At 36.9% G+C, this 72089-nt stretch overlaps 1 protein-coding gene and 1 pseudogene across 1 annotated transcript; both read left to right on the top strand.

The window, feature by feature from the left end:
* Positions 1–20810: 20810 nt before the first annotated feature.
* LOC113301831 (pentatricopeptide repeat-containing protein At1g31920-like) lies at positions 20811–23031 on the top strand. The gene has a single exon (XM_026550661.1). The coding sequence runs from the start codon at positions 21081–21083 to the stop codon at positions 22887–22889; it is 1809 nt and encodes a 602-aa protein (XP_026406446.1). The 5' UTR covers positions 20811–21080; the 3' UTR covers positions 22890–23031.
* A 10314-nt stretch (positions 23032–33345) lies between these two features.
* LOC113301833 lies at positions 33346–46214 on the top strand (annotated as a pseudogene).
* The last annotated feature ends 25875 nt before the right edge of the window (positions 46215–72089 follow it).

The raw sequence follows: 72089 nt of genomic DNA on the forward strand, positions 1-72089 counted from the left end.
GTAATGAGCTAAGGGCAGGCAAGGTTTCAGGCAGAGAAATAAGAACACAAGGTAAAGCAATAGAAAAGCAGGCTAAGAACCAAAGCAGGGTAAAGCAATACAGAAGCAGTTAAGAAAGGCAACAAACAACCAAGGCTTGGCAGCCAAGGGCAAGAGGCAGGATTGTGCACTGACTTCAGTGCACAGTAGCTACAAGATGCAGGGAAATAAAAAGCAAGAAAAGTAACAGGTGATACAAGCATACAGGACTGAAATTAAAAGTGACTGAAAGAGTAGTGGTGGTAAGCCAAGGCATATGATCCACCTTGTATCCTAATCAAGTGACATGGTCTAGGTTAAGTTCAATCCTAAGCATACAACTAGAAATGAAAGAACACCAACTTGCTCACTAGTCTACCCCTAGCATTGGCTGTCTTTTGACAGTACAGCCAATCACAGGCTCTATGAGCATTGGCCTCTCTCAATTGCACAATCAAAGCATAGCAACAGGAAGTAACTATCCTAGCTCATTCACACTTGACAGTGCACAAGGCTTCACTGAGCCTTGGCCTGAGGCTGATTAGCTCATGCTAACCATGAAGTGGCAACATACATACACTAACATAGATAATTCATACATAACTAGCAACATATCAGATAACTCAACACATAAGCAACTTGCAACTGTTAACTGAGAAAAACACTGAAATTTGAAGTTCATAAAATTTTAGCAAATTCTCTACTGGCTAGTCCAGAGAGTAAAATAGTCTCTTTCTAATGCTTCCCCCAACACCAATTTATACCCATTACACAAAATTAGGTTTTCCCCCAATTTTCCCCAAAGTCAGTAAAATTAGGTTTTTCCAATTACCTACTGTTGATGAAATTCTCGCTCCATCTCGTCGACCCATCCTTCTATTTCTCTTCCTGAGTCATCTCCCGCTCCAATTGCTGCTCTAACATCAACTTATATCTTCAATTTCTCACCTAGGGTTTCAGTCGGCAGAGATGAGAAATTGAGGAGATTAGTTGATGTAAAACGTGATAGTGATGATGGGTATAGGTAGAGTGATTTGGGGAGAAAATAGTGGAGTGATTTGGGGTGAGGTGGTGGTGATGGAGACGGACATGGTGGTGGTACAGAGTATGGTGGTTCTGCAGAGGGGGTTGATGGAGGAGATGGTTCGATGGAGAAAGGGAAGGGTGCGTTTGTTTGAGGTGTAGGTGCTCGGTCGCTAGGGTGTGAGGCGAGTGTATCGAGTTTGATGATCTGCGACGCTGAGCCGTGGGATAGGGAGATGAAAGATTAATCTGACGGTGAGATGAAGTGAAGCTTGTAGCGACCGCTGGATTTTTTATACAACGAAGTTAACGGCTCTAGATGGGGTTAGGTGTTGTAGTGTAAGGCGGAGATATCAAACGTTGATGAACAGCAAGGGAGCGACCGTTGGATTCAACTACCATCTAATCTGAAGGCTTGGAATTTCAGCGCTGTGGTGCTTGGCAGAGACTTCAGATTTTGATGCTCTATGAAGGAGCGACCGTTGGATGCTTCTGAGAACTGATCTGACGGCTGAGAACGGAGGCGCTTTTGTGTGTAGAAAATGAGGTTGTGCGCACCATTCTTCGCGGCTTCCTTGCGTAACTCCTCCCGGCTTTTCACTACTTTTCTGCTCTATTCCGCTCCGCGACTCATCCGAACTTTATTTATTACCTAAAAATGCAGAATTAATTAATAAAAATATTTATTCTTGAAAACAATGAAAATACAGAATATGGGATAAAATGTAGAATTAATGCATAAAAGATGAGTTAAAATGCCAACAAAAAGGGATAAATATATACAATATTTGGCACTCATCATAGTTAGACTCTTATCTCAAGGTCTACTTTCTAGGGTGGTTTTTACTCGCAAACCCTCCACAGAATCCCCTGAATTCCTTAAAGTGTCATCAGCAGCAACTCGAGTCTCGAGATATCCATGCAGAAGTCTCGGTCGTGAAGAATAAAAAATACGCGCGTGTTTGAATTTGAAGATGGCAACCCCGAGTAATAAGGCGTCTGCCTTTAACAAGATTTAAAATGCAGGTTTCCCCCTTTGTAATAGAATGGATTGTGCTTAGCATATCCCTTGAACCTGACTGCCCCTTAACCAAAGAAGGGGTTACAATAGCATTCGCCTAAGAAATGACCATTTAACCCTTTAAGTCTTCCAAGTTCTCATTTTGCTCATAACTTCTTCATACGAGCTCCGAATGACTCCGTTCTTTCGCCATTGACTTCGCATTCTCGTCCTCTACAAATGAAAAGTAGAAATCCTATACTTGAACAATTTCCACTTAGTATTTGGCCCTTCTCCACTTGTATCTAGCTTCTTTTATTGCACAATTAAGTGTCAATTCACTTCTTTTGGATGATTCACCTAATAAAACACAAATAAGAGAAAAAAAGCATAATATACAATAATTTGCAAGAAAATCAACAATTACTAGCATGGAATTGACACCAAATATATGTAAAATACGCACTGATCAAATTCCCCCACACTTGGCTTTTGCTAGTCCTCGAGCAAACTACCTAAATAAATACAACAACTCCCTGTCTTTGAGGATACGGCTGAACTTAGCATGTGCAACAAGCCTTTAAACCCCTAGGTGTCCCTAGTGGACGAGTTATAGTCTCGTAAGGGCTTACGAGAGGTATACGCACAAAACCATCTCCAACTTCAAAACTTTCCAGCGTCCCAAGCATCCAAGGATCTATGAGGACATAGAGTTTCTACATAATAGTAATAATAAGTTAGAAATACGAAAGAACATATTCATTCTTAAATCTTGAGTGAGAAATAACCACACCATAATGAGTTTGAGAGCGATCAATAAGCATTTCGCCTCGACTTCTGCCTCACTTAAAAGGATTTTATGATAATTACACTCAATAAGACAGCTTTTTTTATGGGTCTCACATGTGTGCAGGTAGGAATGAAGAGAGAATCCTACACACATTGAATGGTGGGAAGGAAATCTTCCGAATTATTTCTGGAGACCCCACAAAATCGTGGGAAATAAAAGACTTTTTCTGATGATCTCGAAGAAAGGAAATCAACCATTATTGCGAGGATGAGAGTACTTACCACCTTCACATCCGATCGGCAGTGATGAAATCACCACTCTCACAGCATCCAATAGAAACGTCTTCCTTCCTTCGGATCGTCTTCTTCATCTTCTTGGTCTTCGGTCTTTAAATGTTGATGATAAACTCTTGAACTTCATAAAACTTTGACAATTTGTAACCATTTTCCTCTATTTCCTTGTTGCTTGAAACTTCTTTATATATTTTTCTTCCGCATGGCCTTATTGAACAAATAACAACCTAAATGCAAATCTTTTTGTATTTTTGTATTTTTTTTTTAAAGATTACAACTAAAACAATAAATATGAAATAAAATTAACATGGCCATGAGAGAGGTACGTTACCACTTGAATCTTCACAACTTGTATTGTCTTCGATATCATCAACACCAATAATTCTCATCTTTTGATTTTCTTCGCTCTTGTAACTAAGTCTTCATACTTGGATATAGAATTCCGCTCCTCATGTGTAAGTCTTCAACATGTATAAAAAAATCTTCTCATTGTATGTTGCTTTACTTGGATATGAAATTTTTGCTCTTCCTTGAATTGTTGCTTGTAAACCTCAAACGTCTTCAACTTTCCTTGTATATTTTGATGTCGCTCCCTTGTTGATGATGATGATGTGTTTCTATGGACCTGTTAATGGCGAGAGAGAGAATGGTGCTAACTGCAAATCAAACTACAAGAAAGTGGTTTTTGTCTATAAACGTCACCCCCATGATTGACAAAATTAGCACTCAAGAGATCAAAGAGTAGTGCTTCTATTAGTGGGAGGTTGGGTAGCTCACCATTCTGCCCAGAATTAACGTACGGTTACACACACTTAAAAGAAAGCTCTTTAGTCATTTGTAAAGAAATCTGTTCTGGTGCCTTGGTTGATATGAAAATGGGTAGTATCCACTAATGATTGATCATCAACTCTAATAATGCATTTCTCCGCGCTCCTCATTTGCATCACCTGCATAAATAAATCCATTATTTAACACTCCAATTCGTAAGAAATCCAAACGTAGTTCCCTAACACTTCCAAGTTCAGTTATGTCGGTCAAAATTCTCTATGTAAACATACCTAGAAGTATGCTAGTGACTCTAAAATCTCTACAAGTTGGAGGTTTTATGCAAAATTTTAAAAAGACTAAAATCTATATGCAAAATACTCCCCAACACTTAAAATTTACATTGTCCTCAATGTAATTGACTCATCCTAAGTAAAACCAAGGTGAGAAATCAAAATATTATACGAAAAGCTAAGAAAAATAAAGTACAAAAGATAGAGATACAAAACCAATGGGTTTCCTCCCATTTAGCGCTTAGTTTTACGTCCTCGCCCGACTTGGCATTCTCCACACTACTACTCCAGAGGGAGTATATCCTGAAACCTAAGCACGTACACATTCACATAAGCGATGTTTTCATAATATGGCTTCAATTTGTGGCCGTTGAACTTAAAAGTTGTCCCATTTCTAAGACTAGTGATATCAACTGCACCATGAGAGTAAACATTAGTAATAACATATGGTCCAATCCATCTGGACCTTAGCTTACCAGGAAATAACTTAAGACGAGAATGAAATAAAAGAACTTTCTGCCCTACAACAAAATTCTTCCGAGAAATCATCTTGCCATGGAAAAGCTTAGTTTTTTCCTTGTATATACGAGAATTCTCGCAAGCATCATTACGTATCTCCTCTAGCTCATTAAGTTGTAACTTTCTATGTTTCCCCGCATTATCATAATTCATGTTCCACATCTTTATCGCCCAATAAGCCTTGTGCTCAAGTTTAACTGGAAGATGACAAGCTTTTCCATAAACCAATCGATATGGAGACATACCAATCGGTGTCTTGTATGATGTTTTACACGCCCAAAGTGCATAGTTTAGTCTGTAACTCCAATCCTTCCGTGTAGCATTAACGGTTTTCTCAAGGATGGACTTAATCTCACGATTTGAAATTTCAGCTTGCCCACTAGTTTGTGGGTGATACGGCGTACCAATCTTGTGTGTGATGTTGTACTTCTTGAGGAGAGCATGGAAGGATTTCTTGAAGTGCGAGCCTCTATCACTGATAACCACTCTTGGTGTACCATGTTTAGAGAAAATGTATTCCTTCACAAACTCACAAACAACTTGAGAATTATTGGTAGGGTGGCTTTAGCTTCCACCAATTTAGAAACATAATCCACATCAAGAAGTATATAAAATTTCCCATTCGAATTAACAAAAGGACCCATAAAATCAATGCCCCACACATCAAAGATCTCGAAAGTGAGAATATGATTGAGTGCCATTTGATTTCGGGCACCTAGATTTCCCGTTTGTTGACATCTATCACAAGATTTGTAAAAAGCATATGCATCCTCAAATAGGGTAGGCCAATAAAAGCCACTCTCAAGGACTTTGAGAGCGGTACGTTTTACACCAAAGTGACCACCACAAGCATAAGAATGACAAAAAGATAGAATGGATTGAAATTCAGAGTTAGGTGCGCACCTGCGGATAATTTGATCAACACCATATTTCCACAAGTAGGGCTCATCCCACACATACTGCTTGGCTATTTTCTTAAGCTTTAGCTTTTGAAAATTAGACATCGTACTAGGTACTTGCCTTGTAACCAAATAGTTCACTACATCAGCGTACCGAGGTGTTGATTCTTCAGTCGAGAAAAGTTGTTCGTCTGGAAAACGATCCTGTAATGGGAGTTCTTCTTCAGAAACAACAAGTCTACTAAAATGATCTACAACTGTATTCTCAACACCTTTCTTATCTCTGATTTCTATATTGAATTCTTGTAACAAAAGAATCCAACCTATAAGTCTTGGCTTAGCCTCCTCCTTTTTCAATATACACCGTAGTGCTGCATGATCAGAATATACAATCACATTGGTACCCACCAAATAAGCTCTGAATTTTTCTAATGCAAATACTATAGCCAACAACTCCTTCTCAGTAATAGAATAGTTGATTTGAGCATCGTTTAGGGTCCTTGATGCATAATATATCACATGTGATCTCTTGTCTACTTTCTGACCCAAAACAGCTCCGACTGCATAATCACTTGCATCACACATTAACTCGAACGACAAACTCCAGTCAGGTGACTTAATAATTGGTGCAGTACTTAACAATTCTTTCAATTTATTAAAGGCATCCTTGCAGTCCTGGTCGAAGTTAAAGGCAACCTCCTTTTGCAACAATTTGCACATCGACATTGAGATTTTAGAGAAATCTTTGATAAACCTCCTATAGAAACCTGCATGACCAAGAAACGAGCGAATTTCCCTCACCGAACTGGGGTATTGTAAGTTCCTAATCAAGTCTATCTTTGCCTTGTCTACCTCGAGCCCTTGAGAGGACACGATATGGCCAAGTACAATTGCATGGTTTACCGTTAAGTGGCATTTCTCCCAGTTAAAACCAAATTAGTGTCTATGCATCTTTTAAGCACAAGTTCAAGATTATTTAAACAAATATCAAATGAATCGCCATAAACACTAAAGTCGTCCATAAATACCTCAATGATGTTTTCCACATAATCAGAAAATATACTAACCATACATCTCTGAAAAGTGGGCAGGCGCATTGCAAATACCAAATGACATTCTTCTATATGTGAATGTACCGAAAGGACAAGTAAAGGTAGTCTTCTCTTGATCCTCCGGTGCAATAAAAATTTGGTTGTATACCGAATAGCCATCCAAAAAGCAATAATGTGAATGTCCCGCTAACCTCTATAACATCTGATCAATGAAAGGCAAAGGAAAGTGATCCTTGCGGGTAGCCGAAGTGAGCTTTCTGTAGTCTATGCATACTCGCCATCCTGTTTGAACTCTTGTAGGAACGATTTCATCATCTTGATTTCTAACAACAGTGACACCTGATTTCTTAGGCACCACTTGCACCGGACTAACCCTTTTGCTGTCAGAAATTGGGTAAATCACCCCCACACTTAGCAATTTGAGGATCTCTTTCTTCACGACCTCCATCATTGGGGGGTTAAGCTGATGAGTGCCAAATATTGTATATATTTATCCCTTTTTGTTGGCATTTAACTCATCTTTTGTGCATTAATTCTACATTTTATCCCATATTCTGTATTTTCATTGTTTTCAAGAATAAATATTTTTCTTACTTAATTTTGCATTTTTAGGTAATAAATAAAGTTTGGATGAATAGCAGAGCGGAAAAGAGCAGAAAAGTAGTGAAAAGCCGGGAGAAATTACACAAGGAAGCCGCGAAGAATGTTGTGCACAAGACCAAAAGGCTAGAAGTGGGCTTGAAGAAGAAGAATTGTCCTTAAAGAAGATATGGGCTTGGCATACCCAAGGCCCAAAACCCTTACTCAAACACATTTCCACTATCCAAGCCCGTCTCGGATTTCAGCCGTCAGATCGAAGCATCTCAGCATCCTACGGTCGCTCCATCATCGCACATCAAACTCCGAAGCCCCCACTTTACATCGCAACGCCCATCTCCAACTTGGGTCGTCCGTTTTGCTACATCCCTTCATCCGACGGTCGCTCCACGCTTACCTCCGTATCGCCGTTGGATCCACCTACCATCTTCCCATCCATCGCTCCTTGTCGCAGATCATCAAACCGCGCTATCCCCGCTTCACACCGTAGAACCCGATACCCTATACCCAAACAAACACTTCCTTTCTCCCAAAACAGTCGAGCTTCTTCCCCTTCTCCCAAAATCAGTTGCAGAACCACCACCACCTCCATGCCCTGTCTCTGCAAACTGTCACTACCTCGCCTTCTCCACCACCATCACTTCTTCCCCGACCGTAGCAGATACCACCATCACGTCCCCTTCTTCTCTAGCCATCTATTACATCAACTTCTCAACCCGACAACCCTAGTTTAGAAGTTGATGAAATAGGTGAGGTTAGAGACAGAAATTGAAGCAGCCGAGAAGAGCAGGAAGGTCAGAGGAAGCATGGGTCGAGACTACATGGAAGAAATTTCCTCGATTTGGGTGAGTATCACTAACCCTAATTTCTCTGTAATTTGGGGGTTTCTCTAGAAACCCTAATTCATGTTGGGACCGTACCAGGAGAGGATTAGAGTAGGGAAATGGGCTCAATTAGACCCATGACATTAGAAAAACAGTAAACCTAATTGTACTGTTTTATTTTGGGATTTTGGGAAAATGGGTGATAACCCTAATTTGATGTTTTGGGTATAAATAGAACTGGAGGGTGTGTGTGAGAGGATATGATGGAATAGCCAGTGTCCAGAACTTTGATGTTCTGCATATATTCATGTTCTGTTTTGTGTAATGTTCCCTGTTGTTAATGTGATGTTCCCTGTTTTTGTGTAATGTTCCCTGTTTTAATATCCTGTTGTTGTTGTTGTTAATGTGATGTTTTTGTGTTGTTCCTGTTAATCATGTGTTGTTCCATCTGTTCTCTCATGTTCTCATTAGCTGAGGCTCAGATGAAGCTTTAGTGGACTGTTAGGTAGTGGAATGTTAGGTTAGAAGCCTTAGTGCACTGATTTGATTGAGCAATGGGAGAATTCAGTGCTCACTAGTGCTTGTGATTGATTGTACTGTCAAAAGACAGTCAATACTAGGAGCACATCAGTTGAGAAAGCTGTTTATCTTGCTATTCCCTTTTTGTATGCTTAGGATCTTAAGTTGGCCTTAACTGTCACTTAGTTCCATTAAGGATTCAACCTAGAACTATACTATCTGGCTAGGTCACAGGGTGGATTCATAACCCAGTTGTGTTGTTTCTCTGTTCTGTTATTCTTATTTGCTCACTGCCATTGCCCTTGGCTTAGGCCTTGGTTTATTACACTGTCATTTTATTGTCTTTGCTTCACTGTTTATCTCCATTGTTGTTTACTGTTTTGTGTGAATGTTAGGCTAAAGCCTTTAGAGCATTGTGTTGATTGAGCAGTGGGGAGAAACTAGTGCTCACTAGTGACTGTGAGCAAGCTGGTTCTCTTCCCACTCTAGTAGTATGCCTAGGCTCACCCTCACCATCTCACCTTCACCATCTCCCCTGCCCTTGGCTTAGGCCTTGGTTTACTTCCATTGTTCTTGTTTAGTTTCATTGCACTGTCACTTTTCCTCATTCCTTCACTGCCACTGTTTTACTTTCACTTGTCCTTCATTTTGTTTGCCATTTGCTCCTGCTACTTCAACTACTCCTTGTTCTGCTGCTGCTTTCTTTTCCTTGCTGCTGCTGCTGCAACTGGGCTGCTTTTTCTTTTCTGTTTTCATTTCACTGTAAATAGCATTGCATTGTAAATAGCATTGTCTTCTCTAGCTTCCTTTGCCTCATTAGAGCCATTATCTTGGCTTGTTAGCTTACTGCCCTGCCTTGGCCATTGTCTCTTAATTGCATTCTGTTTTGCAAAGGACCAGCTCATTGTAAGGCAAAAGGCCCAGTCCACTGTTGAGTCAACCAAAGCCCACTTCATTACCAAGCTCAGTTCATCTCATTTCCAAGGAAAGGCCAAGTTCAGGTGTAAACCAAAAGCCTAGCTTAACCTGAGGCCCATTCAACTGAGCCCAAGGCTCAGTTCACTTCAAGAATATTGAGCCCAGACCACTTGAGTACAAAGGATCAGTTCACTTCATTGGTACTCAAAACTCATTGGTACCAAAGCCCATAGCCCATTGTTATCACCTTAACTCAAAAAGCCCAATAGCAATTTAGAACCCAAATAGCTAGAAACTCCAAACACACCCAGTCTCTGTGGATCGAGCCGTACTTGCACGATCTACAACCGACGACCGTGCACTTGCGGTATTACTGTAGGCCCGTTTCATTTCGCTTCAATTTTATACGCTTTCCCGGGTCCACCAAGTTTTTGGCGCCGCTGCCGGGGACCATTTTGCATTTAAATATACACATTTCCGGGACCTACCATAAGCCTACGCTGAGCATCACGTACTGGCTTGCTATCACCTTCCATACAGATTCTATGCATGCACATTAATGGACTAATACCTTTGATGTCAGCAATTGTCCAACCAATGGCCGTTTTGTGCTCTTTCAGAACCCGAAGTAAACATTCTTCTTGTATGGCAGTGAGGTTCTTTGCAATAATCACCGGGAGATCCTCTTTATAACCCAAATAAGCATACTTTAAGTGATCGGGAAGAGGCTTCAATTCTAATTTAGGTGCCTGCGCAATAGAAAGTTAATGAACCTCATTAGTTACGGGTAAAGAAATATAAGAGATATTACTTGCTCGAACTTCTTGTAGTGACTTTAAAGCACCACACATCTCCACTATATCTTTGGCTAAGTCAACGTCCAAATTCGGTTGCCCATGAATGTCCAAATCAATGCTATTTCGCAACACAACTCCAAGTTCATCTTCGTTGCTTAAATCAAACATTTGTTGCGCTAACGAACCAATAACATCAATAGAAAAAACGGAGTGCACATCAATAGGATAACGCATGGCTTCAAATATGTTGAAGCGAATGATCTCCTTGTCGAATTCCATAGTGAGTGTACCATTGTCAACATCAGTCTTCGTCTTTGCAGTTTTCATAAATGGTCTCCCAAGAAATAACGAAGTAGATGAACAATTATCTCCATTTTGCATATCCACAATGTAGAAATCAACCGGAAAGATTAACTGATTCACTTGAACTAACACGTCCTCCACGACTCTCTGAGGATATATATTGGAATTGTTTGCCAATTGAATAGTAATCTTTGCCTCTTTCAAAGGTCTAAGATTCAAAGATTCATAAACATCAGCTGACGTAACACTTATGGATGCTCCCAAATCAAGCAAAGCACGCTCAAATCTTCGGTTACCAATAGTAATTGGCACTGTAAAACCACCAAGGTCTCCACACTTTGTAGGCATCTACTTCAGTAGCATAGCTGTGGCACTTTCACCCACCTGAGTAATCTCATTAGCAATCAACTTATCCTGCCTTGTACGTAAATCCTTCAAAACCTTGGCATACCTGGGTATAGTTCTGATGTCTTCAATAAATGGAATGTTGATTTGTATCTTGCTGAAAATATCCATGATTTCCTTATCTAGAGCTTGCTTCTTTGATTTGGCAAAACGACTAGGGAAAGGAGGTGGTGTGGTAAAAGTGGGAACCGTGTCCTTAGGTTGGCCGGCTGAAATTGGATTTTCCTTTGGCACGGTTTCCACCTCTGCTTCCTTTTCGATGTCGTCACTAACCACTTGTTGTTTTTGCGGCTCTTCAAGTTGTCTCCCACTTCTTAGATTTACTGCATTAACATGTGCTCTTGGATTCACAAAGGGTTATGATGGCAACTTTGTTGAAGCTTGTGCTTTGATTTCATTCATGTCAGTAGCCAACTGTCCAATTTGAGTTTGCAAGTCCTTTATGGCCATTTCTTGTTTCTGCGGAATTGTATCTTGACGCTGAGCATTTGCATCTTGCTTTTGCATCATCATTTTCATCATCTCCTCTAAACTAGAATTCTGAGTCTGTTTTTGAGGTTGTGGTCGGAACTGTGGTTGTTGAAAACCACTTTGTCGCCCATAAGGATTAGGAGCTGCAACTTGCTGATTTGCATAAATGAAATTTGGATGATCTTTCCAACTTAGATTATAAGTATTAGAGTAGGGATCATACTTTGGCCTCTGATTAGGGAACACATCATTCACCTATTCAGAATCTTTTTCTTCATAAGTAGGAATAATTACTGCTGCCATTCGTTGTACTACCTTCTCTATGTTGTTCATCCGTTGCTCTGACTGTGCAGACTCTCCTATCTTGCTAACTCTTCTGACATTAGAATTGTTTCCGGTTTAGAACTGTTGAGCATTGGAATCCATACTCTCAATCGAACTGGTTTCCTGCGAGATTGTCTTCTCAGTAAGTGAACCACCGGTAGCCGCATCAATCAAATTCCTCTGTTCTGGAAGTAATCCTTCGTAAAAGTATTGAATGATAAGTATTGAGGATATATTATGGTGTGGGAAGCTTGCCAACAACTTCTTATACCTCTCCCAATATTCATACAGAGACTCCCCATACATCTGTAGAATTCCACTAATCTCCTTACGAACGGATGCCGCTTTGGAAGCAGGAAAATATTTCTCCAAAAATATCTTTTTCATCTCAGTCCATGTTGTAACACTCCTGGAGGAAGACAATACAACCATTCTTCTGCTAAGTCTGTCAATGAGAACGGGAAGGCTTGTAGCATAGCCATATCTCTGTCTGCGGTTGCATGCCTCAGACTTGTCATTGTGTTCTGGAACTGTTGAAGGTGTCGATTTGTATTTTCACCTGGATGTCCCTTGAACTTTGGTATATGATGAAGTAGATTCGACTTCAGCTCCACTGGGTTAGTGATTGTAATGCACAATGGTTGCGAATCTAAGCATGATGTTAACTCTCCTAACTTCCTCTACGGAGGTGGAGGTGATGGAGGATCAATCTTATCGTCTGTATTAACCATCTCTTCTATAGAAGGTTCTGGTTGCAACTGTGAAGTGCTTGAAGTACTGTTCCCTTGCGAGTTTGAATTCCGCACCTCAGGTAATCCCAATCATTAGGTGTCAGGGATTAAGTACCTGAAACAAAATTCTCAAAAGCTAAATCAAAAACTAAAAATAAAACTAAAAACAAAATGAAACTAAAAGAAACAATAAAGCTACCAACTGCTCCCCGGCAGCGGCGCCAAAATTTGATGCGTGTCGTAGGTGCACAATTTAATTCACTTATATTCTACTTTGCTAATGAATTATATAGTATTAAATAAGATTCGTTCCCACGAAGAGCAGGGAGATTTAGTTGTCAAAAAGTGTCACAATGGGGGGTTTGTTTTAGATTTTAGAACAAAGTAAATAACAAAGCAATTGGAAATAATTAAGTTGCAAGCAATGGAGAGAAATATGATCAAGGAATCCTTCTTCGTACTAAATATTCAGTAAATTAATATATTCATCTATTTATTGTTAATCACAGATTATTACCAACCGTGTAATAACAGCTAGCTCAGTGTTATCCCCTGAATTCCTTAAATCATTGAGTACGGAAGCTCTCCAATACCAGATTCTATTCTTCTAAACCACCTAATAGTATTTCACTCCATATGTAATTTGGTCGAATGAATTATCTTTTGTGAATTATAGGTTGATCCTAGTAGTTAGACTCTTAGCTCAAGGTCTACTTTCTAGGATGGTTTTTACTCGCAAACCCTCCACAGAATCCCTCTGCAAGGTTTTACGATTTCTACTTTTGTAAAGAATTAATAGACTATTACACTTATCTTTTAAAACTTTATTAGTATTAGATTAATTGATAAAACGATTCAGTTGGTCACCTAAACAATTTTAGAATTAATCATGAATATTCATTGTAGTAAAAACACACAAAAATCTTGTGAAGAACTCAAAATAGATTTATTTTATAATTTAAATCATATTTAGAACTTAGAATTCATAACTAATCAAATAAGTAAATTAGCTAGACATAATGGAGTTTTATCATAAACAAATCAGAGAGAAAGTAGAGTTCAAACTACAAATGAAAAGAAGCTTGAGCTATGTCTCATGAAGTTTCCACGAACTCGAGCTATTTGTGCATGAATTGAACTCCTGAAGCTTCTGGATATTCTGTCAGGACTTTCCTCGAACAGGTTGTGGGCGTGAAAGTGAGGGTGAGAAGATGAGTTCTGTTGGTTATTCGTGCGTCTATTTATAGAGTATTCTTCCTCCAATTTCGAATCTGATAACCACCAACTTTTCCTTAGCCGACTCAAACCCTAAAACGCGGCTTAATCTTCACCCTTCATTAGTAAAATCGACGGTGAAAGCAGTTGTTGGTGACTGTTTTGTCGCTCCTGAAACTCTATCTTAAACTGAATTCTAGCTCAAGTTTTTGGTTTCCACCGATAACCCAATCTCCCCAAATGCGTAACAATGATTCATGCTTATCTTAGACGCGGAAATATCCTCTCAAATCTTCCACAGAATTCACAAAATTCACGATAGTAACAAGCTAGATTCTCCCCTGTTTTCTAGTTTCTCTCCCAAGTTCAGAGTCGATTATCAGTTCCGTATCTTGTTTGACTTTGAAAACTCATTATTCGTTACTTCTAACTTCAACAGTACCGCAGACTCTTCTACTCCACAGGCTCAAGCCGCTTCTCCTCATTCCTGTCATCGAACCATCTTCCATCAATCACCACTGCCGATAATGAATGATAGCAATATCAGTCACCTCTTCTCGATTTGTTCTTCTTGGTTTCATTCAACCTCGAGCAGTTATCATCATCATTCTATCACGACCAGTCATCATGATAATCAACACCATTCTCTGTTCTTTGCCGAGCTCTTTCCTCATTCGGTAATGGCAGCAAAGCAATACTCGTTTCCCTTCGTGTTCTCTCTGTTGTACTTCATCATTTCAACCTGAGTGAGAAGCCATAAAACTCCAGCAAAACTCGAGAACGATTCTGTAAACACCAACCCGTCAGCTGATCATGGTTATCAGCATTATTTGATGATGGCAACAGTTCTTCTTCCGATGTTTTCTCTTCATCAACCACTCGTTTTGGTCGAGAACCAACACTGCCATCAGTTCATTCCCCCATTGCTTCCATCATCTGCAGCTCCGTCAATACTCCTGTGATCATCAGCAACAACTCGAGCAGCGACGGAACCAGGACTCTGCGTCCGGGTGGGCTAATTTTTTTTTATACCAATACTTTATTTTGTTATTTCAATCGCGATTATCATAAATGCAACGTAGTATTCGACTTGACATGCTGTCTTTTTTTTCTTCTACGTATCAGGTTTCAATTCTAGAGTTCTTCCCTGCAATCAATTCTCAGAGGCGGCTGCAGTTTTGTTATTACACTTATGCAGCGGTTTTTAACCTTTTAATGCTGCTTCTCTCTTATGCGTTTCCATATATTTGTTTTTGCGGAGGGAGAAAAACAAAAATCTAATGAACTAAGCAGTGACAATATGTAAATTGGTCTAGTGAACTATAGTTGGTTATTTTGGACTAAGGATAACCAATTAAGCAGACATGAGGAAGTGGGAGACGTTATGCTACTCTTCACACCCTTTGCTAGTTAATTCATGAGTAGTAAAAGAACTAAAAGGAGTAAAGCAAGAACATATACAAGGTTCATCGAATGGACACATAGCAAGTGAGCACAGATACAAGTTTTTTACTTTAGTCTTTGTACGGTTGAGATGATGTTATCAAAGTGTGGGGCCTTCGATCTCCTTTAATTAATTCTATATATCTTACTAATGGGCTCATTCAAATTTTAAACCCGGGCTAAATTTCAGAGATGTCGAAAATTATATGGACAAATCAGCTTTTTAGAAAATTTGGGGTGGGCTTTAGCCTAGGCAAGCCACCCACTAATACCGTCCCTGAACTCGAGTCTCGAGATATCCATGCAGAAGTCTCGGTCATGAAGAAGAAAAAATATGCGCGTGTTTGAATATGAAGATGGCAGCCCCGAGTAATAAGGCGTCTGCCTTTAACAAGATTTAAAATGCAGGTTTCCCCCTTTGTAATAGACTGGACTGTGCTTAGCATATCCATTGAACCTGACTTCCCCTTAACCAAAGAAGGGGTTCCAATAGCAATCGCCTAAGAAATGACCATTTTACCCTTTAAGTCTTCCAAGTTCTTATTTTGCTCATAACTTCTTCACACGAGCTCCGAATGACTCCGTTCTTTCGCCAATTGACTTCGCCTTCTTGTCCTCTACAAATGAAAAGTAGAAATCTCGTACTTGAAAAATTTCCACTTGGTATTTGGCCATTCTCCACTTGTATCTAGCTTCTTTTATTGCACAATTAAGTGTCAATTCACTTCTTTTGGATGATTCACCTAATAAAACACAAATAAGAGAAAACAAGCGTAATATACAATAATTTGCAAGAAAATCAACAATTACTAGCATGGAATTGACACCAAATATATGTAAAATATGCACTTATCACTAGGTTCTCCATACATAAAATGGATATGACTAGTTTTAGAGTGAATAATGTCAGTAGATGTGACATAGATGCCCCTCATGCTGGATGATATAATGTTCAGTTGAATTTCCTTCTTCTAAGCCAGGACTAGACCCCACTCATACCAATGCTAGAAACATTAAAGGTGCAAGGGAATCCCATATTTTTTAACTTCCTAGCATCCAGGTCTTCGTTCATTTTTGTTTCAGATAAGAAAATGATGTCGGGGTTGACATTCTTACATAACAAGCTAAGTTCCTTGTTAGCATTTTTTTTACCTAAACCTCTAATATTCCAAGCTAGAAAGTTGACATTATGAACAGGGAAATGATTTATGGGGGTAACAGAAACATGATCAATTAAATGGAGTGAAGGGGTATAATTTACCTGAGTGGTGGAATTAGTCCCTCCACTAAGAGAATCACTGGTGGTGTCACCACTTTGAGAAGTATCTTGGGAGAAATCTAGATTAGAAGTAGCAACATTGAGATAGGAATTATTGCGGACACCATTGCTATTTGGAGAAGTATCAACAGGTACATTATAGCTCTCATAAGAGTCAATAAGTGGTTGGGTGTTGAGAGAACAGTTTGAGAGATTGATAGCAGGTAATTCCCCCAATTTAGTAATAAGAGGGCATAATTGAGCATAGTCAGGTTCAGTGGTATCCTATTCTTCTGGGATAACTACTAGACTAGAATTAGCTCTGGTATGTTTCCACAAATCAGCCATGGGATTGATCTTTCTTTTGAGATTAGATAGAGCATCATGCTCAGCTGAGATGAGAGCTCCTCTGGTGATAATAGTACTGGAACTAGGAGTAGCAGTTTTGAATCTTCTTGAAGAGTTTGATGTTCGAATCGGTCAACTAATAGCCGGTTCAGAGCCAGTGATAGAAGCTTCAACAGTAACATTCTAAGTAGTAACCTATTTGAAGATTATTGGTAACCCATTATTCTGTTGATTCGAGTTTTGCTGAATCAGATCAACATAAAAAATCTTCAAAGCTGTGGATCGATTGACAAAAGGTCCCATCTGGAAAGTGTTTGATAAACCTTTTTGAGTAGTATTTTCCATCTTCTAATCATTATCCTTAGCTTTTCCTTTGTTGCATATGAGGGCAGTAGAGGACTCAACTTGAGTATCCGGCACAATCTATGTATGTTGCATGATGGTATCTGCTATTATGGTAGAGGTAGAGACAACTTATTTTTTTTCTGGTGGCGATGGCATCATAAGTTTAGAGACAGCAGGAAGAACATATTTACTACTAGAAGAAGCAGCTTCTTTGATAACTTTATGTTTTAACTTCCAAGCTGGACAGTTGGTATCCTTATGATCAAGGACATGACATGAAGATCAGAAATATCTTGGAACTTTCATGTATTTACACTCAATAAGGAAGGGTTAAGTTCATCTTCCACTAGTAAACAGTGGGATGCCTACTGGTAAAGCTTTTTGTACTGGAATCCTGACACACACCTTGACATTTTTCTTTAAAGGGTGATTACCATAAGGATCTCGAGCTTCAATGAGTTCTCCCATCTTGAAGGTTAGTTTCTGAAGATCTTCAAATTCAGTACACTCTTTTGGAATATTATACATGATAAACCACATTTGTTTTTCAGTGAAAGATAGTTGGTAATTTGTTTGCCATCCCTCTGTTGGAACAACTTTTAACACCATTAGATACACACAGACAAACCAAGGTCTCTGCGAATTGAAATCATCTTCATCTAGAAAACGAATAAAAACTTTGTTGCGCATTCCACTAAATGTTGTAACAGTAGGAGATTGATCAAGAAACCATTGATTACAGATGTAGTGGCGTATTGAAGATGTAGGAACTAGAGTTTCACATCATAGATATCCTACCATACACCATTTCCAATTAGTATCAGACTCAGCTAGAATGACAATTTTGTCAATGAAAACAGGATCAGAGAGAGTGGATGGTAATGTTAATTTTTCAGCCATTTGGGTAGACAGGTTTTGAATATCTTGAGAGTTATTTGATAGATTGGGAAGTTCCATATGGTAGGTAGACTGGATATATATGAGTATAAATTTGATGGGACGAGAGACACTGAAAAACCATAAAATATGGAGGTGTATAGAAAGGAATCTCTTACTGGTATTATCCTGATAGAGATCACAGACTATATGGATGAAGATGTGACAATAGTTTTTTATTTTTTTATGCCTTTGAACCTTAAAAAAGGAATGAGGAAGTTAATAAGTGAGGTATGACAAATTCTCAGGAGAAAATTGGGGTAAGGTTGTTGTTGTTATGCTGCTACTTCCGCTTTGGAGACAAGATTTATTATACAAGTTGTCCTTGTATTTCCCATATTTTATGTATAATGGCTGAGAAAAGGTATTAGTCTTCATGTGAATTATATGATGAGATAACCAAGTGTAGAGAAAACCAAAGATCCTTTGTACATTTTGTTGGGATATATGTGTGAGGTAGTAAGCATGATGATGTTAGGATTTGGTGAACCATAAATGGGTTTGTATTTTTTTAGATAGACAGGGGTATGGTGGTATAAACTGCCAAGAGTAATAATGGTATTGGTATAATGAAATGAGTGGTGAGGGTTAAAGCAATAGAAATGGTGGAAAAAAAATATGTGGTGGTTTATGGATTGAATTAGCAGTATGCTTTTTGGTAATGGGTGTAGGTTTGATGGCTAAACTAGTATTGGAGATAACCCATCTGGAAGACATGCCCCAGACTTCAATGGTGCCTCCCAACTGATGTTGCATTCTCCCAATCTGCATAAAACACAAAATTTTAATTAAACCCCAAGATATTTTGTCTAAGTTTGGTGACCTACCAATACTCCTCTTAATGACAGTTCCGTTTGGAGTTAACGATAATGAAGTAGTTGGGTTTTGAAAATAGGGTTTTATAGGGTAATTATGAACTTGAAGTTGAAAAGAATACACATGGATTTGAAGGGACGTGAATAACCAAGCGACGAGACTATTAACCAAAAGCCATAAATGGCAGTTAATAGACCAAATGTGGTCTTTAAAAGGGGGTTTTGGAAGAGATTAACACAACCATTTCAAATTTACCAGAGAAGGAAAAGTTTAGGGAATTTAGAGAGAAAGATGGAAAGTTCCGGTAACCCCATTCTGGTTGTTCCTGCAAATTCCAATAAGTATAATCAAGCCAAGGAACAAGCTTTTTCACTAGGAATAGAGGATATGATGAGATTGAGGGATGAGGTTCAGAGAGAGATAAACAGGCATGTAGAGGAGGTTGCTCTTCGTCAAAGAGAGGAGGAAGAGAAGAAAAAAAAGAGAAGAGGAAAAGACTGAAGCTTTATTTGCTGCTTGGAAGCCAAAGCATTCTGAATCTTTTTGTGGGTCATGGTGAAGTTAACCAGATGATCTTTTCGGCCGTCTTTAGGAAAGTGTTTTTTTGTTGTTTTTTCTTGAAATTTGTTTGAACAAGTAGTAGTTGTGGAGTCAATGTTGGTAGTTTGTTGTTCTGAAAATCCGATGGTGTCTGTAAATTTGGATATCTGGTGGTGATGGTGGTAGTGGGTCTTAGTATTTTGGTTTGTACAAAAGATGAACAAGATGCTATTATGTGTTAAGCTTTCTTTACTTTGAGTACTACTGTTAATGTTGCTTCTTTTCTGAGAGTAATTGGTACTGAAAACTTTGATGAAATTGCATAAGTTGATAATGATATTGATGAAGATTTTTAGGAGATTTATGGTTGTAGAATAAGAATTTTCAGGATTGCTAGGCTGAACTTGAAAGTGCATCAGAAAATTGGGTTTGAGTGATGTCGCGATGATGAAGCAGAGCCTTTCACCTATAAACATGTACACGCCTTATTGAATATGAATGACGAGTCACAAATTTTTGTGCTCTTTGATATTGATATACAATAGTTGGTTGATGATATCAAAAACTTTAGTTTCAGATTGTGTTTTTGATCTATTCTACAAGGTTTCTCTTTCTTCACATTGATTTAAGAAGTTAGGGTTGGAGATGAATTTTAGGAAAAATGAATGTCTGTCCTATATGAACTTAAACATTTATCGTCACATACAATCCAGTGGACAAGCTCTTAGATGAGTAGATCTAATCCATTTGTTCCCCTGTTGGGATTTTTCTTAGGAGAAAGTGCGATGGGTCTAGCACTTTAAGTGTAATGAGATACACTTGATGCTCTCCAACGACGAAATCTCCATCTTTGTTGTCTCCGACAACTCTTCATCGGAATCTTCATCATCAACTTATCCGGCGACGAAATCTTCATCGGTGGTCTTTTTGACGATGAAAGCTTCATCACTAGTTATAAGAGATTTGAGCAAATCACTCCTACTTTGGGAGCATTTCTTTCTAAAGAAGAAAACAAACTAAATGGTTGGAATTTAATTCCGAGAAAAACCATCCTTCTTACGATTTGATCGGATCTTATTCATACTTGTATTTGTCTTACTCCGGTAATTCTTCTTTTTCTCTTATCGAATTTCTCGGTATTGTACTCTTCCGGTATGTTCTTGTTACTTATCTCCGTGTTTCTAACCGTGTGGACATCTCTTACTCAGGGGTCAGTCCCCAGTAAAGTGGTGTAATACATTCGAGAGCTGGAATTCAACCTTAACATACTGCCGCAGTACAATATCATCATGTTCACTCTCAAAAGATAGAGAGAGATAAATCAAATCAAATGTTATCTTATCCTTCTGTCATGTACAGATTCTCATATTTCTATCTTATGGCTAGCATTCAAAGCTCCCCCATAGTTCTACACAGACTACTATCATGGTTCCCTCAAACATGGAAAATGAGAGAAACTTTCAATTCAGAGAAATCTAACCAATACATTTGTGTACAAAATCAGCTGTTAAATTTCTATTATTATTATCTGTGTGAACTCTTCCTATACTTTTTTCTTCACTTCTCTAATGAATTGAGGTCACACATCTCATCAGACTCAACAAAAAGGGATCGCTCCAGTATGGATATGATGAAAGTATGATTAGGACAACAGTCCATCAACAGCACAATCTGTTGATACCACAAGAAAAACATCCATCAAGAAGCTTAGAATTGAATTCTTGTGAGAGAGAATGTTTCTCTCTCTTACAAAGTTGCAAGTGCATGAAAGATTTCAAACAAGTCCATGCTCATATACTCAAGCTTGAAACGGATGCACGACGTGAAGGCCATTTGCTGACCGTATGCGCAATATCGGAATGGAGCAGTATGGATTATGCTTGTTCGATTTTTCGGAATATCAGTGACCCGGGTGTATTTGAATTCAACACCATGATTAGAGGATATGTGAAGGACACTGATCCAGTGGAAGCTATTCTTTTATATCAAGAAATGCATCAGAAAGGAGTAAAACCAGATAATTTTACTTACCCTTTTCTTCTTAAAGCTTGTTCTTATTTGTCAGCCATTAAAGAAGGCCTACAAGTACATGGGCATGCTTATAAGTTCGGATTTGGCTCTGATTTGTATGTTCAGAACAGTTTGATTAACTTGTATGGAAAATGTGGAGAAATGCAATCCTGTTTTAAGGTATTCGAAAATACGGATCAAGTTAATATTGCTTCCTGGAGTTCGCTTATAGGTTCTCATGCTAAAATGGGGTTTTGGAATGAGAGTTTACGGTTGTTTACTGAAATGAATAACGAGGGTTTATGGAGAGCTGACGAAAGTACACTAGTTAGTGTTCTTTCATGTTGTGCAAATTTGGGTTCCCTGGATTCAGGAAGATCAGTCCATGGATTTTTGCTAAGGAACGTAAGTGAACTGAATGTTATAGTTCAGACATCTTTGATAGACATGTATGTAAAATGTGGATCAATAGAAAAGGGACTATTTCTCTTCGAAAACATGCAAAGGAGGAATCAGTTATCTTATACTGTTATTATTTCAGGGCTTTCGGTTCACGGACGTGCAGAGGAAGCCCTGAAAATCTTTGGAGACATGCTCAATGAAGGGCTCACTCCTGATGAAATCGTTTACGTGGGTGTCTTAAGCGCATGTAGTCATGGAGGACTTGTTGATGAAGGTCTGAAGCTTTTCAAAAAGATGAGATTTGAGCACCAGATAGTACCCACAGTTGAACATTACGGATGCCTGGTTGACCTTCTAGCTCGTGCAGGGAAGATCGACGAGGCAGTAGAATTCATAAAGAAAATGCCAAAGAAGCCAAACGATGTTATATGGCGTAGTTTACTTAGCTCATGTAAGGTTCATGAGCATTTACAAACTGCAGAAATAGCAAGTGAAAAACTTTCCGAATTAGACCCGAATAACACAAGTGATTCGGTGCTTCTGTCGAATACGTACGCAAAAGCTCACAGGTGGGAAGATTTGGCAAAGGTTCGTAAGAGTATGGCTGATAAGGGGTTGAGTCAAATTCCTGGGTTTAGTACAGTTGAGGTGAAGAGGAAGCTGCACAAGTTTGTTTCACAAGATAAGTCGCATCCTAAAAGTAATGATATATATGAGATGATTCATCAGATGGAGTGGCAATTGAAGTTCGAAGGCTACTTGCCGGACTTATCCCAAGTTTTGTTTGATGTAGATGAAGAGGAGAAACGAGATCGATTAAGAGCTCACAGTCAAAAACTAGCAATAGCATACGCTCTCTTATACACAAGCCAAGAATCCACAATAAGAGTAGTTAAAAACCTGAGAATGTCCAGGGACTGTCATACATACACAAAACTGATTTCAAAGATTTTTGATCGAACTATTATTGTTAGAGATCGAAACAGATTCCACCATTTCAAAGATGGAATTTGCTCCTGTAAAGACTACTGGTGAATCGAAATCACATCTCATTCATTCATAGGTAAGAATTCAAATTTATTTTAACAATTTTTATTTCTCTGGTTTAAAGGGTTTTAGGCTTAAGTTTACTAAAACTAAGTTAATCGAGATGGCAGAAAGATATGTTTCTTGCATTCAATTACGGTTGCCTCTTTATTCCTGCCTGCTTCGTAGCCATAACTCTCCTATTTCTTTCCCAACATATGCGACAGTCGACAAGCTATTGCAATAAAGGCCACACTCTCTTTACGAGTTTCTGTATTTTGTCCGTGTGCCACCCTTCAAACAGCTTACCCTCACTGACAACTTATGCGCCCAAGAAGGGTCCAAACTGGAGGTGAAATACTCCCATATATCTTTCGAGAAGGGACACCTCAAGGATCAAATGATCCACCTCTTCCTCCTATGCATCGCAGAAACAACACCTGCTTTCTGCAACTGCACAGCCTCTTCTATTCAGCTTGTCAATTGTTGGCACAACATTATTCAGTGCTAACCAGACAGAGTCGTGCCTTTGGGGGACCATACTTCCTCCATTTATGCTTATATGAATAAGTCACAGACTCAAATTGCTGCTCATTAAGCATCCATATCCATCCTTAGTTATACAAGAAGTAGAAGGGCCGAAGCTAATACCGTCTTCATTACTTCCCAGATAAGGAGGATCCCCTAGATGTTCTATTAGATTAGAGAACTCAGTGATATCTTCAGAAGATGGCTGTTTAAGCCGAGTTCTTCATTTTCCATGCTCAATTAGGTCGACACTTTTGGTTCGTTTGTTAGCAGCAATATTTTTTCATTATGTTGGGAAAATTGGCATCCTGAGCGCAGCAGAACACAAGATCATAAAGGGCAATTGGTGATTTGTACTAAACATAAGATACACAAGCACACAACCACACAACACAAGATATATGTGGCTCACCTTTACAGGCTACATTCACGACCAACACCACCAGAAAAACTTCCATTATAATCAAAGACCATTACATGCTCTTTCCGCAACCCAAGACAAGACGCAAAGAGTTAACAAGACATATCTGAAAATACCAATAAAGAAACCAAAGAAACCGACTCTCTAAACCATTCTTCAAACTAGCCTCATGTCTTCTCTTCTACTACACCTTCTTCATAGTTGCTAGTAACAGAGAAACACAATTGAATACCAAAATCCTCTCTACAAGTTTTTCCCTCACAAAGATTGACCTTTACGATAGCACTCGACCCTTCCAACAAAGAGACCAAAATCTTAAGCACAAGGGCTTACCACTCTCCTAGGTTGGATTTCTACAGACCTACAGTCCTTGTCCTATATATTAGTATTCGGTTGAGAAACCAAATTTCCTAATATATTTCCTACTTCAATTAGGAAATCCACCCCAATATGGAAACGAACCTAAAATAGGAAACTCATTGTTTTCCTAACAATCTCCACCTTGGATCATAAATGCGAACTACATGAAATCACCTCTGTCTTCCACGAGAGTTATTCACCATTTCTATACACCCGTGGAATTACTTTTGAAGCTTAAATGCGAACTTCCATCTTCGACCAGAACACCGTGATGTTGATAAAATTCTTCAAACCACCTGGAGAATATTTGCGAAATTGATCATGTTTCACAAGCACCATGAAAATCTTCAATCACCATCGACGAATCCTTGCATAGATTCCGACATTGATCACCAAGAGAATCATACAAAAAAACCACTACTAGCTCCACACAACCAGTAAGCTAACAACATATTGAACTCTAATCCAGAAAGGAATAATTAGCTTCAATATTATACTCCAACGCATGTCATGATTACCGTGTATCTGAAACAAACCATCAGATATGTCCACTTTGATTAACAAGCTTAATCCTTTGAGTGATTCGCAAATCCATCACCAATCTAACATGGTTTTCACTACCCTCACACCCATCATACTAGCTCAGAATATATATTGTGTGAATTCCCATATTATTGTGCTACATGCTTCCGAGATTAGGCACATTCTTGATGTTACATGCAAGCCATCAAGAATAATTTAACATAAACTTAAGAACATAAATCTATAACATCCCATGCATAACTTCGAAGTGTTGATGGACTTGCTTCTACATGAGACCTCACAACCTCATCCATTCTACAAACTTTGCAACCCATTCTTTATAGTGTATGGTTACTGACACCCTTCAATAAGTATATATACTTCACCTTATTCAGCTTTATTCTGCATCCCATACTACATCATAAAAACCAAATGAAGAACATACACTTCTACCAAGTTGAACCTCTGAATTGTAAATCACATCACAAACCCATCTTGTGTAAACACCGGTTGAAACATTATCTTCTAGATATATTCATCCTCCCGAACGATAACATATCGTTTAATTCCAGGTTCAATCACACCATCCCGTCCAGAAGCTCTGATACCAATTGTTGGGGAAATTGGCACCCCGAGCGCAGCGGAATATAGGATCACAAAGGACAATTGGTGATTTGTACCAGACATAAGATAAACAACCACACAACCACATAATACAAGATATATGTGGTTCACCTTTACATGCTACATCAACGACCAGCACCATCAGAAAAACTCCCATTATAATAAAAAACCATTACATGCTCAGGACAAGACCCAAAGAGTTAACAAGAATACCCGAGAATACCAATGAATAAACCATGGAAACCAAGTCTCTAAACCATTCATCAAACCATCCTCATGTCATCTTATCTACACCTTTTTCAGTAGTAACAGAGGAGAAACATGGAAACAATAGAAACTTGGTTTAGGGATATGCCCTCAACACTAGAATACCAAAATCCCCTCTCTATAAGTTTTTCCCTCACAAAGATATTGACCTTTACGGTGGCACTCGACCCTCCAAACAAAGACATCAAAATCTTAAACACGAGGATTTAACACTCTTCTAGGTTGGATTTCTATAAACCTACAATTCTAGTCATATGTATAGAGAACAAAAACTTGGGCACCAAGTATTAGTTTTCGATTAGGAAGCCAAACTCTTTCCTAATATATTTACTACTCCAATTAGGAAATCCACGCCAATATGGAAACAAACCTAAAATAGAAAACTCACGGTTTTCCTAACACATTATTCATTTAGATTTTTAAGCCACGACAAGGATTTCAGGAAAGTATGATTCAAGATGTTTGTAAATCTCTAGGGACTAATAATTCTCTTTTAGTGTTGAAAACAGTTGAATCTGATATACGACTTGGGAATTGAGATAAGGAGTAAATTTCTTAAATTCGCCACCATTCTCGGATTGAAATCTTTAATTTACTTACCTATGAGCATCTTTAATAGGGTGAAACTATTAGTTTTCATCACACATAAGATTTTAGACCCTATTTAGCATAAATTTATCTTCAAATGTTAGGTTTAGAAACTAGGAGGGATGAAATACTAAATACGAAGGTGTTAATAAAGAAAGTCTTAACTATACCTTCGGATTCACCTTCATTAATTTTCCTTTTTGATAATCATTTGAAGTAAAGTTAAACGGTTAAGATTTTATCAAATAATATATTCTAAGGGTTAAATCTTAAACTATTGGAGATATTTTATTAGGTGTGTGTCTTATATTTACGACATGTGTAAACTCTCATAAAGAAAAGCTTTTAATAAGACTTCCCAGATAGTTTGCATCCATTGTAGGAGATGCTCTAAGAAATTTTCAATTTTGAGTTATAAAGGTAGGAAAAGCATCACTTTTTGCGAGTGAAAATAAAAATCCAAGTAAAATGAGTAAATACATCCATCAACAATAAAGAGTAACAATAGCCTTTATTAAATAAATCTGGAGCAGCACCCCACAAATCAGAAACAATAAGACCCGGGGTTCACTTATAACGGTTGTACTACGCTAGAAAGGCAATTTGTGACTTTTGCTAACATGACACAAATGACAAAATGAGACAGAATAATTGTCAACTCGTAGAGAATAAAGAGACACCACTCGATTAACGACGCGTAACATAGGGTGACCCAGTCTTTGATGCCAAAGCGGAAGAGAAACAAATTAAGCAAAGAACATAAATGTAATCTCTCGTAATGGTGATAGAGACCATCTTTAATCTTTCCTTGAAGTAATATTATTCCTGCATGCCAAATCTTAACATCAAAATAATTTGGATAAAATTCAAAGAATACATTGTTATCTTTTGAAAATTGAGAGACAAAAACTAAATTAGTTGTAATAGAGAGAACATGATAAATATCTTTTAGAAAATAATGACGGGAATTATGAATAAAAGAAGTCGTACCAACATTAGCTATTGGAAGAGTATTACCATTACCCACACGAATTTGATTTGGACCACTGTATTTGTGACTTAAATCCGGTTGTAAGATGATTAGTAGCCCCACTATCAGGAATCCAATCGTGGGGTAACGAGGTGAAGGTAATAGTTGTGGTACATGGTCAGGCATGGCTATATAAGTTGTTAAACCCAACGAGCGAGATCCGTTAGGAGCATTGAAATAATGGTTGAATCGGTTGCGTCAATGTGTAGCATTGTGATTGTTGCGACCACAAATTTGGGAAAGGACCAAAACGACGAGACCCACCAGGCTTATTTGAACAAGAGTCTTGAGACTGGAATGGACTAGATGAGTTATTAGAGGAAAATTGTCAATGACGTGAAGAAGAAGACCAGCAGTCAGTAACGACAATGTTATCGATTGATTGTTGGTTTAGTAGAGAAGTATATTCTTCAATACACATATTAAAAACATAAAGGTGTACATAAAAATTGATCCAAGGATACCGAAGAAATAACAGTGATCAGAGCGACAACTATAGGATCATAAGAACTATCCAAACTATTGAACATCACTCCAGTTTGTGCGATATTGGACAATGATTCACCAACAACAGAAAGAGAGTCACACGGTTGCTTAACTTGAATGACATATTAAGTTTAAGTTTGTTAACCTTTTTGAAGTTTTTGAAGGTCTCTTTTTAGTTGTTGCACACGAGCACTATTTTTATAAGCAAGAAAACGTTCCAAAGCCAGCCAAACATCATGCGATGTTATTAAACCGACCAGACGACCAATCACAGCAGGGCATAGAGATTGTACAAGCTAACCCAAAATGGAAGAATCTTGTTCAATCCAATGAATATAAGCAGTATTAGGAGCAACAATCGCATTGGGGAGAGCATCAGTGAGAAGACGAAGAGTATGTGAAGGACAAGACATGGTGCCGTCAACATAACCATATAACTTATAACCACGAAAAAGATGATAGTCTATATAAATCAATGCAAATAATTATTGGAATATAGAGTGAGAAGAAATAATAGGCGGGTAAAACAATGAGGGAGAAGACGAAGAAGAAGAATAAATTACGGAAGCTAGGGTTGGATCGAATGATGATACCAAATTGAATATAATAATTCCCGCACAACACAAAAGTGTTACGTCTCTTTATACCGAAACAAACATACATGCAAAGAGGTAAATCCTACATGGTTTCCTAATATGACAGACTTATTACACGTATACATAAGCTTCATATATAAGTTATTGACTAGTATGATTTAACACGTGCTTTGTATTCACAAGAACAGAATAAACATTTTCCCATTGTAAAAGTATACGACTAACTAAAATTATAACGTCTAAACAATCTTTGTTTTCTTGATTAATTTTGGATAAGAGTATTATAGTTACGTACTCAGAACGCGGTGGTACCAAGTACACTACCAACTTTTTCGTTCGACAACCTGTATGGACAAAACTTAATACAATTGCAAGTATACCAATTGAATGATTCTTGCAAATACGTATATAGATTATAGAGTTTATATCTCTAACCTATTCTCAATCAGTATGTATATAGACAAAAAATTTGTGAACTTGATTGTTAAGAAGCTATATTGCTCAAACTTCCATATTTCTCCCTCGTTTGAGCAAAAACCTAATTTTTCCATATTTCTCCAATATTGCTCAAACTTCCAAAAAGCCAAAAAATTCAAATGGTCTCATGACCGTCCGGGCTTCTCATGATAAATATTAAAATATTGGTCGCACGAGCAAAGTCCTACTTGCTCATTCAAGCAAAATTGAGAGTTTCAGTCAAGATCAAACTCTTCTGAAAATCCAAAATAATGCTCGAACGCGCATCAGAAAATATCAAAATTCTCATAATTGAGCCACGAGCAACATGGTCACACGGGCATGTCACCTTGGTTGGCCAGGGTCGTCCCTTTGGCATGCAAAAGCCGGTTTTCACCTCTCTTGATATTTGACCTGATTAATCTTCTACAGTTCATATTGGGTTCAAATTCTTTCCAAACAACTTGGAATTTGATCGATCGACCATCAACTAGTCCCACGACCACCAAGGGCCGGTTCCATACCCCTTGGTCGGTCCTATTCTTTTCACAATTAGGTTTTATCACCTAATGCTCAGACGAGTACTATTATTTTAATGATTAAACGAGCATTTAATCATATTTTCACCAACTGATCTACAAAGGACTTTGGTACATACTTATTAAAGCATCTGGGAGCTACATGGTCGTCTCACCATCTAATGTAGTCGGTCCCTATCTCACTCATGGTTGATTTTCAGCAAATCATCCATTGATCAACAATCAATCAAAATTAGGGTTTTAAAACAAATGCTCTGCAAAGCATAATTATGAATAGGTTCAAACACTAATAATTTTATGTTGATCCAGCAATCAACGTTCTAATTAGTTATACAATATTCGGTCCAGCTACCAGTATTTTTAATTAATATTTTATTTGGTCCCGCTACCAAGAATTCATTAATCGAGCAATATTTGCTTAAACCAACAATATTTGCTTTGCTCATTAGAAAAATATGTGATCAACTGGGTGATCAGAACTCACTTCTAGCAATTGATTCAACTGCTGATATTTAATTGCTCAACCAAGAAATATTCCTCATGCTGATTCAACTACGAATATTCGAGAATTCCACTGATCCAGCTATTAATATTTTATTGGTTCATAAACCAATATTTGGTTTGTCAGTCAACCATTATAATATTTCTTATTCGACAACTCATAACGCAGACGAGTGCTCAACAGTGTTTTCTATCAATAAGTCCATGATCGAGCAATCTCATTGGACGGTCGTCAATTCAAATTATCAAAACATCATTATTACCTCGACTGGTAAAATGATGTATCACAATCCATCAAGACTCAACGTCTATGCATTATTCTACCTCAACTGGTAAAATCATATATCATAATTTATCAAGACTCAACGTCTTTCCATTATTCTGTCTCAGCAGACACCTTATGTTCAATCCATGAGTCTCAGAGCATATCATATTCGTTCATTATGCTCGACTCATCAAGGCTAAGACTCATGTTTATTCAAGTCAATAATTGACTAATTAAATACACGCCTGCCTTGCAGATTCCACATTCACGAGACATCAAATGTCAGGGGGGCATATTCACTAGGGTTTTGGTCTGGCGGACTATGACACGTGTGTACACCCACGATGAGAAATGTGAGTAAGTCGTACGAGCAGTTGAAGGAGCTATAAAAGTAGTGGATAGAAAATCAACCAAGTCTCCGCACGACATGGAACTGGTTTAACCACGATTTCCCACTTTCCCCACTCTTTTACTCCATCAACCGCCACGCTTACTGTGATCAATGTGTCTACTATTCTAGCAATATAAGTAAGTCTCTGAATCCACGATTGAAAAACCAAGAGTTCTCATCTGAACAAGAACTCTCAACAGTGCATAATTCAATCAATCAATCAGAACTTACTCGAACTCAACATTTCACTTGCAGAAATCTCCAAACACATCCACAATCCTCGATCATCATTGATTTCATATACTTCTCAGCTTCCCTCCTACAGATCGACCATCATCCCTCTTTGTGATTGATTGACTCTGGAACGGCCATTGTCTTGGTTTAGGCGGAGTCTTACAGATTGATCTCTCGAACTCAAAGCACTCCCGTGCAGTGCATCTGTTTGCAAAAGGTTTAGGCAATTTTCTCCATCGATGAGTTTCCGCCCGTACTCTCGAATCTCCACTTTCCCAAAAAAACAGCAAATTGTTTTCACCCATCTACAATTTCGATAATTATTGTTTTGATTTTTGACCCCATCCATTATTGAAAAAGAGATACTATTACTTTTTCATTTTAGCTTAAAAATGGGCCAAATTAAAAAAATGATAGTATCTCTTTTCCAGAAACGGAGGTAATATTAATTGAACGAAAAATTCTTAACCCTATTTTATCTCTGATCCAAATATCAATTTGGGAGATTGGTAAGTTAGTTGGTTACTAAAACAGATTTAATAGCGGTCTAAGCAAATAAGGAATGTTTACTTGGTCTCAACTACAAAGAGTGGTCAATTTTCATACCGACTTAAATAAGAGAGTATTCAAAATTAGACTAGGTCTTGAGGTTTTTCTGCCAGTCAGTTTTCCTCGCTAACAAAATCTTATGTGTCGTGCCATTACTTTACTTTCCACATTATAATTAAGTAGCCGAACATGTACGTTAATCTACCTGGTACAATCCCATAGTTAGATCACTTACGAACTTAGATCATATATCAAACATCTTGTTTTAAATAATTCTTTGGTCATTATTGTTTTGGTAGAATTAAATAGGGTGTGTTTGTATAAGTTGATATCGAAAATATTGTGGCACATTCAATACCCTCATAATTTCAATATGATATTAGGGGGAACCTTTAGACTCCAAATGAATGTGAATTTCTCATGGTAAACTCTAGGCATAAATGGAACAGACAACCTCGGATAACAAGAACATATAAAGAATTTTTTATTTTTATTTAGATCATATTAAATCAAATCATCCTCATCATGGTTTAGCTGGACACTAGAAACATTCTTAAACCAAATATATTCTCTAGTGGCGGTAGTTGAAAGATTACACGGTAAGAGCAAGTTGGACAACATACTATCAACACTATCAACCAAAACAACGTATACCTATTGATTTTTTGATCTGGAAGCAAAAAATAAGTTAGGGAAACAAAGGTTCCGCAAACAACCAATTGTTTTCCCAAAACAAAACAGATAGGCCATTGTTAACTTTGAAGCTGATGTTCTCAATGAACAGATTTCTTCTTCTCGTAACATCTTTCCAAACTGAGATGCCAAAATGACCAACTGGAATCTTGGAAAGTCCATAATTAGTCATGACCATATATTTCTTTGATAATATATTTCAACATCGTACTTTTTAACACATCTCTAAATCCTTTTTGTCACCAAAGCATCATTCATAGATTTGAGATATTTTATTCCAATACCACCTTGTCTTTTCTTTTTACAAATCATACTCCATTCAACCATCTATAATTTTCTTATACATCGGTTGTCATTCAACAAAAAGTCTCGCATAAGATTTTCACGTTTTGAAAAGGAGAGGGTACCTAGTACACCACCTACTCTTTCTTTCGTGAACCTGTATGGACGATCCCTTGTACAATCAGTAACCATTGATCAACAAAAAATATCTTTGTAATTGATTGTAAAACAAGGTCAACCTAGTATATACCCGAGTTGTACACGAACCACATTTCAACAGGAGCAAATCTTGTAATCAATATTTCAAAACTCGAGTTCACATAAACAAGTCTTGTAGGTTCTACACAGTTTCATCTAAAAAATTATCTAGGATGATTACCACTTGTGATATTTTAATTATATAGACAAACAATATAATGCGGAAAAAAATAACACAAGACACCAGATTTTTTTTTAACAAGGAATCTATAACCTTGTAGAAAACCCCCCGGGATCTCGTCCACATTGAACATCGCACTGTATTAAGATGCTACAAGTTATTGCCCACTATCAAACTTCTGGCTGAAATGTAGTTGGGACCAAATCGACCCTCCAAGCAATTCAACTTCAATCATGCTTCTTACGTTTCTTAGATCTCGCAAGACCCTGTGTACTTCATTCTCTTAGCTAACGTTCTTTAAGGGCCTCAGCCGCGGGGAATACTATCAACTATTGATACCGTATTGATATATCGTGGATTTACATCAAAAAGATACTTAATTTAGGTAATAAAAATATGTTTACTTATAATGGATCTTCAAGGATAGAGAAAATACCAAACAAATCTCAGTGATTAGGATAGCTTATTCTCTTCAAAATGTTACAAAGATGCCTAATCGATATAACCTCCCAAAATCAATCTAAGAACAAATACGAAATTTGTGGAATTACAAAGTCCGAGATGAAGAAAACTTTGTAATTTCTATCCATTTTATTCCCCAATCAATAAGTTAATCGAAGGCAATTTAGCTCCCTTTACACCAGATAATATATATGGATAAGGGGCTTTTGCTTTTTTGTCTACGTTGTCACCCCTCGGATCTTCCCTCTGCCAAGACTGAAGAGTGTTCTCACTTTGCAGCCATATCGGCAGGCTGACTGATACGTATCTGGTTTGGCCTGAATAAAATTAAAATTTCTCAAGAGTGTCATGTCAGAACACAGGTGCAAGTCCTCCCATTTTTCGGGAACTCGATATAATTTCCTTCTCACGGAAGAAGAGAGAGAAAAAAATCGCAGTTGTTGTATTTCTCATGAATTCTTCAGACTTGCTTGTGAAAATCCTGATACCATCGCAGTTATACATGCTTTAGGTGGATCTCAGGTATGCAGAGAGTTGCATCAAAAGATCATCCATACTGATGATGATTCCACTTTTAACGAGGATGAATTTTTTGATGGTCATCGTGATTTTACTCTTCCTACTAATTTGATTTACAAAGGAGATAAGTTATTTACTTTCTCAGATATTTTAAGTTCAGTTCAGTCATTAAGTCGTCGAATTCGTCATGTGCTTGATGGTGCTAATGATCCTAACTTGTCCAGACCAATAAAAGGTTAAGGTTTTGTTTTGTTATCGTTGATTTTAAAGCATTTTCATTGTATTCCGTTTTTAATTCCTTGGATTACTTGAACTGTAACTTGAAATTAAAATGGATTGCTAAACCCTAAACCCTAAGGTTGGTATTCTTGCAGGTAGTTTTTGTGGCAGGGAGGCCGATTACGATACAAATTTGGGGTCTTCTAATGTTGCAAGCCCAGTTGAAGAACAAACGCCTGACTTTTGTTCTCCAAAAACAATTGGAATACACATGGTACCTTCTGTAGAATACTTAGTTGCTATTCTTTCTGTTCTAAGATGTGGGGAGGCTTTTTTGCCTCTAGATACTTCATGGCCAAAAGATAGGATAATGTCGATCGTGTCTTCTGCAAAAGTTGGTCTTATTGTCAAGTGTAAATCTTCAATTGGCAAGGGCAATCAACTTGATGAATCGGATTTTGTAGCGAATGACATCAAATGTCCTGTTCTTTATATGTCTACTGAAGTAAATTTCAAAGAGGATACGAGTCCGTCGGATTTGGTCTGGCCTTGTGAGAGCACAAGGAAACGGACTTTCTGTTATTTGATGTACACATCTGGATCAAGTGGGAGGCCAAAAGGTGTATGTGGCACTGAGAAAGGTAAGTGATCTTGTATTTTTCACAAAAGCATGGCATTTCCTATTTTCGGGATTTCTGTTCGTGTCTGCATTACTAGACCTATTTGAATTGTCAGGGGTATCTGCTGAGGTTGAGGGAATATACGTGTTTCTGCTCTGCTTGAGATATTAATTTAATTGCTCTTCTGTTTCATCTAAAGAATTGTGGCTTACTGATATCTTGCTTCTTGAACAAAATGACTAATTGAGCTTCTTTTATTAGTTTGAGTTCTCTTAAGACATATGGTGGTTCGATCTTTTAGTGATATATGTAGAGGCACTACACATCTATCCTATTGACATCTTTCCACACATACAGGTCTCCTGGATCGATATTTTTGGATGAAAGAGTTGTTTCCAGTACTCAAAGAGGAGACATTATTGTTCAAGACACCTATCAGCTTTGTGGACCATTTGCAAGAGTTTCTTAGTGCTATACTTGATTGTGCCCCATTGGTTATACCTCCTTGTCAGGAGATAAAAGCAAATCCACTCTGTATTGTTGATTTTGTAAAGGTACATTTCCGTGGGTATGTGATTTTTTGCTAGTTTTTTTTTATTGTGGTACGGTCACACATTTGTTGCATTATAGCTAATTTTTAGTTTCTGTTGTTCCTAACAAATTGGTATTATTTTGCCATGTAAGTGATGACTTAAGTTATAAATATCAAACATGAGGTTCTTCAGAGAGATGTTGCATTCTTGTCACACAAGGATGAAGATTTTTGATGTGAAATATCGAGTGTTGGGTAAAAATACATATTTCCGGGTTATTATCCATGGGAATGTCAAAGCTGGTTTGCGCTTATAAAGTTTGGAGTTTCTGCTTAAATTTTAATTTTATTCTTTATCGACTCTCTTAAAGTACTGTATGGCAAACATCAAATGCCTTACTTTGTGGTCTGAATTTATTCTGTTGTTTTTGCAGGCTTATTGTATTTCAAGGTTGACTATTGTTCCATCGGTGATGAGAGGAATTCTTCTTGCTAAAGAAGGCCAGCTTGGTAATCGCATCCAGAAGTCCTTGCGTATATTAATAATGAGTGGAGAAGTTTTTCCTGTATGTTTGTGGGAAACGATCTGCAAACTTTTGCCAGAAACTACAATCCTGAACCTATATGGAAGTACTGAGGTGAGCTCATCAATACACATTTGTATGTGTGCGCTTGTGGTACAGGGCATTGGGTTCACAAAGGAACTTCAAATGGTCCTTCGTATTATACTGAACGTTGTTGATTCTAGGTATCATTACTAACACATGAAAATGGATTTGAAGGTTTCAGGTGATTGCTCATATTTTAACTGTAGAAGGTTGCCAATGATTTTGGAGACTGAGGTACTAAGCAGCGTGCCAATTGGGACACCTATTGCTAACTGTAATGTTGTGCTTGTTGGAGATCCAAATGAGCCCAATGAAGGCGAGATTTATGTTGGTGGCCTCTGTACGTCAATTGGATACTTTGAAGATCCTGCCGTTACATCTGTGGACTATGTAACATTGCTTCAGGACTCTGGACTTCGTGACGGTCCTCCACTCCAGGATGCTAGAAAGCAGTTACATTTTAGAACCGGTGATTTTGCCAAACGGCTGCATTCCGGTGATTTAGTCTTCTCTGGAAGAAAAGATCGCATAATAAAGCTTAACGGGCAACGAGTTGCTTTGGAGGAAATTGAAAATGTTTTAAGGGACCATCACTATGTGGTTGACGCTGCTGTAATTTCTGATAAAGGTCAAGGAGGATCTAGCTACCTTGGAGCCTATATAGTATTGAAAAGAGAGATGGAATCATACAAAAATATGCTCTCTTGTGTTAAAAGTTGGTTAAGCCAAAAGCTTCCTTCAGCAATGGTTCCTAGTCGTTACGTTTGTATGGATGCATTGCCTAAGTCTTCCACTGGGAAAGTAGATTATGCTTTGCTTTCCAATCCTCTGTTTTCCATAGAACTGTCTGAAAGTCATGCTGATGCTGCTCCATCTGATCATGGTCTTTTGCAAGTAGTGAGAAAGGTGTGCCCCTAACTCTTCTATATGTACCATTTGTACTTTTTTCTTTTCTGTCATTTCCCTCTTCCACTCAAAAATTCTTATTTGAGGCTATGGATCTATTATTAAAAGCTTCTTTGAAGAACACAGTAATTTTGTCCTTGTAGTAGAAGAGCCAATTTTTTGGGGCAAGAGGTTATAGGAACTCATCATTTCCTAACCCTTTTCTTTCTCCTGGGAAGTGTAATCAAGTTGCGATACCTGAACAAAAAACATGGATCAAACAGATCACTGAGTCATTAATCATTCTCAGCTGTTTTTTTTATAAGCCTCTGGGAGATGGACATTTACGACCCATTATGTAGTATCTGCTAGATGGAAGTTGTACTGGTTTGTAGTAACACATAGGGCTGAAGTATCCAAACCAAGTATACTTAAAACCATGGGATCATATTTCAGCGTTGTTACATAATTCAATAAAACACTACGACTTCCAAATTCTATAATGAACACTAATGCTTTGATAGTAATTTCGATGGAAAGAAGAAAGCTATCTATTCTACGGGAGTATGCTGGCTTTACGCGTTTATGGAAGTTTAAGAAACTACTTATCATTGATTTTATAATTATTTTGGATTCTATGGGTAATTTCATTTCATACTTTCTAGGTCCTTGCAATTTTCTTTAGGCTGGTAAGACTTAAGAGCATCTCCAATGGTAATTTTCTTCAGCTTAGTATGTGTCACTCATTTCAAGACATCGTTGATGCTAAAATTCTTTATTTTAAGGAAGTGGGAAAAAACCATTTCCAACCGATTCTTTTCTTTCGGACACATTTGGCATGGTGCTAGAACTTTGTTTAGAGATGTTTTTGCTGGTATTAACCAGATTTGGATTCTTAAGTGGAATTTGAAATCTCAACCAATTTGCCGGAGATGTTTTTTTTCCCACTTCCTTAAACTAACAAATTTTTAGTATCCATGTTATTTTGGGATGACTTCAAGTAGCATATATTTCTCACAGTTCGTATTGCCATACTCTTGTAACCTAAAAATGCTTCCTGCTTGCAAGTTAAGGTGCTAAACAACGAGCGTAAATTTGTGCACCCCCTAAAAAACAGGGTGCACATTCCCTACCTTCTCATTGTCATTTCATTTTGACCAATGTTTAGTTTTTTAATATAACAATTGATGTAAGCATCGGAAATATGAGAGATAATAGCAACTTATCTCTCATATTCGATGAAATGACCAATGAGAAGGTTGGGAGTGTGCATCCCGGTTTTTAGGGGGTGCACAAATTTACACTCGTATTCCTGATTGTTTATAGTACTGTGTGGTCAGTTTTGTTGAGTCTTGTATATGATGCTTACATTTGAACCAAAAATAGATGTGTCTCTTCATATGTACTGCTTCCAGCTTTAGTGATCTGGACTGTTGTGCGACAAGGAAAGTCTCCATATCATTCCGGTCTGTTGAGGTGACATTTTCCTGAAGTCAGTACATTAGGCAATGCTGTAGTTCTTATGTTTCAGTTTTCCCTCATTCTAGAACTCTTATGAACCAATTTTCGATTTCCATTATTTGGATTTAATGTTTATATACTCTGACAGGCATTTTGTGATGCTTTGATGGTTGGAGAAATCGCTGATGATACTGATTTTTTTGAGATGGGTGGCAATTCTATTGCTGCAGCACAAGTTGCTCATAAATTGGTGATCAGCATGAGATTGTTATATCTCTTTCCAAATCCATCTAAGCTTCTGAAGTATCTACTAGACAATGGAATTTCGTGTAATGGTTATTTAACTATTGATGGTGATCAGAAACAGCAGCTGAAAAGGCAAAAGATCACTGAAAGTTCAGAGAGAGTTCCGTCCTGGAAAAATGATGGTTCACCTATTGGTTCTAAATACTCGAAGTTGGATTCCGATTTATACATCGGTTTTTTGATAGGAAGGAACCCATGGACTTCAGGTTTTTGCAATTCTACTACATGTTCATTCAGCCGTTGTAACAAGATAGTATGTAGAGGGAAGAATCGGGCTGATGGTATATGCAAAGCAAGATTTGCAGTTCAAGCTCCAACTTATGTAAAAGGATCTATGCGTGCATTGTGGAAGGTTAATTTGAGGTCATGTGTCAATGCGTCCCCACTTGTTGTGTTGAAGGATGGTGATCTTTATTTATTTATTGGCTCCCACTCACATATATTTATATGCGTTGATGCCATGAGGTATGAACAGTTTCCGCTTGCTACTGGTATACACAATATTATGCTCATATTTTTTTACAGTTGATACAGTACCACTATAAAATTGAGTATCTGTGCTGCTTTTTACAGTTGATATAGTAGCGCTATAAAATTGAGTATCTGTGCTGCTTTGTCATTATTTGCTTAATTTGTTAAGTATACGGTGGAAAACAACTATATTTTACCACACTTAGTTTTCAAACATCAGAAGGTCGAATTAACCAGCTAGATGAGACATCCTTTAAAGCTGTTTGAGTGAATCAGTAGAACTCATGAACTGCTGGTTGCAAAAATGATTTTTGAGAGCATGGTGTCATGTTCTGGGTTGATTAGTTGTTTCAACTTATTTAGTTAAGCCACCTAAAAGAATAAAGTCACCATAAGATGTTACTTACAACTTCTTCCTTAATGTTGGTTCGTTTCATCTGTGAATTTGTATGATCTTTTGAGATGCACATTTGCTCTGTTTCAGCACATCTTTATGCAAATAACTTCATCTCATCGATGTTAGCGTTTTCAGTATAATTATCATTGGTTGTTTAGAGTCATAAAAGGTTTTTGAACAACATTGGTAACCTATCTCTGATCTCTATTAAATAATAACAGTGTGTTTACTTTCTGTTGTCGAATTATTTTGGGCCACCTCTGAAATTGCATTTATAATAATGTATTTTGATCAGTGGTTCCGCTCGATGGGAGGTCAAATTGGAAGGACGAATTGAGTGTTCAGCAGCAATTGTTGATGAGTATTCTCAGGTTCTGTTTTCTATAGCCTTACCTGAATACTTGATTCATATAATATGACTTTGGATCTTTACTCATTTACCATTTGACGGTTCTTTAGGTTGTTGTCGGATGTTACAAAGGAAAAATCTATTTTCTTGATTTTATGACTGGCATCATCTCTTGGGCGTTCCAAACACAGGGCGAGGTATGAGTTTACTGTACAGAGAGCCTATAATTGTTCAAATATTTGTGAACTGCTCCTTTTCTTATATACAGTTAATGTATAATGAATTATCTACAAATTTGTATGTTATGCAAATGTCTAGCATTGTTCAAATCATTTGTATTTATGCAGTGCTCTTGGATTGCCTATGCTTGCATCCGCTTTGTGAATTGTTATAGATACCAAAGGATCTCCTCTTTCCTTATAATTCCTTCTATAGGAACACATATCTATGAGAAAGGATCTCTCTATATTCTCAAAAAATCAATTGACGAATAGACAGACATTACAATCTTGAATAACATCTATAGTAATACATTCTTATATTTATCGGCTTGTTATTATACTTTGTTAAGGATCAAGTCATTGCAGAAGGGGTGATCTTCAAAGATTCAGCTGAAAATCCTTGAGTTAATTTTTTTCAAGTTCTCTGGGCCGAACTCTGACAGGTTAAATTGACACATCCCAGAGGTTCTTACCAAAATTCGCTAGAAAACTAGCAGTGTGCGGATAAGATGATCAACTCATTCTAAAATTTAGCTATTTATATTTAGATGTTTATTTCTGAAAGAGTTCTCAGAAATATTTGAAACACCGAGTGTTGCAATTCATTAGCTGTTACAGTGGTGACTTTTTCATTTTTCTTTTTAAACACAATTTTTTTTTTCTCTTAAAAACGCAAGGAAAAACTAATTAAGGGTGGGACAGAGACCTTACCTCAAAGAAATAGAAAGAAGAAGAATAATCTCGAAACAAATAAACCATATACTGCATAATTGTTCTCCTAAAGTGCTAGACACTGCATTGACATGGTGTAGTGTTATCTCTCAGAAATGCATTTGGACCTGCAAATAGTTAAAGAAAAGTCTTTTCGGATTAGTTGAGAATTTGAGATGATGACATTTTTTAGATCCTAAAAGACAATGTTGTGGTAATTCATCATTTTCATTAGGCTTATAACCTTTCTTCATTTACTCTTTTTTACCTAAGTTTTATCGTTTCTGTATCACATAGATTATCTTTTTATTTCTTTTAGTTTTTGTTTAATTGCTATTTTTGATTGAAATTTGAAGGTCAAGTCACAGCCACTTATGGACAAATGCAGACACCTGATCTGGTAATGTTCTAGGTTCCAGACACTTACACTTGCACTCTCGATTTTTAGTATAGGTTTCTGATTGACTTTGGATCACAGAGACTTACAAAACCACCTTAGGGGGTGTATTTGATTGTATATTACTTCTATACAGTTAGGATAATGTATTTCTAAGCATGTGAAAATTTTTATGCATTTATTTAGACTTGGCCATAAGTATAATCCTACGAACAGACCCCAAGGTTAGAATCTGTATTACTTTGTTTCCTTAAATGTTTAGAAAAAAAATCTCTGCAGGTGTGGGTCCTAAGATCAAAATCTATATGCTCTGGATTACAAGAACCACACTTGCGTTTATACCATCTCGTGTGGTGGCAGCATTTACAGTTCGCCTTCGATAGATACGGTACGTTTTACTGGATTGATAGCGCCTCTGATAAGATCATTCGTCGAGCCTATAAAAACTCATAACATACCAATAACTATAAGTTGGTGACTAGGAATTGGGGAAAGACAGGACATCAAACCCTTTTGTACTGTAATGGTAAAGCTATTGGGTGATGATACCAATGGCCGAGTTCGAAACTCGTCAGCACCAAATTCTTTATCATTTGAGAGTATGACCATTGACCCCAAAGACTATTCGAGATTTCTTATGTTCCTCTAGTATGTAATAAGTAAAATCCTTTATTATTTGAGAGTATGTTTATTGACCCCAAAGACTTTTATTTCATTAAGATTATTCAAGACTTCTTATGTTCCTCTAGTGTGTGGGCTTCGTTTAGTGGGCTAGATTGGCAATTTGGTATGTTTTATATTTACTCCACTTTTGTGCATGGGTCCGATGAGAAAGCCATTTGCACTATAAGCTTGTGATCTTTCGGATAGCAAGTCAGTTGCCAAACACAGATATTAAAGCATAATATTAACTTAAATGCTGCATTTCCTGATGGATTTTGTAAGAGATGCTTTAGGATATACATCTAACCAATTTCAGTAAGTACACACATCAATCTTCTGCCATGTAGATCTTTTTATTTGTTGGGTCCAAGGTGAGCTTAGGATGACCCATCAGTGGGGTGTTAACCATCCCCACAGTCCATTAATGAGATCATGACATCTTGCTTTCATAGGGTCCACTCTACATGTTGGACACGAAATGGAGCAAGTATCTCTCCTCGTGAATCAATTCCCTATAGGCTGCATCTCTCTTTATTATTATTTGTCTAGCAGCTAATGTTTGTTGTTTCTTCCTTTAGGACCGAGACATGCTTTATGTGGCATCTACTAAGGGGCGTGTGACAGCTTTATCAGTTCGGGTATGCAAGATACAAATGCTTATGGTCTTTTTTAGGTGATTCAGGACTTCAGTTCTTCTTGCTTTATTCCTATTCTTATAGTGGGTCACAATATCTGTCTATGAGAGCCAAATGAGCAACATACTGGACTAAAGTTCTTAATGCTGGTTGAGATCCTGGTTTGCAACGTGTGAGTTGTGACATGTATGCTGAGTGCTGTTTCTGTATTACCATGGGAAAGCTATGGGATATGACGTATCTAAGGGTCTGTTACAGCTGAGAACGTGAATGCAGAATTAGTACAGCATCATTTTCGCTCTTCAGTGGAACTAGTAGCTCTTCCTATAATAAAACATGTGGAAAACTTGACACTCTGTTTACTTTTCATTTTGGGTTTTATAGATTTTTTCTTTTATGAGGGGTGAAAATTTACTTGTCTTATGATGTTCCTTGATTGGTGTTTCACTATTTTGTCCTTTTTTTTTTTTTTTTACAGACTTCACCATTTAGCGCCCAATGGGTATACGAGTTGGAAGTACCAGTGTTTGGATCTCTTTCCATCAGCTCTGTGCATGGCAATGGTATTCATACTGTAGTTCATTTGTTCTTAACAAGATTTGGCACTGCATATGAGCTGCTTCAAAAAGAAGTCCTGTTTTAAACTTTAGTTTCCACTAGAGAGTTATTTCGTCTTGTTTCTATAACATATGCAGATTCCTTCTTTTTTATCGGTATGATATTCTAATAATTTTGTTCTATCTATTTATTGCATGGAAATTTGTTCCAATACTTCCTCTTTTTTGTTCTCATCGATATGAGATTCTGTCATCACACAAATTTCGATGTAACAGTTATTTGCTGCTTAGTTGATGGACATGTTGTGGCATTAAGTTCAAGGGGATCTGTTGTCTGGAAGGTGTGTACACATTATATGCGCCTACTTCTGCTTAATATAAGTTGCTGACAATTGTGACATATCTGCCTTTTTGCTCTTCAACAACTTTCTAATGCAAAAGCTAAAGATATGGCTACAGTACCTTTACACTCTGACCATACTTCGAAGAATGTTCGAGGACACCACGTCGTAGGTGACTTTTGGTTTTTAGAAAAACTTGCGAGTCTATCAGCCACAAAATTCTCTGTTTAGGAGGCCTTTTGGTCATTTGATTAGTTCGATACAAGATCTTCAGCGTTTGCTAAAACCTCAAGTCCTTATTACCTCAAATTGTTCTAGGAGTTTGTATATCCCTTAGAAGGCAAATATGTGCACAAAAAGAACAGGGATGATGATTGCAATTAGCAAGCTCCACTGCACTGTAGGCACAAGTCCCCATATGTTAACTGTCATAATGCCTAACCAAGTGGGGATCAACTTACTGGTTGGGACGTACTACTAGGGGGAGGGGGGACAAACAGCTTCTTAAGCATTTTCTAAGGTCAATCTTTGTTCCTGGAATAAATATCACAGGTTGTTTTTTCATTTAAATGTGTTCTCCTACAACTAGCTTTGTGATTCTCTCATCCTTTACAAATCGTAGAGTTTATATACAGTAACATATAAGAAGGCACTACCCATCATTATATAAGCTATCATGGTTGTTTCTTCAAGACATCAATTACACTACCTGCTTGATACTAGTTTCCGGTGACTGACAGTACTATTGATTTCTCCTCAGGCACTTACGGATGGTCCAATATTTGCTGGAGCATGCTTATCATGTGTACTTCCTTATCAGGTGTGCTCCTTTTCCAGTTCGATATAGATGTAATAAACTAATGATATATGTTCAGATAAGTTTTCCCAGAATTCCAAATAGTGAGAAAACAATGGCAAAGCTATTATCACTGGTGTAATATCAGCGTGTAGATGATAGCTAGAAATTGTATTACTGGAAGGGTTCTGTTCTTCATTATGATTTTTGATTGCTTGCTCTGGTCAATCTTTCAGGTGCTCGTATGTTCCAGAAATGGAAGTGTCTACTCATTCGAATTGGTAAGGCTAGGATACGCGTATGCTATAAATTGCTGCTTTTCTCAATTCACTTTGGATAACTGTCTATAAAAATGAGACTTTTGGTAATAAATAGTACTCCCTCTGTCCATAAAAATGAGACTTTTGGTATTTGCAAAAATTTTAATGAAAACATGAAAGAGAATAATTTATTAGTATTTTATCCTTGTCCTTGTGTGTTCAAACTTCGAAATGGTATATCTCACAAACTAAAAACGGGTATTTGTAAATGTTATGCCGTTTAGAAATTTTTGTAAAGGACCTAAGCAACGAGATTAAACATGACTATTAATTCTTTATGTTTCTTAGAGGAAATTTAAACAACAATAGTTATTAGTGAGGATTTGCTTGGAAAATAGCATATAAAAAAAAGAATGAAATTATCACTTATTTTAGGACAAGAATAAAAAGTGAAAAAGACCCAGTTTTTGTGAAATTATAATGCTGTGATTGCTTAGCAGCTTAGGATTGTACTATTCACGTCCTCGTATAAATGTATTCTGAGAATACAATCTGACATTGTAAGAAACCAGCTTAAGTGTTAGAACCTAAATTCTAATCTCTGATATTTTGTGAAAATTGGCAATGAGTGATGTACTTGGTTGTGGCAGACAGTTTTGATGGAGGTTGTGGTGAGGTGGAAGATTATTTACAGATTTTCAAGACAAATTTTTATTGGTCACGTAGTTTCTTTTTTGCTTCAGGAAGGAGGAGATTTGGTGTGGAAATACAGTATTGGATATCCGATCACTTCATCCGCTTTTGTTGATGAGAGCTTGGAGTTGATATCTGATCCATTACATCCATCAGACAGGTATTAAATAACCGTTGGTACTATATTCTGTAATTACTTAAAACATCTTTTAAGTGGTCTTCCACTTCTATATCAGGTTAATCTGTATTTGCGGCAGTTCAGGAAGCATCTATGCACTTAGGATCAACTTAAACAGTTTATGAGAGGGTAAGCAATCAGAAAATAAGGTGCTGGGACCAATTTTGCAAGAATTTGCAAAGATAGACCTACCAGGAGACATATTTTCTTCACCATTGATGATTGGTGGACGAATATTTGTTGGTTGCAGAGACGATTATGTCCACTGCTTGGAAGTTGAGATTCTCAATATTAAATCCAATTCAGATATTGTCGGTACTCTCTCTCCCTCCCTCCCTTTCTCTCTCTCTGAGTGTATGTGTAACTTTAACAGGGGTGTAAATTGCTCTCTCTCTCTCTAGCCTGAACTAACCTTCAACATGTCAACAGAAGCAAACATAGTCCCAGAGCATAAATGAGCTGATGGACTCCCATGCGCCATGGTCACTAATACTTACGGGTGCCGACTCTGGTATCCCTGACTTGGTCAAAGGTGGGTTACTGATTGCTGATTGCTTCAATGTGTTCAGGTGTTCAGGCAGGTTAGTCATATCAATATTTTAATTTGATTAATGTCTCTAGTTTGACTAGGGGAGCACAGAGGGTTTTTTGAGTCCTGAGTTTTTGATCACTCAAAATCACGGGTGCATCAAACCCATCCTAATGAACTTTTAGTACTTCAATGGCCAATGCCACGCTTATATGGTTAAGTGTTTTGTATTCAGCAGTCATGAATGTGGAGACAACAGCTCAATCTCCTCCCAAATTAAGTGTTACTAATACAAAAACTTAAGGGCTGCACGTATTGAGTAGTTGGCACTGTTGCAAGGAGACTTTCAAATCCAAGATAATCAGCTATGAAAATTCTAGAAACGAAGAGGCTCACCAACTCGGCGAAGTTATGAAGATCACAATTGCACGGTGCTACCCATTGTAGTTGAGTGATGCTCCCCTAAACGACCCAGGCTGTGGATCAGATCTCGTGGTCGAGTGAAGAACCCAAGTTTGTACGGATGCACGCACCAAATCTAAAAATAAACAGGACACTCATGCAAGTTAAATAGACATCCCTATGCCAAATCTGGATGGATGCTACCTACTACTGTAGACTTGAGTATAAATTTGAATACCGAATCTCCTTTTATGGAGTTCTATTCTAACTGGATTACAGGTACGACTGGAAACAAAATTATTGAAGTTGTGTCTATAAACTGCTAGTTTATATGGAAGGAAAGATGTATGAGAATCTTCCAAAATAAATCCAACACTAGCCTTCAAACTTTACTTGCAATACAGAGGCATTTAAATTTCTGGTCTCCTCCCTTGAATGAATTGTGCTCCATCCTGTTAGAATAACTTGTAGGTTCAGCTATCACAACGATGCAGGTTCAGCTATCACTGCTTGATAAATAACCTTCATTGCAGCCGGTCCCGATGAGGCAAAGATGGGCAAAAGATATCAACCTTCATGATTTTTGGATTGATTTTTTTGGCTTGTTGTCTAGTCATAGGAAGGGTAACCAGGTAGCAGATACACTGGCAAAGGATGCTAGAAAACACAAGTCTCACAAACAACCATGGAATGCCATGCCACGATATCTTTTTTCTGCACTTGATAAAATTACTATTGTAAGGAAGCCAACATGCAGCTGTTACAGTAGCTAACAAGTTAAATGCAATGGCAACCTTGGATTACACTGGCCATCCTCTTAGCTTTTTATTTGAAACTCCATCTCTGGACAGATTTTGGGCCTTGAACTCTACTTCATGGGAAAATGAGACGTCTCCTAAGAGCAACTGCAGCGGTGCGATCAAAACCAAAGATCAAAGATCAAAAAAAAGACCAAAATTTGGGTTTAGTCCGTGTTGTGACGCAACGGTACATGATTAAAATTTCATCAGGCGGACTTTAAAAGTCCGCCCCATTTTTTTTTTATAAAATTTCATCAGGCGGACTTTAAAAGTCCGCCCCATTTTTTGTAAATTTCATCAGGCGGACTTTAAAAGTCCGCCCCATTAAAATTTCATCAGGCGGACTTTAAAAGTCCGCCCCATTCTTTGTAACTTTCATCAGGCGGACTTTAAAAGTCCGCCTCATTCTTTTTTTTTTTTATTTAATTAAAATTTCATCGGGCGTAATTTAAATCTCCGCCCGTTAACAAGCGTACTTTAAATTTACGCCCAGCAACAAGCGTACTTTAAATTTACGCCCGACTATATTAGAATTTGGGATTTGGTCGCGACCATATTTGATCTGGAATTTGATCTTTGGTTGGGATTTGATCTTTACTCCGTCCCACTGTGTTACGATCTCATCCCAAATTTTTGGTTATACTCGCCCACTGTGGATGCTCTAACTCTATCTAATCTTATCTATTTTCTTATTAAAAAAAATGATGTGCACTTTCTAACATTCGAGGAACAGAGTCTGTTTGGGGAATCCTATATTTCAAGTCTTTTTCTTTTGGTTACAAATAGTCTAATTTTCTCTCATCTCTCCCAAAAATAACCGTTTTTTTTCTCTCTAAAACCAAGTTCTTCTAAAATCCCTTAGCCTTTAACCCAAATCTGTCATATGTGGTCTGAGATCTGCAGATCTATTGACAGATCTTGTTATAAATACTAGATTGTGTGCCCTTGCTACGCCCGGGCATCTTTTTCTTTCAACCATATTTTTTGATTTGGTAAAGCTCGGCTTCGCCTCCCCCATCCCAATGCATGCTTCGCTTCGCCCCATCCCGATGCATGCTTGGCTCAGCTTCGCCTCTCCCCATCCCGATGCATGCTTGGCTCGGCTTCGCCTCGCCCCGTCCCGATGCATGCTTAGAATATTTGATTTGGTGTGGTTCGGCTTCGCCTCACCCCGTCCCAATGCATGCTTGGCTCGGCTACGTCTCGCCCCGTCCCGATGCATGCTTAAGATTATTTTGGGATTACCAAGTACATAGTTGCAGCCAACCTGTCTGTTGTGTGGTAGTTAGGATCCAATTGATGCAGTAAGATAATTCTGTAGCTGAAATGATGGAGCAAATTTGTATAAGCCAAAAACAGGAAGACGATGTACACGCTTCTCTTGTGGTAGTGTCCTTGCCATTATTAGTTCGAAGCTAAACTAAACAAATGGCTACAAAAGTCTAGAGTGTTAACCTAAATAAAAGTCTCCAACACACAGAAATGCAACAGCCTAGGAGGAAAAAATAACAAACTGAACAATACAGGACATTTTCTTATTATAACTAACCTGAACTATTATGGAAGATGTCCTGGCCTTGCTAAAAAAAAGATAAAACAATGCAGCTTGGCTCATTACTTTGAAATGTTGAGGATCTACTGGCTTGACCAAGTTAGGGAAGATGTCCTGGCCTTTCTCTAAGCGTCTAAAAAGACATTTCATTAGTTAGGGTGGCTTTGCCTCGCTCCGTCGTCTACTTTTTATCAGGCGTTGAGGGGCTTCGCCCTACTCCGTCGCGATAGTTAGGCGTGGCTTGACTTCGACTTCGCCTCGCCCCGATGCATTTTTTATTAAGTGTGGCAAGACTTCGCCCCGCGACACATTTTTGATTAGATGTGGCTCGGCCTGATGCATTTTTTATTTGAGATTGCACGCCTCCGCATCCCCTCGTTACATTTAAAGAAAAAATCAAAATTATGAATTTTAGAAGTACCCATCATAGATGAATAGCAAAAACCCACAAAAGAAACTGCAGCGTCGCGGGCTTAAGTTTTGCAGTTCACTGTTAACCATCAAAAATATACATCACACCTTGGTAAAAATGAGTCCATGCGTCTCTACATATGCAATGTCATATATGCTGAACGACGACCATATAAAGAAGCAATGGAAGAAAAATTTATTGTCGAAGAAAAAATGGACAATTCATAAGTAAAACAAAAGAAACTACCCAACTAAAGTCAAGTTTCAAAAGTTTTAAGTATATATATTCCATTTTCCATAAATATCCGTGAATACTGCGACTTCTACGTTATTACATACAAATGAGTAACTGCATAGGGATTAGGGAACACTGATCCTATTTTATTCCTTGACACAAAACATAAATGAGTTAGAAGTACTGAGTCACTCCACACCCTGTTCCAATATTATCTTGGCCCAGCCAATTCGATCTCTGCCAAGACATAAGTCATGAGTGTTTTTAAGTTTTACCGATATTACAACAGAATCTGCATAAGTTCTTCCTAAGGGTGCACAGGAACCGAACCGGATCGGCGGACCGTCCCGGAATCGTACCTGTTTTTGTACCGAACCGGAGAGGGGGTAGCTAGCGGTCCAAAAAATAGGACCGGGGCTCAGCAGATACAGGTACACGGTCCTACTCTAGTCCCGTACCGTCCCGTCCCATTTATACCGACTAATATTGACCATTAGATTTAGGGATTTAATCTGATGGTGTATATATAGAAAAATTAGCTAGGGACGATTGTTCAAAGTTAAATCTGAGAGCAAAAGCAGATCGAAATGGAATAAGGGTTTGTTGATGGTGCGGTTCAGAGACGAAGAAGAAGAAGCTGGATCTGTTTCTTCCATGGATGATTCAAGGGTTTTGAATGAATGGAACTTACAGAGAAGAGATGATGGATTGAAGTTTGCCGATGGGGTTTTGAATTGGATTTGTGAAATCGAGAAGAAGGGTTGGTGGTGGATTGACGGGATAAGAAGACGGTGGATATGCAACAGATTCAAAGATGGGTATGGTTTGATTTTGAAATTTCTGGTGGTGTTCTTGATGATTTCAAAAGCCAAGGGAAATGGGTTTGTGGTAATGCCGAAATTGAGCTCAAATTCAGGGTTTTCTGAGATTCCAGTCGAAGAAATAGGGTTGATAAATAATGGGTTTCGATTGATGAATGTGTTTGATGTATGAATTCGCAGGAAGAAGATTAAATGGATTTGAACATGGGTTTGAGAAGATGACGAAGCTGTTACTGTTGATGTGAAGTACATCAAGAAATTGTGCTCAGAAAGTACCGACTGGTACCGGAACCGTGTCTGGTACCGTTCTTGTCTCGAATAGTACCGGAACCGAGGACACAGGTACAGATACTCGGCCTCGGCAAGAACCGAGTCGAACCGTACCGTGTGCACCCTTAGTTCTTCCCCGTTTTTGGCTCTTCCAGGATTTGAAGGACGCCCGAACATCTGACTTTTAGGTATCTAAGTGACCATGATTACGAACAGACCTGCCCAATTAACAATATAGACCTGCGAAATTATCTCATCTACCATAACAAAGTGTATGGTAAGCTGCATACAAATTAGAATCATTATGTACCATTAACTGGAGCACAAACCCAGCCTCCAAATCTAAAACTTTCAACTAAATTTAATAGGTGGAAAAATATTTCTGATTCCCCTGATTCCCTGAAGATTCCCAAGCCTGCATCTGTGTGCTGAATTGCTTAAGGTGTTTAAATAGGCGGTTGTGAATCAAGTTAACTTTGTGTACCATCATAAGAAAGAGCAAATTACTTACATTAAGGCTGACAATGCCCAATCCGAAAACAACAGCTGCTGGACCTTAAAACATATATACACCAAAAATTCAATAACCATAGGCGAAACAAAACCACTGAAAAGAAATTAAAACAATCATTGAACACAAATGCCAAACTTTTTATATACTCTCAACAGAAATGTACAACTTCCGTGACCCTTAGTTGATTGGCATGAAGCTAGATTAAGTTATCTAAACTTACATGTAAAACACTTGGGATGTCAGCTGCCGAGTTAACATTTGGTAAAAATTCCACCCAAGTAAAATTCCACCCAAGTAAAATTCCAAGTCTTCAGTTTGTTAGTAGGAAAACAGTTGTTATAACTGCAGAAAACTATTCAATGATGTCCCCAAAACTTTAAATTGACTGTTATAAAATTGGAGCCACCATCGTTAAGTTGCAGATGAGTTATTAAGCGCTACAGATACACAATACTGAAACTAGTATGAATTTTTAGGCTAAAATGAAAAAGTGAAAGTAACACTTTTCTTGAAATGGAGGGAGTATTACTATTTTCTAGTATGAATAAAACTATCGCTATTAAGCGATTCTAGGGTTTGTATATAATGTTTTTAGTTTATCTTCCATTGATTTCACCGTTAATGGCTTCTTTAAACCAATTAGATGTTTCTTTTAGCCTTTATGGCGTTTCTATTGAATGGATCATTCATATCAACAACTACCACAAGTGTTCGAAATTCTCCAGTTATGGGAAGATCAATGGCTAGTAAAGGTGATCGTGATAACGATGGGCTGCGCAAATTACTCCCCTCTGAAACATATTACTCTTAATGAAGAAGAAGAATTCAAATGGCAGAATATTATTTCATATGCCATGTTTCAAATATCTGTTTCACATAAAAAACGAGATATATGTATTTTATCATTGTCATCTTTGATGTACTTGAACATGATGTATTCATTCTTGTTGTGTTAATGAAATCAAGATGTTTCCTTCAAAAAAAAAACACAAATAGTCTAATTTTTTTTTTTTAAAAAAAAAAGGTTAAATTTAATATTATTACGAATAATGGTAAGCTAGGTATTTCGACTCAACTTTGCATCTTTGTCTATTGTGTATTATAGAGAATCTATATTTTTCACCTTTTCTTCTTTTTCTGTTCCCTTTTTTTAACTTACGTTTTCCACCTTAATCTTCCTATCAGTTTTCATTTTAATTTTTTGAAAAAAGATAATTTCTACAAATAAGTTATTGATTTCACCCAAGTTGTTTTTTTAATCGTCTTTATCTCTTTTATCAACCAAACAACTCAAATAGGGTTTTCCAACCCAAATCAAGCTGAAATCTAATACTAATAAAGACATCTTCACTCTTTTATCTATGTTTCAGTGGTTATGGTTCGAGATTATCTTTATACCTTTAGCTCTTGCTCATTCAAGACTTCAGAACAGATATGACGACGGTTTATCTATCTCTTTTTCCCTTCTCCTCTGGATTCATCCTTTTGTGGCCTGATTTTAAGCTGATTTCAAGACTTTGTTGTGGGAGTTCATTAATTTCATATGTGTTTATCATCCATATTATTCAGAGAGAGTATGGCTAATGACATCTTTCTGTGTATGGTCTTCCGCTTCACATTAAGCAATTGGGATATCAAGATGGGTAATTATGATTTTGTTTGTGTCTTGAAATTTCTGAAAACGTGTCTACTACACTGAAGTTTGTTTGCTATAGGATATATTGTTTAGGTTTTTTAACTTTTGAGCAGCTACCTGGAATTACTTTATTACACTTGCCTCCGTGTTGATTAGCACCACCAACACCCCTTTCATTTCACTTGTCCTGCCTCTGTTTTTGCTGAAATTACATCTAAACTTTTGTTTGCCGATGTTATGGATTTTCTTTGATTTCCTAAACCAATTACCTCCTTGATTTTCTGAACTTCCTCGTGAATTGTACCTATCTATATCTCTTCTTAGCCATGTGATTGGTACTAGTCCTTTTAATACCTATTAGCAATTCATTTTTGTGTTCTGCAATCTGTTCAATTTCTTTAAATGTTGCTTTCCCCCCTTTACGGATGCACCATGTCGTTCATTCGGAACGGTGACCTATCTCAACTCATACACATGCTTCAACCCTCCATGAGATTAAAAACTCGTAAGCAATTGAATTTATAAACAAACCCACATGACCAAGTATATGTTCCTCATAACCTTTGGCAGCACTATGTTATTGATGAGTTTCTTACACTATAATGTGTAAATATATATCATCTCCGGTGTGCATTGGGAAGAATAAGGAGAATTAGAGGAGGCGTGTCTTTGAGTCAGGCTGGAGTTGAATTATATCTTACTAGGTTCCAGTTACATCATGAATTTATTAGAGTAGTTGGGCATGGGTCAAGGGCTATTATGATGTTACTTTTCTGATGAGTGTTTGGTAAGAATGCCAAGATTTTCCCGAAGTAATCCTCTCACATGTGAAACTGATCATCACAATCAGGGCCATGAACTTAGAAAAACTTGAAGATTTTGATGATATAACAGGCTATGCTTATGATACGGAAGAAATCGTAGGATATTTGACCCACCAAGACAGACAAATAATGGATTATATGCTATGAAAATAAGAGTACCTATGAATGTGTTCAATACTTTAAGATAAAACACACCTCCAGACAATGTACAGGAGGACTTAACACTCATACCTTTGAATACCATGACATGTTATATATTTTTTGCATTTTCTGCCTCAGACTTGGTCACATGCAAGAAGATTATGCACAGTATATGTAAGAGCAAAACCTTATCCAGCATGGAATTCCACTCCCTGTCCCTAAGCCTTGTACCTACATCTCCAAATGCAAGAGGATGATGACATGGAAGATTTCGTAGGAGATGTTGATGATGAGTAAGGCTTATTTACAAATGATAGTGACAACTCAATCACCAATAACAACACTAATTCAGCAACAACCAACCAGGCTGAACTCAATATAAGAGACCATGATGAATCCATCATCCTTGGAGACAATGAAGAAAACCATATGAATATAAACAAATCTGAGTTTCTGATTATTGTATGAAACCTTCAATAACGTGGCATTGGATGCAGTCACCCCCAAACAATTGTCAGCCCAACTCCATATGAGATCAGACTCTCTCTGCGAAGATTCCAAATCCTAGACACTATTACTATAACATCTTACCCCAAGAGTTAAAGGCTTTTTATCATCTAAAGTTGTACCCAAATGACAACCCTGATTCTGCAGCCGCATCATCATCTAGAGGTCATCTCTGTCCTAATATCGATGATTAGAAAAATTGGATGATAAGTGAACCAGATCCAAAAATAAGGAAACAATACCAGGAGCTTGCAGTGAAGAACCCCATTGTTCTTGTGGACATCTAACAATTACAGTTCCATCAGATTCTCTACCAATCAATCCAAATTCTGTACCTGTTGACATATGGTATCTCCTGGATATGTGGAAAATACAACTGTAGCACAGAAAGAACTCAAAGAGGAGCAGGGGAACCATCAAATATAGATTACAAAGGCAAAGGAATCATGAAGAACCAACAAACATCTCAATAACGCTTCATGATCCTAATGAAATTTCCATAGAGACACTTCATGACAAAAAGAAAGTACATATCAACTTTTTAGATGCAATCATATAGCCGAACCTAAATGCATTGATCAAGGAATTTATAAAGATATAAGATAACTCCTATAATATTTCACATCCGCACTCCCCACAAAGATTTGGAAACTAATCACAAGTTCAATTAAGAAATCTTCCCCATAAAATATCATTCCCGAAAGAACAACAAGAATGACCTTACTTTCACAAGAAAAGAAGGATTTCTGTGGACAACACAAATCACATAAAAATATGAATTTATATCCAAACTACTCAATTAAATTAACCACAAGAGAACCTATGATTAATTTAATCGGAAATGCTCAACATAAGAGAACTTACGGAGCCGTACGGTACATACATACGAAATATGGATCAGGGAAGATCAATACTGTGGAATAGACAAGGATTCATTCTATTTTCCATTACTATTTACACAATGACATACAATAGACATAATCCTTGTAAACAAAAGTTTTATCCTTTCTTCCATCAAATAATGACATAAAGGCTTTAACTTTTGTAAGTCAAAAGTTCATTCAATCTTTTATCAATAGTTGCATATCTACATACGAAGGATTAAACTTTTGACCACGTATGGGATAATCATAGTTCATGGACGCAAACACACATATCCCATAACAAATTGCAATATATAAAACCATAAAGATTAATACTGCAAAAATCATCTTCCAAACAAACTTTATAATTTAAACAAATAAATCTAAAAACATTGAAGATGAAAAACGTTAGACATAGCTATGTGTAAACACAATAATAGCTATACCAAACTCTAGTTATTCTTCCTAAAATACAAGAATAAAATTCTCATAAGAAGATTTCATAGACATTAAGACCTTTGAAAAATTCTTTATCGTCCCCGAACTTCTTGTCATCAATAGTCATGGGAACATATGGTTCGTGAAGAAATGAGTCAATTCCAACAAACCTTCTAGGATGAAGATGTCGAACCAGTGCCTTCTGAATTTCAAGAGATCTCAAGACACAAGATTTTATTTGTTGAATCTCCTTTCTTGTCCCCTTCAACTCTTCAAGAACGTCAGAAAACTTCTAAGAATTTGAAGGAACAGCTCTTGGCTTCCTCACATTCCTTCTTTTTCTTTTCAAGGTTGGAGGCAACGGAGATCTTTCTTTTTCCTTCGTGATTGATGGATTAACAATCATATTAACATCTTTTCCATCAGAAGACATGATGCTTGGAGTATCCCATAAGTATACGGATTTGTGAGAGAAAATCACACATCAACAAGCAGTCTTAAGTTAAAAAAGAGTTTTAGGGAAGGAAAAAAGGAATGTAGGGTTACGGAACCTTTATACACTACAAAGGATTCACGTACGCACAACTCATACCCTATAAAAGGCTGAATTGTCAATTTTAACCCTCTTTTATTGATTAACCAGGGAAGATCTTTCCAATATCAATTAGATATGGAAAAATTCCAATCTTGCAAAACCATGCAAAGCTCAAAAAAGAAAACAAAACAAATTTAAAACCATTTTTCTTTTTCAAAAACCTGTGATATGCAGAATCTTGTCTCTTTTAATTAGGCATATGAGACAAGATGCACTAACCAACGCAATTTAAGTTGTGCTGGGATGAAAAATAATCTGTCCATCATATCCTTTTTGATTGGAATTCATAGACCCATGTTTCTCATAGTTTTTAGACCAAAACTTTCTTTCCAATGGTCTTGTCTTATCCTTGGAACCTGACTTATTTTACGAAGATAAAATCTTACATACCTCTACGGTCTTCTGAAAAAGTTTAAGCTTGTTTGTTAATCGATTTGCTCTTCGTTGAAGTTTGTTGACATGTCTCAATTTATGTTTGTACTTGTAACACTTTGATAGTTCATGATCCTTGAATGAACAATATGAGCATGTCAACCTGGAATATGATTCAGGTATCCGAGATGTGCAAGCTGCTAGACACATAGTAGAACCTGAAAAATTAGACAGAGAGTTTCCAACGGGAAGGTCAATTTTTTCTTCCATATTGGTTGAGTTCTCTTCTGAAAGAATATCAAGATTGATGTATGTATTTAGAGCTGCGCATGGGTCGGGCGGGTCGGGTTTTAGCTAATACCAACTACCAACCCAACTATAACGGGTTTTTATTTTCATAACCAACCCCGCACCCATAACATCGGGGGGGTTCGGGTTTAAATCCACTCAAACCCGCTTCATATTGTTTTGGTTACTTGTTCGGGTTTAAAATATTGGTTCAACATTTTCTGTAAGTTTTTCACATGTAGTGTTTATATCTCTACCTGCTTTATATTCAATGATCATTCACGCGCACATGTTTTAAAGTTTAAACATACTTCTTACTTAAGTTCTTAATTACTTAAAAAATCAAACCATAAACATAAGTCTTCGTTGTTAAGCTCATATACTAGTACCACTAGGGTTTCAATAACGTACGGGTAGAATTAGTTTTATCAATGGTGTATATTTAGCGGGTTTTTTCGGGCGGGTTTTAGTTAATACCAACTACCAACCCAGCTATATAGCGGGTTTTTATTTTCATAACCAACCCCGCACCCACAACGGGCGGGTTCGGATTAAAAACCCACGGGTTTAGCGGTAACGGGCGGGTTCAGGTAAGTTATGCGGGTCTTGTGCAGCTCTGTATGTATTGCTACAATTATCAAAACCAATATTTTCACACAGAAGCGCAACACTTGATTTTGTCTTCATTAGAATCATAGTTGTCAGACATTTCATCAAGAGTTGCAGCAATACCTTTGTTCCCAGTGTATTTTTTACGATTTGGACACTCATTTGCAAAATGACCAAAACGTTTACACTTAAAGCACTGAGGCATATCATCGTCATCAGTCTCATCATTATCCCTGTTTTTAAGAGGAACACGATTATGGGGCTTAATTGATGACCTGGATTTATCTCTGGAGAACCGTTTACTTCTCTTCAATAGAAGATCCCTAAACTGTCTAGTGATCAACGAGACTGACTTGTCAAGATCTTTATCTGATGAATCAGCCTCAAAAAGATCATCTTCATAAGTGCAAACACTTTTACTTTTATCAAGTAATTTAGTGTTTTTTTGTGCTTTGAAAGCAACATCCTTCCCAGATTTGGATGTATGCTCATGATCAAAGATCTTTAGCTTCCCAACCAAAGTATTTCTGGAGAGCGTTGTGAGATTATTTCCTTCAACGATGTCATGCTTCTTAGAATCGTATCTGGATGGCAATGATCTGAGAATTTCAGACACTTTGTGATTAAAGATGCTTCTTAGAATCGTATCTGGATGACAATGATGGCATCACAATGTCCTTTTCAGGAATAGTCTTACCCAATGCAAAAGATGCATTAACAAGTTCAGACACTTTGTGATTAAACTCATCAAATGTTTCTTCATCTGCCATACAAAGGTTTTTCCAATCAGAATTTAGGTTTTGAATCCTAGCTTCTTTTTCACTGGTATTCCCTTCAAATACGGTTTCTAAGATATCTCAGGCTTCTTTAGACTTTGTACACGTAGTCACATGATGCTGAAGATCTAGGGTAATGGCATGTATGATAGCATTTAAGCCGTCAAAATTTTGCTTTGCAGCCAGGATTTCTTCTTGTTAGAGCATAGCTCGGTTGAACCCACCAAGCGTTGGTATGTCAAGTTTGGTTGTCATATTTTAGTGAGCCAAAACTCATTTAAGAGTCGCTTGATTATGTATTAGAGTCAACTTCGTATATGTTAGCTTCAAAGTATTAGGATATGAGGCATTACAAGTATTGTGAAGACTTAAAGAAGTGAAGAAGTAAGGAGCTACAACGACAACATCATCCTTCCACTTGAGGTTAGTGATATTTGACTTGAACTATTTTATTCCCTAACGTATCTTTCAAGTCGTGCATATTGAAAACAAAACTGCGAAGCATGAATGATTATACTCTAGTTAGACATAGTATTAATGAATATAATACGAGGTTTATTGCTTAACCATTAAACTTTGTAGATAAGACATCGACATAATCGTTTGAATGATATTGTGATTATGTGTGGGTATAAGGTGAAGATTTCATCCTAGGAAATAATGTTTTATATTTGTTTTAAGGAAGTAAATTCATGAACTTGTTTTGTGAAACGAAAGAGAAATCGCCAGGCATTATTGGTATTGTTATTCATTGCATATGTCTTGAACTACCAATATGTGTGATTAGTACAACCGCTCATGACTTGTTTATGTTCTTGGTAAAACTATTCACAAAGGCCTGACTTTTGTATTAGTATGACTTTTATTAGTGAAACCGATCTTAAGTAATCACCTGAGATGGTATGATCGATTTAGTGTTATTGGTATGACAGACTCTGGGTAAAGGGGAACCGATCCTAGTAAGAGGTGCAACCTATCACAAAGGGGAATCGATCTTTTTATGAGGTGCAACAAGTTTTTAGCAGAAAGGAGAACCGATCATATGGACATGTGCAACACGTTTTAAGGCAAATGGGAACCGATCCTATGGACATGTGCAACAAGTACAAGTTAGATACTATATATATATATATGGGGAACCGATCCTAGTACCTAGTCAACCAAGTTTTTGGAAAGCTAGTATGACTATGCACAATACTCACATGGAGGTAGAACCGAAACTTGTTTTGGTAGAACCGTGAAACCCATGTTTGGTGATTGTAGTGTTCTTGATCAATCACATAGTTCTTGAAAGTCAGATTAACCAATTCTAAACTTTTTTAGAAGTGTGTCAAATCGGTTTCAAGATTGTAAGTATGAAAGAGGACTTACAAAGTAAGGATGTCGACATACTTTGAACATGTGCGGTAACGCTTATCTTTAATTATAGAAAGTTATTCCTTAATAGCTAAAGGAAGAAAATCCCGGATCGAATAAAATAAATTCAGAATATTTTATTTAAGGTTTTTAAATTTATTTTAGGAAAATGAAAATTAGTAATGTGCATTTACTAGTTGGAGATTTTCCAAGAGATTTTCGGTCAATATTTGGACAAAGCATTTCCAGGAATTATGGCCGAATCTAGAATATATTGCATATCTTGAGAATATTTTCGGTTTTGGAAATTCCTTGGTGTCCAAACTTCCTTTATCTATAAATATTAAAGTTTGCATTTAGAGCAAACTAATCCTCGTACATCAATAACTATCTCAGTTGTGCTTCCACTGGTGAAGCCGCCTATTCGAAGAGGAGAGTAACCTAATTAGGAGAAATCTCTTACGGTAGCTCAGTTTAAGGATTGAGAAGCTCTATTAGTACCGTTGGTAGGAAGCTAGATAATTGTGGTTTATCTTTTGTTTTCGATTGATTTGATTGACTAACGGTGGTTGAACTTTGATTGCACCTAGTTTGTTTATGCTTGAGAATCTTCTTTTCTGATATAAGATTCACTCAAACTAGATCGAAGTTTCGACGGGGATCTTTAGACCGTTTGTGTATCTAAAAAAGTCTTGTGATAATCCATTGTTAACAGACTCCGTTCTGTGCGTGACTGATCACAAGAGATTCAAGTTGATTGTGTGTAAGTGTTTATTGAAGATCTAAGAAGATTTGAAGACAAAGAAGACTTTGAAGATTTATGATTTGGGATTCATAATCTTTGGTGTGCACAATACTTGTTTCGGTAAAAGAGGATCCAGCTATAATCAGTTTATCCTTGTGGTAGCATCAATAAAAAAAATTGTGATTAAAAGTATTGATTGCAAAATCTTAACAATTAATTCGGTAGTTGATAATAAGATAGATCTAAGAACCTGACGAAGGAGTTTATTGAGATAAATAGAAGAGCCTTTGTCAAACTCACATCACTTGGTTGAAAAGAGTTGATACCAAACAGATTTGTTGTTCCTTTACTATTTGGAATACGAACCAAAGGAATTGTTCCAAGTACGTGACTTATTACAGGTCGGAGGTGTGGGAATACAGATGGAACTAGGTGAACTAGAGGTTTAGTTGCTTGGTCTCAACTATACGAAGTTGGTTTGATTTTGTATAGCGGCTTAATCCTGAGAGTATTCAATTTTGTACAAGGTCCCGGGGTTTTTATGCATTTGCAGTTTCTTCGTTAACAAAATCTTGTTGTGTCATTTACTTTTATTTTCCGAAATTATAATTGTTGTTATTATAATTTAAAGTAAATTACACAAAGGTTAATTCCTATTTACTTGATAATTAATCCTATTATGTTTGGTTAAGTCTGAACCTTTTATCAAGTAAACATACTTCGTTGTTGTATTGTCTCGATCTTGTATCCATAGACAATCACACGAAGTGTGAACCGATTGTTGTATTGTCTCGACTCAGTCCATAGACAATCACTTTCGGAGAAAGGACTTATAGGTGGAAAAGTTTTAGATTGAGGTATATTTGGGTACCCTCGTCTTTTCAATTGGTATCAGAGCAGGAAAACACGAAAAGATCTAACAATCTGTGTTTGGTGCGATCCAACTTATAAGAAATTGAATCTATGTATGATTCAGTTAACGTTATGCAAGAGTATGACTACTCAAAAGTTGAAGATGTTACTACTTCGTTGACTCATGATCCAGGAGTTGCAAAAACATCTGTGTCCATCTTTGATGGAAAGGAAGATGCTGATAAAGAGTTGGTAAAACTCTTAAAGCCTATAAAATCTCTGTCTTCTAAAGTACTGATATACAGAGACAAATCATCGTAAATAGGAGATCAGAGATAAAGACATTCAACTGAATATTCCAGCCATAAAGAATATGAATCTCACTGTCAAATTAGAAGCTCTTGGTAAATCTCTTTCTCCAGAAAAGGAGACACGTCCTATGACTCTGGCTAATGATGTTGTTGTGATTTCTTCTGATGTTGAGGAAACTAAAATTCCTTGCTCAAATTTACAGATTGTGATAAAACTGGTTTAATCACATCTGAAACAGATCAAGATGATGGTAGTTTGCCTAACTACATCAAGTCAGAAGAGGATAAGAAACCATCTTCTATATCTACTAGTGATGAAACGAAATCGTGTCCAAAGGAAACTTTGAACCGATTCCGTGTAAGTTATCTTAAGGAATACAATTTTCAGTCACTTGACAGGAAACTTATACTTCTTCAACATATGGTGGTAAAAATATTGAAAGAAGTTTCTTGTCTTAAAAAACTGAAAGACCATTCCTCATTAGAAAGACAGATTATACCACTACCCTATAAGATCAACTCAAAAGATTCAAAGGGAAGAGTTGATAATCGCTTCTGGAAAAAGGTTCCTGCTCACCCATATCAAAACAGTTCTAGTTTTGATGAAGAACGACTCCAGAAGGAAGGGAAAGAGAGAATCTCTGCCAAAAGAAACAATCAGGAATTTCCGATAATTGTTTCACACTGATGTGGATCATAAGGAAGTCCTTAGAATGAGAAAATCATATGAAAATCTCATTGAAAGAATTAAGAGAGATTTATTTATCTCTGAAAATTCTCACATCAGTATTGTTTCTCCACATGATCATATCTCTAGAGTTAGAAAAGAGCATCATCTTGGGAGAAAATATTTTGGGAAGAAATTCCCTAAGAGAAACATGAACTATGTTTCGGATACTCGACGTAAGCCAGAAAAGGCTTACTCCATCACAACCTAGTTGTATGGAGACTGTGCTAACTCATACGTTTTGTGCTCATAACCCTGGATGAGAAAAGCACATAAAAATCAAGAGCACAAGTGGGTACTGGTTTGTTTGATCGGTAATAAGGGATATTGTCCTTTAATAAAAAGAGAAGTTCGGTAAAATAACCTATTTTCGGAAACTTGTTTTCGTGAACCGAATATATTCTTATCTTTATAAGAAAAATCCTCTCTTAAGAATTAGATCTTCCCTGAAAAGTCTTGAACTAAATCAAGTCTCCTATAACTCGAAGTGTCACAAGGAGTAATAAAATGGAAGCTCCAAAAGTTAGAAACTGTCCAGGTTTTCTCTAAAAATGAAGAAACAGGAAGATTGTCTCAAGAATCGTTTCTGATCACAACTCTGATAGATCTCAAAAAGAAATAAGTCTCTTTGCGATTGATGATTCAGATTCTACCAAGTGGTTTCCTACAGATGGTATGCATGAAGCTATGCATGGGTTTGAAGAACTCATAGGAAATCTCTTTTCCTTGATACAAGATCGAGACAGTCTGAAAGATATAATGGAAGAAGTAAAAAGTGAGCTAGCTGACTTGAAACTTCAAATTGAAGATCTTGGAAAACAGAAAGTGGTTGCCAACAAAATCCTTGAGACATACTTTAATTGTATGAATACTGATGAAACCTCAGTGAATAACAAGAGCACCACTAGAGATTAAGTTATATGATGTAATACTTGATCCAGAAGAATAGACATCAATTTTTGATTTCTTTCGATGATTGTATTAAGTCTATTATGAATAAAACTATCTTATTATGAATAAATTATTTGATTTATAATTTTTCTTGTGATAGTTTTTGATTTACATATGCGGTGCTTGAATGCTTTATGTTATTGCTATGTATGTTTATGGGATATTTGATTTCGGTTTTCTGACCTTGATATTCGATCTTATAATATTGTGAACCCTTATGGTTTGGGTGACTTTTTGGTTTAGCAGGATTAAGTTCTAGCCCATGTTGGTAGGATTTATCAAAGGATCATGAGGGGCTTTGATAGAGACAATATGTGAAAAAGTCACAATATGTTGAATCGTTTGGTTTAGCATAATAGCATATGTATTTCGGGGTTTTCAACTTTTCCTTGCAATAGTTAAAAACCGGTTTTCAACCTTTCTCTGGTAAAGGTTGGTTGTTGTTATTCTTTTGTTTTGCATAAGGATGACAACATAATGATATTTCGGTATCAATTCTCCCTGGAAGAAGATGCAAATATATTGGAGAAGTGGATGCGAAATTTGAGGTAACAATCTTGTTAGTTAATTATTTTCCTGTTTAAGAAAAGCCTGATTTTATTTCATATATTTATTGCTTTTGCTTAACAGAATTTCGATACAATTGATGTTTTATTCCATTATTTTTGTATGGATGTGTGTGTGATTCAATTGGTTACGGTTAAGAAAAACTATTGTTATCTTGCTTTATTGTGTGGTATCAATTGTTTAGGCTTACAAAATTTCGGTGCAATTGCGGTGCTTTAACGTCTATGTTGTTTCAATTGCTTCCGGTTGAGGTGAATAATTATGGAAGTTGATTTATTTGGTTTGTATGAATTGTTTATGGCTTAAGAAATAAAAGGTTTACGGGATGAATTGTTTAGTCCAATTCGATTCTGGATAAGAGAAACTAAGTTAATTCTGATCTTAGTTAGACTTACCAAAGTGGAGGTTTCGGTTATTCAAGTCTAATCGAATGCCTTAACAAGAAATGCTAGTTAACTAACCTAGTACTTGTCTTGTTTAAAATTTAAAGGTCTAAGTTATATGGATAATTAGAACCTGATGAGAAAAATAGAGTTATCTTTATTTTGGTCTTATCGAACAAGCGATTGTATTTGTACAATCGGTTTAACAAAAGAACTAAGGTGCTTAGTTGATTTTTGGTTTGCTAAACTATTAGGGAAAATTGCTTCGGACAATTGTTTCCTTGGTAATATATCAAAACAAATTACTTTGTAGTTTCGGTTTTGATATTAGTTATCAAAAATGGTGTGTGGAACCCTCGTGCTTAACTTTATAGGTTGCAGGTCTGTTAAGATTTGTAAGATCCTCTTGGTTTGTCCTTTATTTTTTCGTTTCTTTGTCATTTTGTGACGAAAAGGGGGAGAAATATAAGGAGTAAACAAGTGATACTGGTATTGATTTATATTGATTGGTATCACTAAAGGAAAGGACATTGGTGCTTAAACGTTTCTCAAACTAAAGAGTAAAAGCATAGACTAAGGGGGAGTAACATATCATACACTTGTAATTATATGGACTACAAAGGGAATAACAAAGATGTGCGGATCGATAAAAATCTACCTATCTTACCTTTAGGGGGAGTATTAGCTTTGTTATTATAATGTCACCATCAGCATTTAAGGATTGAATGTATACGGGTTATTGTGCTGTTGAATTCGGGAGTCAAGCGTATGTGTAATGAATTCTTGTAATTTGTTTATCCATATGATGTAAGAGTTTTGTCACTAAAATTCACAAAGGGGGAGATTGTTAGAGCATATCTCGGTTGAACCCACCAAGCTTTGGTATGTAAAGTTTGGTTGTCATGTTTTAGTGAACCAAAACTCATTTAAGAGTCGCTTGATTATGTACTAGAGTCAACTACGTATAGGTTAGCTTGAAAGTATTAGGATATGAGGCATTACAAGTATTGTGAAGACTTGAAGAAGTGAATAAGTAAGGAGCTACAATGACAACATCATCCTTCCACTTGAGGTTAGTGATATTTGACTTGAACTTTTTCATTCCCTGGCGTATCTTTCAAGTCGTGCGTATTGAAAACAAAACTGCGAAGCATGAATGATTATACTCTAGTTAGACATAGTATTAAGGAATACAATACGAGGTTTATTGCTTAACCATTAAACTTTGTAGATAAGACATCGACATAATCGTTTGAATGCTATTGTGATTATGTATGGGTATAAGGTGAAGATTTCATCCTAGAAACAATGTTTTACATTTGTTTTAAGGAAGTAAATTCATGAACTTGTTTTGTGAGTCGAAAGAGAAATCGCCAGGCATTATTGGTATTGTTATTCATTGCATATGTTTTGAACTACCAATATGTGTGATTAGTATAACCGCTCATGACTTGTTTATGTTCTTGGTAAAACTATTCACAAAGGCATGACTTTTGTATTGGTATGACTTTTATTAGTGAAACCGATCTTAAGTAATCATCTGAGATGGTAAGATCGATTTAGTGTTATTGGTATGACCGACTCTGGGTAAAGGGGAACCGATCCTAGTAAGAGGTGCAACCTATCACAAAGAGGAATCGATCCTTGTATGAGGTGCAACAAGTTTTTAGCAGAAAGGGGAACTGATCTTATGGACATGTGCAACACGTTTTTAGGAAAAGGGGAACCGATCCTATGGACATGTGCAACAAGTACAAGTTAGATACCATATATATGTGGGGAACCGATCCTAGTACCTAGTTAACAGAATTTTTGTAAAGCTAGTGTGACTATGCACAGTATTCACATGGAGGTAGAACCGAAACTTGTTTTGGTAGAACCGTGAAACCCATGTTTGGTGATTGAGTGTTCTTGATCAATCACATAGTTCTTGAAAGTCAGATGAACCAATTATAAACTTGTTTGGAAGTGTGGAAAATCGGTTTCAAGATTGTAAGTATGAAAGAGGACTTACAAATTAAGGATGTCGACATACTTTGAACATGTGCAGTAACGCTTATCTTTAATTGTTCAAAGTTATTCCTTAATAGCTAAAGGAAGAAAATCCCGGATCGAATAAAATAAATTGAGAATCTTTTATTTAAGGTTTTTAATTTCATTTTAGGAAAATGAAAATTAGTAATGTGCATTTACTAGTTGGAGATTTTTCAAGAGATTTTCGGTCAATATTTGGACAAAGCATTTCCAGGAATTATGGAAACCAAATCTGGAATATATTGCATATCTTGAGAATATTTTCGGTTTTGGAAATTCCTTGGTCTGTAAATATCAAAGTTTGCATTTCGAGCAAACTAATCCTCGTACTGCAAGAACTATCTCAGTTGTGCTGCTACTGGTGAATCCCCCTATTTGGAGAGGAGAGTAACCTAATTAGGCGAAATCTCTTACGATCGCTCATTTTAAAGTCTACAGGAATAGATAAATCTGTACCACACAGAAAAGTCAACAGGAATAGATAAATCTGTCTCCCACAGAAGTACCTACGATTTTTGTTCCGTCTTTTGATAAATCAACGTGAACAGGAACCAATCCATAACCCGGACTTATATTCCCGAAGAACAGCCTAGAATTATCAATCACCTCACAATAATATAAATCATATGATGGTGAAACTAGATATTGTGGAATCACAAACGATGAGACGAAGATGTTTGTGACTGCTTTTCTATCTTGCCTATCGGAGAAATTAATCTGAAGCCAATATTACGATTGTACTCAACACGATAAAAACAGCAAGATCATATCACGCAACTACAGAGAAAATAGTAGGGTCTGGATTCACAATCCCAATAAAATCTTCAAGTTGTTAACCTACAGGGTCTCAATAGAAACCTAAGGTTAAAGGAGAATCGACTCTAGCTTATACAACTAGTATCACACCGGAGGTGTGGGGATTAGGTTTCCCAGTTGCTAGAGTTCTCCTTTATACAGTCTTCAAATCAGGGTTTGCAATCAATGCTACCTTGGTAACAAAGCATTCAATATGCACCGTTAGATGAAAACCTGATCAGATTCAAGCTAATATCTTTCAACCGTTAGATCGAATCTTAGCTTGTTATAACCACATGAAATGTAACTTCATTTAGATTTTAGTAACCGTACCTAAACGTGTACAATTCGTTGGTTCAACGGTAGTTAACCATTGGTTAGCCATATGAGCACTTTCATATCAACCTTATTTTTCTTTACCACAACTAGTTCAAATGACTCAAATGAACTAGTTAGAAAGTTTTTCGATTGCTTAGATCTCATAGAAGTATACAAGATACAATCGAAACATAAACAGTTTTGATTTACTCGAATCGATTCATGAACATTATAACCACGGTTTGCAAATATTGCATTCCTTGAAATATAAATGTCTTAGTTCACGAATTAAACTGTTTTTAGAAAATAACCTACTTAAGTACGCATACTGGTACGCGGACTTAAGTACCCGAAATAAGCTTGTTTTTTGTTCACAAACTCCAGCAGAAATTCACGAGATGTGAACTTCCGACAGTACGCGGACTTTAGTTCCGGTTATCCTGAGCAGCAAAGTACGCATACTTTGGTTCAAGGATATTGCACTTATACACATATGAGTTGTCTCACAATGTTTATATCCAACCATGGTTATGTATTCTAAACTCTCATTTCAATCATTGAAACATTCTTAGAGAACGTTATATAGTTGTTGTTCACAAACTATTTTTCGTCAAAGCGATTTTCAAGTGATTGAAACCATTATGACTTTAGTCACTAGTAAAGATGAACTTGACCAAATCGAAAGCTTACCAACACATATTTCGAGAAATAGATAAGCGAGATAAACTCAACTCGAAATAGTACACGTGTATAATCATAGTCAATATAGCAATACGACTTTTGTCTCATGATAGGAGATAAAGTAGATTTTTGAGTGATAGATAAGTTCAAGTCTCCACATACCTTTTTGTCGATGAAGTTACACCTGTTCCTTGAGTAGTTCTTCGTCTTTGCATGATGAATACCATGGAGTCTAGAGCTCAACTACACTTTCTATCCTAGTCCGAGACTTATCTATTAGTAGACTAGAAATCAAGACTAATAGTTTTGACAACTAAACTTGAAAAACAAGCTTGAGATAGCAACACTTGCGAGTTCGACCGAGCAGTGCTCTAACAGTAAGTACTTTGTACGATAATGATCTGAAAACCATATGTATTTGTAGTGTGAACTACACATTAATTCTCCCCCTTTTGGTCAATAAAATTGGCAAAGGTACGAAAACTAGTGAGATCCTAATGAAATTTCCATAGAGACATTTCATGACCAAAAGAAAGCACATATCAACTTTTTAGATGCCATCATATATCCGAAGCTAAATGCATTCATCAAGGAGTTTATAAAGATACAAGATAACCCCTATAATATTCCTCAGCCGCACTCCCCACAAAGATTTGGCAATTAGGCACAAGTTCAATTAAGAACTCTCCCCCATGAAATGTCATTGCCGAAAGAAAAACAAGAGCGACCTTACTTTCACAAGAAAAGAAGTATTTCTTTGGACATAAAAAATCACATATGAATATGAATTTGAATCCAAAATACTCAATTAAATTAACCACAAGAAAATCCATGATTAATTTAATCGGAAATGCTCAACATAAGAGAACTCATGGAGCCGCACATTATATACATAAAAATATGGATCAGGGAAGATCAATACTGCGGAATAGACAAGGATTCATTTTATGTTCCATCACTATTTGCACAATGAGATATAATAGACATAATCCTCGTAAACAAAAGTTCATCCTATCTTCCATCAATATTTGCATAATGACATACAATAGGCTTAACTTTTGTAATGTCAAAAGTTCATTCATTCTTTTATCAATACTTGCATATCGACATGTGAAAGACTTAACTTTTGACAAAGTATGGGACAATCATAGTTCATGGACGCAAACACACATATCCCATAACACATTGCGATATATAAAACCATAAAGATTAATACTGCAAAAATCATCTTCCAAACAACTTTAGAATTTTAAAAAGTATACCTAAAAAAAATGAAGATGAAAACGTTGGACATAGCTATGTGTAATCACAATAATGGCTATTCCAAACTCTAGTTATTCTTCTTAAAAAACACAAGAAATAAAATTCTTATCAGAAGATTTCCTAGACAAAATCAAAACAACTCTTAGAGAACATGATTAGGAAAACACATTAAACATAGCCAGCAACCAAAGATCGAACATGGACAAGTTCATCAGTTGCTTTCTTCAGTTCGTTTTTCAGAAAATCAAGATTCCTTGTTGCAATTCCATGTTGTTCACGTACGACCTCAAAATCTCAAAGAAGATTTCCAACCAGTTGTGATGACATCTGAACTGGTAGTTTGTTTTCACGATCAACAGCATGATAGCAGGTTATGAAAACAGGGTTCTCGTGAAACTCGATAGGCTTGCTCTTCTCAACATTGTCTTCCTTGTTGCATCCATCCATTGTGCACACAGAAATCAAGTGAACCTTTTGACGTTACGGAACGTGTATGTACCAAAACTGAGCATGATACATACATATATATATATATATATATATGTATGTGTGAGTGTTTCTTAGGAAACCCTAGGGATACTCGTATACGTTCCGTGTGGGTCAGGTGTACGTACACTTATGGTTACAACCTTGGTACGAGACCAAAAGAGTAATGGAGCTAAATTTAGAAGAGGTCTTGAAAAACTTAAGAATCATTCTAAACAAAGGATGACCTTCTTAGTTCAAGAGAACATAAGAGAATTGTTGAAAATCAAGGCAATTAACAAGAAATTATTCTCAAGAGTGAACGATCAAAAACATTATATCATATAAGTACTGGAGAAAGGCTCAATAGTTTAATGATCATCGCTTCGTAAACACAATGAAATATAACAACAACTACTTTTTCAAGACACACATGTTTCTTGAGAATTATAAGCATCCTTCTGTATTACAAAAAGGATGCTACATTGAGTAGTCATGTTGTATTTTGATGAGATTTTTGCTCATCAAGAATATTGACTTCCTCTCTCTTTCCTTCTTGAAGATTTTTAGAAAAATCATTAGGATTAGTAGAAAGAGATTTAACCATAGGAGAACAAGGAATACCCGAACATGTTGTTTTCCTTGCCTTTTTGATGCTCCACTTGAGTCTGTTTATGCTGATCTTGAGCTCTGAGACTCGATTATGGATATGATTGAAATCTGGAGCAGACACATCGGGTTCACTGTATTCTTTAGAAGGAGATAAGGAATTTGGATTTTCTTTCTTTCTCCTATGTCTTTTTCTCTTCTCAGAGTAATTTAAAGAGTCAGTTGTCCACCTGACATTCTTTCTTCTACAATTGTAGGCATTTTTTGTCTCAAAAGCATAATTTAGAAATGACTCATCACAACATTTCTCTTGATTGCAGACACTGCCTTTTACTTCATCAATATGAGAGACAAGTTTAATTACTTATTTTAGACATCCATGCAAGAATGTTGTGAAGTTTCTCATTCCTCAGTCGAAAATGGCATCTTCGTTCAAGATGTCCTTTAGTTCCGCAATGATAGCAGTTAAAGGATTTGTTCCTGACTGTTCTCGTGCGAGTTAATTTTGAAGGAGTACAATCCTTATTCCCAAGACTTTCGGCTGCTTGAAAAGTTTTTTTACATGAAGAGTTTTCATTAGCATGAACAGAATTAATCTTACCAGTACTTGGAGCGTCTATTCCCTTATAGCCCAGACTACGTGTATCACGATGTTCTTTACATGCTCCAAGCATAGAAGATAATTTTGTAGAGCTACAATTAAATCTTTTCATATTTTCTTCCAGTGATTTTACCTTATTAAGAGCAGCAACGAGATCAGTCTCCAATGATTTTTCTCTGGCGAGGAGACTGAGTTCTCTGTCATTAAAACATTTTTGTTGAGAGACATATCTTTCTTCAGATTCCGCAAGTATTTATTTCAACACAAAGAGATTTTGAAGGAGTTTGTCACACTCGGACCTTTTTGAGCGTAAGTCTTCTTCTCGATCTTTAACGATAGATTGTAAAAGTTTATATCCACATTCATAACCTTTAAAGAGTTTTCTCAGTTTTCTGTTTTCTTGACAGAGAGGTGCCATGTATTTACTCAAGCAAGTAGTTGACTTCTTTTCTTTCAAAGCATGGTCAAAAAGCTTGATATATTGAGAGACTTCCTCATCAATACTTTGTCCTTCTTATGAATCACTGTCATCTGAAAGATCATCCAACTGTTCGTCAAGAGATTTTTCCAGTTAAATGCAGATTCAGTCAAAGGACCACAAACAGAGTTTTTCTTGGAAGCTTCAGGATTTTGAAACTCACAAGGGTGACTCTGAGATGATGTTACAATATCTGAGATATTCTTATCATCCATAGAGTCAAATCGCTACAAACACAGATTTGTAAGGTCTTTAAACGTGTTTGCCTGCTCTGATACCAATTGAAAAAGTGGGGGTCTAAGAACCACACCCAACATTTCTCTTAGCAATTTGTATGGACAAACTCCAATATACTTTTAAGAGAATCAACTAGACAGACAGATTCAATCTTAATAAAAGTATATCAAAGACCAATGTTCAAGGATCAATCGATTCCAATCAACAACCAAGGGTTGGATTTCCCAATTGATCGATTCAACGCATAACCTGTGATATTTCAATTATATAAAAAAATATAATGCGGAAAAGAAATAACACAGACACCAGAAGTTTTGTTAACGAGGAAACCTCAAATGCAAAAAAACCCCAGGACCTAGTCCAGATTGAACACACATTGTATTAAGCCGTTACATACACTAGCCTACTACAAACTAACTTCGGTCTGGACTGTAGTTGAACCCCAATCAATCTCACATTGATCCAAGGTACAGTTGCGCTCCTTACATCTCTGATCCTAGCAGGATACTACGCAATTAATTCCCTTAGATGATCTCACCCACAACTAAGAGTTGCTACGACCCAAAGTCGAAGACTTTAATAAACAAATTTGTATCACACAGAAAAGTATACGGTAATATATAAATCTGTCTCCCACAGAAATACCTACGATTTTTTGTTCCGTATTTTGATAAATCAAGGTGAACAGGAACCAATTGATAACCCAGACTTATATTCCCGAAAAACAGCCTAGAATTATCAATCACCTCACAATAATCTTAATCGACTAGCGAAAGAAGATATTGTGGAATCACAAACGATGAGACGAGGATGTTTGTGACTTCTTTTATATCTTTCCTATCGGAGAAATCAATATCAAGCCAATATTACGATTGTACTTAATACGATAGAAACAACAAGATCCCAATGAAGTCTTCAAGTCGTTAACCTACAGGGTCTCGATAGAAACCTAAAGTTAAAGGAGAATCGACTCTAGCTAATACAACTAGTATCGCACAGAAGGTGTGGGGATTAGGTTTCCCAGTTGCTAGAGTTCTCCTTTATATAGTCTTTCAAATCAGGGTTTGCAATATAAGTTACCTTGGTAACAAAGCATTCAATATTCAGCTATAGATGAAAACCTGATTAGATTCAAGCTAATATCTTTCAACTTTTAGATCGAACTTAGCTTGTTATACACAAATGAAATGCATGTAAATTTAGGTTTGTATAACCGTACCTAAACGTGTACACCTAGTTGGTTCAACAGTAGTTAACCAAA

Source organism: Papaver somniferum, chromosome 8 (assembly GCF_003573695.1).
Source record: "Papaver somniferum cultivar HN1 chromosome 8, ASM357369v1, whole genome shotgun sequence".
Lineage (NCBI taxonomy): Eukaryota > Viridiplantae > Streptophyta > Magnoliopsida > Ranunculales > Papaveraceae > Papaver > Papaver somniferum.

Excerpts from the sequence above, each read along its gene's own strand:
- LOC113301831 (XM_026550661.1), top strand. The coding sequence starts at position 21,081 with ATGATTAGGACAACAGTCCATCAACAGCACAATCTGTTGATACCACAA.